A 72,089-nucleotide genomic window follows, 5' to 3' on the forward strand; every position below is an offset into this window, starting at 1 on the left:
GGTGTTTTCAGCTGATCTTGTCTTCACATTCTCTAGCTTCTAGGTCCTTCTTTCATAGTCTTGTTTTCCTTTTTCCATGGGTCTTTTTCCCTACATCTCTGTAAATGTATCCTTGCAGCAATCTATTTGCTACCATCTCAGCACTCTTTTCTCCTTTCTTCCTCTACCTCATTTTCTTTTGCTCTATCACTTCTCATACCTATTATGTCACTATTTATTAGTTCAGTTATTTCTCCAATTTTTTAATCAATACCCAGCAGTAGAAACTGAATAGAAAGAGGATACTCTGCAAGAGATCTGAATAAGAAGGTGACTTAAAAGGTTCTACCAGCATCAATGAAAGCAATCTAGAACATGAAAATAAAACTTGTTGTAGTAATGTGGTGGGACTGACATCACGGTTTTAGTCAGAGGAAAGGAGTAAGCAAGATAACAACATGGTAACTAATCTGTGAATTAGGGAATGAGAAGGTTAATGAAACAATTTGGCCTGGGCACTGATATTTCCATGTTCAAATAGATGCCAATGACCCTCAAATCCCCTTACACTGTGTGTCTAAGTGCTCTGTGTATTATTAGCTCTGCTGTCGTGAGCCTGAGGGTATGAATGGGATTACCTCGCCAAACACAAATGAATAGTATTTATTTAGCATAGTCACTTAATCATTCTTGAACAAACTCCATGAATCTTTTAAACACATCAAATCCTCCAAGGCATTTCATTCTGGCACAGAGATATATTTAAAGGCATTCTGACAAATCTTTGACACTGGGGTGAAATTCTGGCATCACTCAAGGTAATGGCAGACCTCCCACAGGTTTCTAAAAATCCAGTTAATAATATACAATGTAAATATAAATGTATACACACACAGAGAATTCGGAAGCTGATTTTTTAATATAACTTTGAGTAAAAAGAATAAATTTCATTCTGTGATATTACAACTGCTTTCTAATCACCTATAACCACTGGGGCGTTAAAGAATGTCATATATGCATTCTAAATAACAAAAACTGTGTGATCTCTATGGAGATTGCCCACATATATTCTTTTGGCACGTTGTTCCTGAAACAGGACACTTTTAGTTTTAGATGTATGCTTATGACATATTGTCCATTTCACCACGGTGACCCAACTTTATAGTATTTGTTATCAGTTTTCCTTGCCATGATGGGTTTTGCAATTATTTGGTGTGAAATCTAAACTGAAAACTAAGAAATTTCAAAATACTCCACTAAATTTCAAAATAGTGTATACACAATAGAGCTAAGATTGGATGAATAGTGAGAAAAAATTATTTCAATAAGCCAGATGTGATTCTGAAAACTCAGTGAGCAAGCCAGCACTTCAGCTGGTATAAATCAGTGAAAAACTATTGAAGCAATTTGAGCCACACTAGTCTATTAGACAAAGACTTGATCTCCATTCTCTTCTTCTGCTTTCTCCATCTCAGAATGAATTTCAAAGCCCAGTATTAAACATAATTTTTATGTATATTTTGTGTATAATGTATATCTTATTTTCATTACACTTGAATGAATTACTGGACTTAGCTACATCATACAGACTTTTAATGGTCAGAAAAGACTGCCTGATCGAGCAGCATAAGCTGGGGCATGGGAATTCTAAAACCAACTGCAGTTTGCAGTCAGGTTATTTTCCCAAAGCAGAAAAATTTAAGCTTAGCTTGTAGTATAATTATTTTGATAAAATTTTAAAATAGATTTCCTATTTCTCTAATATAGCCTCAGTTGAAAATGAGAAAAACAGTATCAACTATTAACACAGAGACAAACTTTTAGATTACACACTTTCTTGCAGACCAAAATCACGATAAAACACCCCAGACATGTCCATTTTGAATAGTAGTTTGGAGGATAATCCTATTTAGAAAAAAGTTGGCCCATGTTTACAACAGAGTATGACAATAAAAGGACATTTTCTCCAATGTAAACAAATTATTTATATAGTTTGCACAAAAGGTTAATTTTACATTCCTATGATCTTACTCATACAAACATTATTGAAAATATCGCTTTATCCATTTTAGTAGATATTCTGAGAAACTGCTTGCGATAAGAAATTACCCAGGGCATCTAGAATGTTATGTAATAATAAAAAATACATTATAAAACATAAAAATGACAGGAGTGTTTATGAAACATATATATGGAAAAAAATAAAGATATTAAATATAAAATTTCATAGGTCACACACCTATTTAAAATATTTTAATAAAATCTGGATCCTTCACACTATCATTAGGGCAAAGTAATATAAATTTTTCCATGCAGTTTTCCATCCTGTAGCAGCTTACTACGTGTGCACATGACATAAATAGTCAGGATGGTAATTTCTTATGCACAGTGCATTCAAGTTTTCCTCTACTAAAAAGTTAATTTCTGAAAATTAGAAGAATATGTATTCTAATGAGAAACACCTTAGAAATACAAAATTAAAAGTTCTAATTATATTGCTCATAGCTCCTGCAGTTTATTTCAAAACATCTGTCATGGTTTAAACTCTACTTGAATCCAACTTGTGAAAAACCCAAGAACAATAAAAAGCTAAGCTTATTATTGCTGTCACTGAAATACATAGGAAATTTTCTTATTTAGCTTTAGTGGGTAACTCATAATTAATTAAACTTATTTGTTGAGACATGCATTTAGATTTATATTAAAATTATAAAACAAAAAGTAAGATCCTCAGTTAAAAGCTTGAGGATTCCAAATTATTAAATTATTTGAACTTGCAGTTTCTAAGAGTTGAGGTTTCAAAAGCTGAAAGTTAAGGAGACAAGAACCTACCAGAGGCATCTGGACAATGCCCTTAACACGATGTTTTAAATTCTGGTCAGCCCTGAAATTGTCAGGCTGTTGAACAAGATGATCATTGTAGGTCCCTTCCAAAAGAAATATTCTATTGTATTTCTATTTCTATATTTCTATTTCTATTCTGTTCTATTTAATTAAATAACCCCAAAGTAGTCTCACAAAGTAGCAATGATCACATCAGAGAGGAATAACTCCATTTATGTTTTAGGCACTCTCCCTCTAAAACACAATGTTGTCTGAAAACCCCCAAATACTGGTAGGTAGGTGGTTGCAGTGTGCCCATTGAAGACAACAGATGAAGTGGTTTGAGGTCACAGAGGTAAACACAATACAAAATGCGACAATTTGTTATGACAAACAGACTGTCAGCAGGTTTTTTCCTTTCTTTGTCCCATGTCAAGTGACACTATGGCTGTGTCAGAAAGAAAATAAGTGTTAAAGCTCATGTCACTACACCTTAAATCACTTTAGTCCACTTTTGCAACTCCTTAAGGAACTACTGTTTTACTGTGCCTATTCAAGCTAATAGACTGAAAGGGTTCCTAATAAGACTTAAACTCCCCAAATTATCACATACATAAGGTTTATCACTGTTACGACCCACCCCAGAAAGCAAGCGTAACCCACGTTCTTGTTAATAGATGCCTTGGGGCAGATTAGAATGAAACAACACTGAATGATGGGTGTTTGTAAATATGCACACATAGGGGTTTTTAGAACAATTTTTTTGTGACTCCAGGAATAAATACAAATTGCAAAAAAATCCATTTTAGCTAGCATGAAATTGACTCTTAGGTCACTTCCTGTTTTGGGTGTTATTTTTTAGATTTGTATCAAACCCCAGTAACCTCTTTTTGAGAATGTTTAGAATATGAATATTTATTAAAAGGGACAAACTGCTAACAAATATGAAACAGATATTGGATAAATACTCTACTGAAATTAAATGTCTTTTTCATTATTGACCATCTTTCTTGGTTTAATTCTCATATTTGTTTGCTCTATGTTTGTTGTCACATTTGCTTTTTTACCCAAAGATACAGAAAGAACATTTCCTGATTTTTGTTTTATAATGACACCATAGAATGAACTACAGTACATTACTGCTTTTATGAAATTGTGTCGCAGTTTTCAGAACAAAAAAATACAGTTGCAAACTGCTTATGCTAGGGCATGAATCACTTACCTTCAGTTAAAAAGTATGTGTGGAAGTAATAAAAATTAAATTTCTTCATTTACTATGAAACAATAATAATAAAAATTAATTATTAATATATTCTATTTATTATGAAAAGCTGTATTTATTATGAAAAGTTGCATTTTTCTATGCAACAGCATAAAATTTTACTAGTTTATGAAAACACTTGGATTTATGGCAGCTGTTCAGGTGGCCCTTATATTCAAATGCTGAAATTTTCTCAGTGGAATTCTTAAAGTTACCAATATGGTTAAAGTTTATTACAGTACAAATACTTTGCTGGGTCATTGCTTATATGACAACTTTCTTGTGAGCCACTCCTTTGCCTTACATGGAGATCCAAAATTACCTAATCCAGAAGTACAACTTCATTCAACAAATGATGAATCAGATAGCTTGGCCACTGGAGGGAATGAATTTCTATTACTGCAAGGTTGCATTGTATGGTGGTCATAAAGAAAATAGATATATCTGGTTTTGACAGTTCAAATAGAATGGCCAAAGGACAAAATAACACAGCTTGTGCCAATGAGTAAGGTAAATACAGTGCTGCTTCAGATAACTTAGAATGGCAATTTAAGATTGTTATGATCTTTCTCAGTTGCCCAGAAACTATCATACTGTATTAAATCTAAGTTTATTGTCTCTAAATAAAAATTAGAATGTCTGTCCTAGACGCAGACTCAAATCTCAGTATTTTCATAAAGTATTCTCCAGAGAAAGTAAACTAGTTGCAATTTATCCTTCTAAAAGTTGACAAGATGTCAAAGGAAAGAAAGTATTTATCAATAAAAAATTAAGTTATTTTGACAAATTAGTCCACTGACAAAAAAAAAAAAAAAAGAGGTTTTATAGTTTATATCAGATTTAAGAAAACTTGGGAAATCATCAAAGATACAGTTAAAAGAGCTGTGACTTCAGCGAATTATCAGGAGAAGCCTCTCTTTCACCATAAATAAAATATTTATTGCTTCATAGTTTTAAATTCCTATTAACAGAAAAAAATCTGGTTTTCAAACAAGCTAAGGTTTGATGTTTCTAGGCATCCACCTGATTCCTGTATCGTTAACCATCAAAATATATAAATTATCAATATAAATAAATACATGTACACAGCTTTTCATGTACCTTTCCTACCCTGACACCCACTGGCTCTACCAGCTTTCTATTACATATACATCACATAGCTTTTTCTATTACATATCCTGCTCTGGAGAGAAGGTTTCTTACTCTAAATTAATTAAGTTGCTTTCATCAGAGTGAGTCCCGCATAAGGAATGGATAATTCTCACTTCTACTGAGTTCAGAAAGCATTGCTATAGCTTGTTTAAACTGGGAGGGGTATGCCATATTCATGATAATATATTTCTGTGTTTCTGTATGCCCTTTACATCTACACCAGCTTCTATTCCTACCTGTTCTGTTTTCCACATCTGTAGTCTCACAAACTAAAGAAAAGATGGGAGAATATTATTATGATTTATTAGTTCTAAATGAGCAGAACTGTGAAGTGACTGAGCTACCAATCAAAATTAGATCTATTCCAGTATAACATTTGTTAGTCTATTTTGCTTCCTTCTGACTTACATGTTCCTATGCAATTGAGTAATTCTGCTACCATATCAAAACCTTAGAAATGTGTTTATTTTAATGTCTCAAACTATTGACTAGGTAGTCAAGCTGTGCAGCCAGAAAAAAAAAAAAATCCTATGTACAGGAAATGCAAAGTTTGTAAGAAATTACATGAAAATCAGTTTTTACTTTGGATGTCTAATTTCTTTGAAACTTAGGAACTATTTTCCTCTTTTAACATAGCTAAAACTATTTGCTACGTTTTCAATCTGCCTCAAAATGTCAGTTATACTATATTTTACAGTACATTTTGTAGGACAGAACATGCAATGGCAATTATCTACATTTGGAAGGCTCTCATTTTTTTGCTGTAATCTTTTTTGCAGCACAGGATGACTGGATAAAAATTTTGAAAAATTACGGAATATTGTTTTCTTCCAGTGTTATGGTTCTTTGTTCCTGGCTGATGCTAAGATTCTTTTTCTGTTTCTGCAATCTGCAGTTGTAGCAAGAATTGTATTCCCCATTTTTTTCATTTGGAGTAACATTTGGCAGGCTTTCTCTAGCACTGAACCATATGCATGTGGGTCATCTTGGATTGGAGGAAATAATTTCTTATGGGAAGGTTGTAAAATTGGGATATTGTCTTCCAGAAATATGTGAAAATTTAATTTTTTTGGCTTTTATTTGGCTTTCTCTTGTTCCTATGAGCCTGTCCAATACTGCACTATATTTTACAAATTCTGATTTAAATTCTTTCCCTTCAACAGAAAGCCATAGCTTGCCCTTCATCCAGCTGTTGCTTCACTTGGTTACATGTTATCCAGAGAATGTTACTGTGCTCTCATTTTCCAAGACAGAAGAAAACTTGTTGTTTTGATATACTCAAAAATTTGAGATGTTTTCCATAGATTTATAGAAGAGATGTGGAACAAGATGTGATTACTTTAGTAGTAACATATGTCTAAATCGGGGAGGTTATTTCTGAAGATAAAAAGTACGGAGGAAAGGTTTCCAGTTCTTGAAAGGCACTCAGCAGGAAATACAGTGCTGGGATTATGCTGTGTTTTCATTATATGAAATTAAAGGAGTCTGTGAAATACTGACCTTTTTTTTTAATCAGTGGATACTAGTTGTTTCTGATAAAACTTTGCTTGTGTTAGGGTTTCCTAGAAGATATTTGACGGGTTTAGTACAACTTACTCATTTTGTCTCTATCTTATATCTGTATCCGTGGCTTGCAAACCTCCACGTTGCCAGCAGTTCACACTGTATATTTAGAATAGCCAAAGAAACAATTTTCATGGCATCAGTGATGTTAAGACTTCCTCAAATCTTAGCTCATCAACAAATCTGTCTGGAAAATTCCAGTTCATCAAAATTGAATAGGGTTCATAAAAATTAACATGATTCAGTGAACCACAAACAGCTCCTCTTATAGTCTACTGGAAATGCCATATATCTGGCTTAGTGAATCACAGAACAGCTGAGGTTGGAAGGGGCCTCTGGAAGTCACTTGGTCCAAACCTCCTGCTCAAGGAGGACCACCTAGACCAGGTTTCCCAGAGCAGCTTTTGAATGTCTCCAAGAATGGAGATTCCACAACCTCTATGGTCAATCTGTGCCAATACGCAGGCACCCTCTGCTTTCCAATATGCAGACCAGATCTGTGTTCCAGTCTGTGCCTGTTGCCCCTTGTCCTGTGACTGGACACTCTTGAAAAGATACTAGCTCCCTTCAGGTATGTTTATGCATTGCTGAGATTCCCCCTGAGCCTTCTCTTCTCCAGGCTGAAGAATCTCAGCTCTCTCTTAGAGATCTTCCACTGGACTGTCTCCAGTATGTCCATGTCTCTCTTGTATGAGGAAGCCCAGAACTGGGCATGATACTCCAGTTGTGGCCTCCCCAGGGTGGAGTAGAGGGAACCTTCCTTAATCTGTTGCCAGCTGTTCTCCTTATGCAGCCAGATGATCAGCTCTCAGCATGTTCTGGTGCACTGGATTGTTTCTCCCCAGGTTCAGGACTTTGCACTTCTCTATGTTAACCTGCATAAGGTTCCTATCAGCCCATTTCTCCAGCCTTTTGAGATCACCCTGGTGCTAGCATTGATGGTGTTTTAGCCATCATCTGCAAACTTGCTGAGGGTACACTGCCAGATCATTCAGACCATAAATGAAGAAGGTGAGTAGTATAGGACTGTATTGACCCCAGTGAGACACTGCTAGTTACTGGCTCCAACTGCACTTCCTACCACTGATCACCACCCTCTGAGCTAAGCCCTTAAGCCGGTTTTCAGTCCTCACTGTCTGCTCATCCAGTCCATACTTCATCAACTTCCCTCTGGGCATCTGATCAACCTGATCTAGTGGAAGATGTCCCTGACCACAACATGGGGGTTGGAAGGGACCTTAAAGATTACCTAGTTTCAAACCATTTCAAACAATTCTATGTTTCTATGATTTTATAGGACACAGTGTCAAAAGCCTTAACAGAAGTCAAGGTAGACAATATCCACTGCTCTCCCCTCACTTACCAAACCAGTTGTTACATCATAGATGGATATCAAACTCTAGAACCCTAATTCCTAATTCCTACCCTTTTTGAAGAGGTGTTTAAAAGACATGTGGACATGGTGCTTAGGAACATGGTTTCGTGGTGGACTTGGCAATGCTGGGTTAATAATCGGACTGTATGATCCTAAGGGTCTTTTCCAACCTAAATGATTCTATCATTCTTTCACTTAAAACATGTAAGAATATATGCAACAAACTTAATAGAAAAACATTCATTGTTGAATCACTAAGTTGAAAAGAAACCACGCATGCATTATTTGAATTTGGCGTACTAAGACATCATATAAAAAAATATTTCCTGAGAAACAGCCCTTTGATGGTTTATAAATAACAGATTTTTAAAACAAAGTTACTTAAACTGGATTATATACGTTAGGATAGAGTTTTAAATATATCAGTAACCCAAAATAATCTATCTAACACCTTAGAAGTCAGAATTCTAACTTTTGTTGTTGAGAAATTACAGAGGATATAATAAAACCATGAGATGAAAAATTGAACCAATGTCATAGCAACTCCAGTAGGTAAGTTTATATTTTCTCTTTAGTACTGAGGCAGGCTGAAAAGTCTTAAAGAGAGTAGACAACCTGTTAAGAGTTCTGCAAGATTCACACGCTTGAACAGCAAAGTGGGAATATTTTATTAAAAATGACACTAAATCAGATGTATTCAATCTGAACAGAGAAACAGTATTTATGGTGGGAAGAAATCCAGCAGAAGAGCTTAAAGCCAGCCTCAATCAGAATACTTGAGCTATCAGGGAACAGGGAGCTGTGTCTATGTGTGTGTGTGTGTTCACCTCCCCCAACCCCTGGGTCATGCTACCTAAATTCATTGTGGGAATGTTAAGCACATTGCTCTGAAGTAACGGATTGAACTAAACTTATATTTCAACCAAAGTTGAACAGAAGGACAACAGAATTATTTTGAACTCTTTTACAACTCTGAAAATGGAAACTTAGCTGAACTTGATCTTGTTGTATGGTTATAGCAGTTATTACTCCACTGATGCAAGCCAACTCATTTGACAGTCAGCTTGCATGGCTGACTTCTGTGTGAGATACCTGTGCTATCTCTCGGCTGATTAGCTGGAGTGTGACTAGAAGTGGAGCTATTGCAGCTCAACATAGATCTGTGCCTGAGCCAGCTTACTTTTGACCCAGTTTTGAGGCTTACATGGGATTCAGACTATCACATATTGACTAATTAATCTAGACATTGGAGGAAACTTAGAGAAACTCTAAGCAAGGATCTACTGGAAGACTAAAATTTATTTTGAAAAGCAGTGTAGGTCATGGTTGTTGATGCCAGTTCAGCTCTATTAAACTTGGTGTCAGAGCCAATGATTCATAACTGTTTATTCAAAAAATCTTAATCTATGAACACAGATTTCCCCAACAAGTTTAATCTGAAATACAAAACACAAAATACAATCTAATTTATAACTCTGCATTTTTGCCAACTACCACCTGTAGTTAGATTATGATATCCACTCTTTTAATATACACACAAACTCAGTAATGAAAAATTACCTAAGCTTTGCTACCAAAAGTTTAGAATCTCTTTCAGTCAAAACTTCTTAAATAGCTAGCAAAGAAATGAGATTAATTCATGACTAACAAATATGTGGCAAGTCAGTTTCTTAGGTATTATAGGGACAATAAACAACAAAACCCACAATTTCAGTATTAGGAGTGACTAAAAGAGGAAATTCTCACTTTTGCTCACTGAAAACCATTTTTGGTAAGTTCTAGGAAGGTATACATAAGTAGGAATCCCAAATAGAATAAAAGAAAAATTACTTATAATACTATTAAAAGAAAGGTGGTTAGTAAACCCAGCTCTCACTGAGAGTAATAAATCCAGCATCTCTCACTAGACTGTAGTGAGAGACATGATAAAAGAGCACAAAAACGTGCAAAGATGAGAAGTCATCAGTAGCTTCAGGTAATTCAGGGAACCTTTCATTGCAGAGTAGGTGAGAGATGCTGAGCATTACCAGTAAATTTGGGTGCATGTGACCATCTCTGTCTTTCGCTACTTGCTACCAGGGCCCTGAGGGTATCACTGAGACCTTCTTCCCCTTCTGCCCCCCTCCAGGTCCATCAGTGGCATTACTGGAACTGCAGCAGGGCGAGTCCCCTGCTCCCCACAGCCCTGCCCTGCCTGACCACTGCTCTCCCAAGCTGGGTCCACTTCCCAGGGAGCTGTCCGATGCCCAGGGCTGGAACTTCTTGCAGCTCGCCCTAGCTGCCCTGCTCCTATGTTTTCCAAAAGGATAAAACTAGGGTAAGAAGTGTTTTGATATTATTGGCAGCTCCAGTGAATGTCCAAAGGTATTGCAGGAGTACAGCTTCTCTTATTTTCACTTTCAAGACATTACATTAAGAATCCATTATAATTGCTGTTGTATTTTGTGTCAAGTAAAAAAAAGGGGAAAAAAAGCAGCAAAACTACTTGCTAGCTACCATGTTTAAAAGTCTACAAAAAGACATCTGTTTTAGTTGTACCATGACTGCTATTGCTTTTCTTTTAGCCACTTGTATTGTACCTGGACATTTAAAAATAATTACTATTTTGACCTTTAAAATGATTATATTTAGGGTGGTATTTCCTACATAGACATACTCTAATCACATAGACAATCACAGAAGTGATACCTTAGCCAAACTTGTACAATGTATCAAGAATGTGTGGTTTATTAAAGATTCTTTCTAAACATCAATAATGAGAGTCGGAAAGACAAAAAGTAAATTCTTTCTAAGCATTTTCATTTTGGAAGTGACATAGAATCATAGAATGGTTTGGGTTGGAAGGGGACCTTTAGGATCACCTAGTTCCAAACCCCCCGCTGTGGTCAGAGCACTTACAATTAGACCAGGTTGCTCAGAGCCCCACCCAATCTGGCCTTGAACACCAAGTATTTCGTTATTCACCTTTCAGTCTCATGGTTTCTGGTCAAATGTTCATGTCTATCACAGCTGCGATAACCCTGCATGAGTTGGAAATTTCTGAATAACCCAGGATTTTTCCAGAATTTGAATCTGGCTGTGATTGTTTTGGTTTCTAGACATAAATTGAATCATCTCCAATGACTGGATTCATGCCCAGTGAAAATCTCTTCAGCTGGTACCAAAGAAATGCATGCATCTAAAATCAGAAAATTTTTTTTGAAAATAATTGCTTATGCCTAAATGCAGAATAAACAAAGCAGAAAAAAGTAATCAAAAACTTACTGAACAGCTTTAATACATACCATCTAAATTTCTAGGACAATAAGACATACATTAATCCATAGCATTGTGAAGGGCATTAACACATTTAAAGAGTGGGGAGTGGAAAGAAATGCTTCACAACTATGGAAGACTGTGAAAACCTAATACTGACTTATTTTCTCTCAAAAAGATGCTTTTCAATATTTCATGAATATTGTGTATATTAGTGCAGTGTTTCTTAGACAAATGTATATAAAAGCAGTATTAGTCACTGTTTGAAAGAAACTAGGCAGATTGTTTATCAATTTTAACTTGTCATGTGACGAATACAGTGAAATGCAATGACTACAATGCAAAATAATTTGAACTTTAAAGACCTACTGAAGAGATAAAGAAACATTTACTACCAGCTTTCATTTGGTAATGAATGATTAAAAGCATTTGGGACAAACAACAGAACCCTTCAGAAGGCTCTATCCACAGAAATCTGCAGGAAAGCTTCCTAGTTGTTCAGTCTGGTCATTTTAGATTAGGACCACAATTTATTTAGCTGTTGGATTGTCAGCTGTGGTTGATTTCAATCACTTATAACAATACGTCAAAGGCTGTATCTGTAAAAGGATTTTGACATCTAAAATCTATGTCCAAAAATGTAGTCCACAATACCAGAGTGACTGAACATCTAGACATTTTTATCCCACTTAATCCCATCTGGGACCCAGTAAGAAGGTGGAATTTCTGGGGATGCCTGATCTGTCTCCAGTGAAACTGAAGACATGAGATTCCTTATAGCGTAAATTGGCCACAGAAGAAAATTTTAGCTAACAAGGAAATGGTCAGAACAGTTTCCTTGGCAACAAAAAACTAGCACCAAAACATCTTACCACCTCAGTGCCCACAATAACTGGATTTCAAAATAACTTTTCTTTCATTACTTTCATTACTTTTCTTTACAGGTAGAATGGATCTTTTATTATTGGTTTTGTACACTTCAGTGTGAGAAGAAGAGAAATTACAGAACTGCTTTGATGCACATTTTGAGTTACTTTTTACTCAATCTCAGAATACACAGAGAGACAAGCCATTCACTTTCCTGTGTTTGTATAATCCTTGTAGGAAGAGATTGTTTCTCACAAATTCTGGGAATCTTATGATTGCCTGACAATCACATATACTTACTAAATTCATTGTTAATGGAGCATGACTGTTGCATGTACAAGACCTCTGGGGAAGAAGTTGTGGGCAGGATAATAATTTACACATTTGATTTCTATTAAAGTGTTTTATTGGAAGAGTGTTATGGAGCCCCATGCACACTTTAATAAATGGCCTGACTGTAATCAGCACAGTATTGTTCCTCTCTAGGCTGTCCAGCAGCCCACGATTATGTTAAATGATTAAGGTTAGCAGGCTGATGAATCTTATGCTGCATATCCAAGTATTTTACTTGGATAGCAATGTATTAAAAAGTATTCCTGACAACTGGTCTTATAAAAGTTGTAAGATTGTCTGATTTTAAGTTTTATATGACACCAAGTACATTTTTCCAGCCCATAAAATCCACTTTATTATGCTGCATCAATTTTGCGTCTGAGACTTTGCACTATGTTACTTTATAAATAATTTCTGTGTGAAATTTAGTTCCTTTCTATAAAATGGAATTGAGTTGGGGAGCACTGAAACCATCAGATGCATAAGTTCAATGTTAATGGCATTCTTTGACCTCTATAAGATCTTTCACTGCTGACAATAAGTCAGTTTTACTGTAATACATTCGCCTTATTGTAAATATCTCCAGTGGCATGGGACCACGGCTATTTAGCAGGAAGGGAGGCACACTGTTATGTTAGAAAGAGAGCAGACTATGGGAATTAAGTTGATGGGGGAGGATGTCTAGGTTTTCTGTTTGCCTCAGTGTGTGAGCTCTCAGTGCGACATATGCTACATTTCTTTGCTGAAAAACTTAGGAGGTTGCATTAACTCATAAAGTTTTTCAGATTACTTTGACAATTTCTACAAGCAGTAACAAAAGTCCCATACGCTTTTCAAGGTAAAAAAAAAAATCCTATCCCATTAAAAGGTCTTCTTTAAGTTGTTTGCAGACTGGGAGAAAAGATCTGAATTGTAAGGAATGTGGTTGCTTAAAGATGTGAAGGAAAGAGTAAAGAGAGATATATTTCAGTGAGCAGAGCAGGGATTTGAGACTAGCTAGGAAAACTAACTATAACGAGGAAGTAAGAAAGTGGGAACATGAATAATGAGCTGAAGCCCATACAAGAGACTAAGAGGCATTGAGGATAGACTGTATTGATTGTTAAAAGAAATTAGAGGAAGATCAGGATGGAAAGATTGATAAGAAGGACTGAAAAAAAAGCAACCTAGATTATTAAACTGAAATAGAAAGAGGAAAAAAGATTGTAATGGGAAAGAAACTGAGGGAATAGAAAAGCTATTGGAAAGCAACAATATGGAAGAAGATGGAAGGAAATTACATGGAAAGATGATCAAGAGCCAAATAGACCATTTGTTGACTAAAAAGCGGACATATGTAGTCAGCATTTCTGAATCTCATCTGTTCCTCAAACGACTACCAGAATTTATCAGACTCACAGGCCACAGAATGAAACTTCTTAAATATAAGCATTCATCTTGGAATCTGTCAGTACCTTAGCATGATTTTCTGTTCTATCTCCAATGATGGGACTGTTATGCTATGAAGTTACAGGTTCCTAACCAATAGTACTAGATGATGGCATTCCTATTCTTGCCTTGTTTCCAAAGAAAACTGAGGTTATACAGTTGCATTTTCTCTCTAACATCTTTTACACCAACTGGTCAATGTCCACTGCTTTTTTTCAGAGATGAAGTGGTCTCCTTTTGCTACACATTTTGTAAACTGCAATGACTGGTCAAGAATACAAACCTCATCATATCTGCTGTGTTAAAAAAGAAAATGGAGAGAGTCTAGTTGATGGTATTTTGCTTGGTACCTAGCTTCTGCTAGTCCACATACATGGAGCTTTGTGCACTTGAGTGTGTTTGTTGCTTTTCTAACCGTGCAGGATGTAAGGAGAAGGTAGAGATACTGGAATTTCATTGGACTAACTGAGCAGAATTGGAGGCACTGAAAGGAAGAACCAGAGAAGGTAGATAAACTGAAGGCATTGAAGACAGGAACGGGAGTCATTTAGACAGGATACTAAAGGCAGTGACAAGTAATAGGAAGAAGAATCCTTAAAGAACATCAAAATTCAGTATCGTTTTCTCTCCAATCCATGAATTCTGAAGCCAAACTTCATTGAATTCCTGGAAGTTAAACTTCATTGATTCCTGCATCACTGGAAGTTAAACCACTGGGTTTTTTTTCTAATTCCCAAGATTCTTTAGCTCCCAATGTCCATATTTACATGTAAAATTGTATAGTGAAGGAATATAGTTAGAAATCCTTAGAAGTAGCCTCCAAACCTCAGTTTGTCCCTGTGTACATTTGACACTAGATGCCTAGTGGCATTTCTAAATATTTTATTTCTAAAATATGTTTGTGCATACTGACTACCAAAAGACTTTTGAAATGTAGCTTCCAGTTTTGAAAACATTGTTCAGATTAATTTAAAAATTCTGTATTCTGCAGCTATGTGAAGAAATAATAAGCTCATTAAAAGGTTCTCTACACGATAACAACTTGAACTTCTGGTGTCATGCATAAATGTATTCCTCCTCTGCACAATGACTGAAACATTTTAATACTGTAATTGAAATACTCTGTAGGCTTCCATTATAGAGCCTGTTAGTTAGGCTTTCAGTAAGATGTCGGGAACAAAGTTCTTTCTTGGCAGCAGACTAATATTTTTTTACCTAGTCTCTTTAGAAGACAGCTAGTGAAATAATTTGCCTCCTTTCACTTGGATTACAAAGGCCTAAAATACAATGTAGCAGCAGAGGAGAGTGACTAACAAAAGACAGATGTACCTAAGTTGGAGAAGTGAATGTAGTCAAATTGTTGACTGGTTTTTTCTTAATTTTTCCCAAAATATTGATCTCATACTTAAAATACTGATTTTTTACTTCTTAAAATTTGTTTATTCCTTGTCTCCTTCTGAGACTAGGATTACAGGGAATGGGCTCCTTGGTAGCTCTCCTGTTATAGTTTATCTCACAATTCTAGTAACATTTGGTTCTTGGCTAACTGAAAATATGTTTCCCTACAGTTAAGAAAAGCATTATGAAAAAATATTATAGAAAAATCAGCTCTGTGCTCTCCTGTTGTCTTGGAGGTCTGTATGGTATGAACCCCAGGAGCACAGGGTGTTATGTATAAAATTTATTTATTTCAGACCACCAGAGTGGAATAAATATTTTTCAACAAAGTATATCTCTTAGTGTTATCACTTCATAGACTCCTATGTAAACTACAATTGATTAGTTCAAGTATTACTTTACACTCTCTGTGCAGTGGTCACATTAAACATCTTTCCTCACAAATTATAGAACTCACATCTGGTGCCTCAACCTTGGGGCATGTAATTGTGTGTACTTCTCTGTGAGATTCCATGTACTTCTATGTCTATCATTAGTTTTTAGGCAGAAACCTTTTCTTCTACCAGCTTTCAAACTTCAATGCATATTTTTTACGTATTATGATATATACACATTTTAATTCCTGCCTTGTGCCGAGATCAGAGACAGACAGTTAATTATTTGTCTGTTGTTGACAACAATTTAAAGACTTTGTAATAAAATTCAGCACCAATAACACTTCAGTCCTTTGCAGGGCATCCATGAAAAATTTTGGATAATAAACTTACATGAAATACGTTATTTCTTTCAATTTAGTAATGTTACCAAATATAGCAGTTTGTATACATTCTATTTGTAACCAACAGTTGTGTTTCAATTTTTGAATAGGCCTATAGCAGATATATTCTATGATCTTTGAAGCAAACCATTCCCTTTTCACACATGGGTGCTAATCATAACAGAACAGCATCAAGGGTATTGTGGCAATCTACTCTCAGATGTAAAGTGATGTTTATACAATAAGTTTTTTTAAGATTTTTTATAAGAACAACAGTTATTCTTTGGCTTTTCAATATAAGTAAGTCATAGTAATCCTTTTATTTGGTGCTACAAAGCTCTGAAAAAATGCTGTGTCTATATGCTGTCACCTGAAAAGGTAATTCATGGGGAAAGGGCTTGCTGAGGGAACTACCAGGCCTTATTGACCCTGCCTGATTTCCCCTATAGTATCCTCCCACACTGCCCACAAGCCCACACAAAATATGATTTTTTTTTTTTTTTGAGAGTAGATGGATACATGTATTTAGAAAACCTCATAAAAATCAGTCCTGTAACTGAATCTATTGTTGTGAGTATAGCTGATAATTTCACAAGAAAGTTGCAAACACAGTGCTGACAGGATCTAGCCAAATTTAGTTCAGATCCTCACCTGCTGTGATGCAGCAGTCATAGCTGACTGCAGATAACATGCAAGAAAATCATCAACATGTATAAGAACTTTCAAACTATAAGCATATAATTGTCTTTAAACATATTGTTTTCCTGATAACACATTTGATGAGCAAAGATAATTTTGCTTCTGTATTTTTAGTACTGAAAAAACCTCAGTAAGTTCCTGTAGCTACATATGGGAGCTAAAGCACATGTATCCTTTTTAAATACACAAACCAAAGAGGTGGTACGGGTGACTTTTTAAAATATTCTGAAAGCATTCATTGTCACATTCTAGTATACAATCCACTTTTTTCCCACACAAATGATCTAAAAATAAATTAATAAAATGTATTTTAATTATTTGTAGATGATACAGTCCAAGAACCTGCATTGTCATGGAGGTCTTTGAATAATCCAAAGTGAAATCATCACTCATTTACCCAGAAGAAAAAACGGGACTCCACCAGATATGAGTAGAAATACAATCTTACCAAACATACAATAGAGTTGTATAAAACATTAGTAGAAATGAGAAAAATAACCACTATTTTTGAATTTTGAATAATTCTTAAGGTACTTACACCACCTGCAGTCTCCAAAAAATTACTAAAAGACATTCAGTCTTTTTCTCTATGTTTAACAGTTTTTCCTTCATATTTTCATTTATATTTATTGCTCTCTTCCTTTAAATAAGCTTATCATTGCTATATATTTAATCTTGAAGTATTTCCTTCCATTTAACTTCTCTATACTATAAAAAAACCATTGTATTCAAGATAAAAGAAGACAATAGATACTGTATAATATTCTTGTACATATGGCCAGCAGTTTCCTACTTTTTCGTCTAAAATTTTTACATTAGCTGTTTAAATTCAATTACTTCAATGCTCATCCTGGAAAATAAAAGTTTATTTGACTGAGATTTATTTCTTATGTTTACCTTGATTTCTATTAAAATATTGATGGATTTTGTTGGAAACTTCTGTATGAGTCTTGGCTTCAGTTTCTAATATGATCAAAAATATATCCCAAAGTTAAGTGCTTTTTATAGAAAAGCTATTGAATCTTACTACTTTTTTTGTCATTGAAAACACAGTTTATTTATAGTCCTTTTCTATGAGATCTGAGATCTCAGTTTTCTGGGATCATTATTTGATGAAGGCAAATGTCTTTTTCCAAACAGATCATTCTTTGTGGAAAGGGAATATCCACATATCATATGTAGATTGAATATAAATTACATGCATTGAGAATGTTCTGTTCCTACTTTCAAAAAGCCTGATTTTTCAGTAGATATAATATCCTTATTAATTTCAGTTGCTAGAGAAACAGAGATAGTGTCTAAAGCAGTCAGACTCCAAGCCGGATTTATGTAAAAGTTAATTCCAGACTGATGACACAGTGGGGGGTATATGTGTATGTCTATGTAGGCATACAAAAAAGAAACCTGTGGTAAGAAAATTATGAGCCTCATCTAAGGTAATAGGCCTTAGTACTGTACTGCAAACAGAATAAGACAAAACTTCCAATTTATTGCAAGAAAAGCACATTGTTGAAGCATGGAAACAATGCAGTAGACTGTTCTACTCTGAAAGTCACATAAAAATTAGTAGTAGATGGTAAGAATGTAATGGAAGCACCCTTTTGTTTAAAATGATCAGTGCTAGAGGTACCAAGGGTAATGCAGGAGTTTGTTCTGACATTAAAATACAAATCTGGAGATCTTCTATTTCTTTTGCATAAACCCTAGGATCATTCAGACATTCTAGTAAACAGATATGAAACAACATTTTAAACAAGTGAAAGTGGTAATAGCTGCAAAGCTGCCTATCACAACTATCACCATGGATTTTGCGAGTTATTAAAAAAAACAGGGTAATTTCTTAGGGTATTTTTAAACTATAAGCATTAAATTTTGAAATACTATTTCCAGTGCAGCTCACTGGGAAATAACCATTTAAAGCATTCATATGAAATAGTGGCCAAGAGTTTGGCAAATAAAGATTTCCTGTCACACTATTTCAGGATATCTAAAGTTTCATGCATCAAACAAAGTGATATTTCATAAACTGTCTATCTGAGCATGTCTGGAGAATGCAAGAAGTTGGATTTCCCACATCTATTTGCAGAGCTAATATTCTTTGAGTTTGGACTTCTTCCAGAGCCTACTTTTTATTTTGCCAAAAGTAACTATGGTAATGTCCTATTCAAAATCATTTCGGTCATCCTGGTTTGAGCAAAACATGTGGCTGGGAAAGTGTGACTGTTTAATTCCAGAAGTTGAAGGTCCATAAGAGAAGATAATAAATGTTGTATTTTCTAAGTTAAATATTCTTTTCATTAATTTAACTAATCTACTGTATAATTTTGGATTATTTGACTCAGTCTGTAAGTAGGCTTACCACAGGCTAGAGATGAGAGTTTGTCCTTGCAGTCAGCAAATAGCTGCTCAAAACACATCAATTACTTCTGCTGCAAATTTACAGAAATTCAGTTTGCTTAGAAGCAAATGAAAGCAGTCTGAAAATTTTTTGCATGCCTGATAAACAGGAATATAAACCCAACTATTAGGTCATTTGGGCCAACTTGGGCCCAAACTGTCTCCATCTGTTTTGTGCATTGATTACACTGCTTATATTACTTGAATTCATCTTACAGCAACACAGTAATTATAATATTTACATTAATATGAAAATTAGTCCTAATCCATAATCTATCTTTCCATATGATTTGGTGTTGAATTCGAATCACTTAACTCACAAGCCAGTTTAATTCCACATATAGTTCCATCTATGTTTCTCAGGACCATATTAAATTATTTTCTGCACTACTAGATTTGCGAGGTTTAGATGACGGTCACAACCTAATGTTTATTACCTTCTCTGTGACAAGTACTCTATGACTTTTGAATAATAAAATTTCTGGCTAGAAATGCAACTAACTAAATTAAATAATGAGCTGAAAATAACCTAAAATACCCCAACCCTGGTTTTTTGATTTTGATTTTCTTTTAAGTCTAGTGTGATATTCATTAATAGCACTGCACAGATACAAGAAAGGGCAGTCTTAGGTCACAGAGCCAGGATGGACAGTAAGCTTTTTCACCGGCTGGGGGGGCATGTCCTTCCTACTTGTACATACATGAACCATCTTTCCCTGTCGAAACACTAACTAAACCTTTATTATTTTTTTACAGCAGATTGATAGACATTGCTACTAGTTTTTGGCAAAAAGCCAATCCATGTATTGCACCATAGCCTTTTTTTTTTTTTTTTTTGTGAGGTAACTCTATCACAATGCAGAGAACTAAAATGATGACAGAATCTTTTCTTTGGGTTCTGGAAAGCTCTTTTACAGTAAAACTATCCCCACATTAAGAGTTCCCAGTTCATAGTAGCTGCCCCGTTAGTCCAGTTAGGAGGTCAGCTGGTAGTGTCAAAACTACATTGTGTAACCTGAGCAGCCTGTAGGGCACGAGGTGCGTCTGCCATTCACACAGCTCAGAAAACACTGGCTACTTATCCACAGCCGGGTCTGCCTCAAAGACGAATTCTAATCAGAAGTCAAGAAAACGGTAAATATTTCTGATAGTCATAAAGTCTTCTCTTCAGAGTGAATTGCTATTAGTGCAAGAGTCTTTCATACCAAAGGCTAAAGCTAACACACCTTTCTAAAACACACTATTTGCTTACACACCAAAAATAACTAGGAAGAGATTGTGCAACATTGCCACCTGGTGTCATTTTTTCTAACACTTCTATTTCAAAACTTAATTTTGACCTCTATTTTTTGCATGGTATTCTTCTTCACAACTAAACATCATTCTAATAATAACAAACATGTACACATTTAAAGGCAAAATACTCAGATTTCATTACATAGGAAAATAAAGCTAGAACAATCTGAAGTTATTTTTTATTAATCTCATCAGTGAGGTTTCCAGGGCAGATTGCCAATAGCCTAGTGTTCCAAACACAGAATCACTTTCATACTTAGAGTCATATCAGCAAAAAAAAAACCAAAAAAAACAAAACCTGACCCATATTTTTACAAAATATTATTAGACATGGCATAAAACTTTGCACCTCATTTACCAGACTTCAATAAAATAGAAGAATAAATAGTTATATTGAAGAAATCAAAATTAAATAGACTACTCTGTGTGAAAAATAAGCCGAACTTTGGCAGGACATGAAACACTGCAGCTATAATACTACACACAACAGTTAAGGTCATTCTAACTGCTTGGAGGAGGATTATGTGTGGCAGTAGGAATTACTTGGAATTCCATTTACTGACTAGAAAAGATTACTGCGAGGTGTTTGGTGACATTGGATCCATCAGAAACAGTAGGTAAGGAATGGACATTTCATAAGCATTTGAAATCCAGTATATCTTATGTAGTTATTTGAAGAATTTCCAGGAGTAGAAAGAATCAATCTCCTCAGGTATCTAAATGTGATCACTTTTCTGGAAATAAACTCTTTCCAAGTAAAACTGCTAAATATTCTGAACTCCCCTTCCCCTAAAATTCTGTGAAATCTATAGATCACTTGCCTGATAAATGACAAATTCTCGTTCTTCATGAAAACAAGTAACTCTAGTCACCAGTCACAACAGGCAACAACAATGTGATTTTACATATAATGTCTGTGTGTATATATATTTATGCACTGCACACACATATATAAAGTCATTTATTATACAATATTTGTTTGAAAGTAAAGTAAGTTTTCCATTTGATTATATTTCATTTTTTCCTCCTTTTAAAAATAGTACTTTTCTTTTTACTTAAAAATGGAAGCTATTGTGAAAAGTCTTTTGGCACCCAGGTGGCAGTACTGTCATAGAGGAGGCAGAGCCTATATCACTAATACCTTGTTTAGACTCAGCTTCTGAGTGGGCACCATGCCAGTCTGACAGATGGGCATCAATAATGGCAGCAGTGTGCCCTTGCATGTGCCTGTGCATCTACTGTGTTTGCCTAGGGAAAGGCTTTCATCCAAGATTGTCCAAACAGCTGCTCATCCTGAGTTTCTATCCTTATTGTTAAGAAGAGATGTCAACAGTAATCCATTTTTAAGCTAGATTAATTATTTTTAAAAAAAGAAAAGTAAAGCAGCTTTTTTGCTGGTAGAGTGTGAGCAGAGAAAACTCGGTATCTTTACACAAGCACATCAACTTCATAAAGCCCTCATCTCCAGCTTTTGAGTGAAAGAAAAATTGAGATGCCATGGTTATTCAGGACAAAAAAAGGAAATAAAGCTTTGTCATCAAAAACCACCCCAAATATGGATGAGACCAAGATTAGCATGATACTCCAGATGGATACAAGTACATATCTGCCTCTGTAATCAAGTGGTAGCTACTTGGACAACCACTGCTCCATAAACCAGTTCTTAGAGGGTTCATGCTCCCCTCCTAGTCTCATGTTCTGATGGTATCTGTTATATCTTTCTCCTTAATATGTCAAAAGGTGACAGGGGAGGAGTGAAAAGAGGAGGCAACAATAAGTGAAAAGCCATCATATGCCTCACAGTGCCAAACTTAATCCCACTTCCACTGCAGTGAGGGGAGGAAAACGAATAAATTGACACAAAAGTTTCTGGTAGTGCAAAATCTGCTTTCTGTGTCCTTTCTTTTCAGCACTGAATCAATATATGCTGTCCTACAGTGGGAGACTAAAAAGCCAACGCTTTTCCCACTGACTTTATTTAACTGAAATCGCATATGACCAAAATCCTACAGACTAGATGCAAGTCTATGAACTTTCCTAATCTCATGGCTCTCAGACTATCGGTTCATAGAGTTAGACAGTTGACAAATTACATCTCTGAAGTTACTGACATTGTATGACCACTTTATTGGCAAAAAAACTGCAAGGCCTGCTGGTTCAGCAGCTCTAAAAGACTTGGCTAAATGTATGGATATATGTAGCATCCAGCAATTGTTACATCATCTTTCTTAAGTCTTTTGGATGACAAGAAGATGTAGGCTCCTGTGGCTGATTCAGCACACCCAGACTGCAGGGTTGACATGCAAATATTCAGTCCAGAAAACTGCCAGGGTCCCCCTTGGATAAGAGAGTATAAAAACTTGTATGAAAACTCTGCCCAGTTATGTGGATCTCAATTATGATTATGTGTATTGAGTCAGATTTATTAGATGCGAGAACGGGTGACAACAACACTGAATTAAGAACTAGAGATTCTAGAAAAAAAATAGAATGTAGGTGTTTCTTCATCCCTCAATAGTATTTTTATCCTAATTTGTGTATATTGCCCTCCCAGTTGATTTTATTCCTTGTGCTGTGTGTTATATTTGCAACCTACATATGGTATCTAACAAAAAGACACTACTTGGTTATTTTGAAAGGTGGATTGAAAAAAGAGTAGTATGTTTCAGTCAGATGACATCTTCCTAGGCCAGGATCCATTTAAAGTGTTTCCTTCCAATGGTAATCTCTCAGGGGGCTAGTATATAATCTATATTAAAAAGCAAAATGAAACAAAGCAGAAAAGTCATAGTATTTTCATTTTGAAAACATCAACTCTGTTGGGAAATGAAGATTTTATTTTTATCTTTTACAGCAACTGAATTTCTTTGCACGCTCCTGACAGTATGTTAGCCACCAGTTGGAAGACATGGGTTCCATTCTGACTCAGTGCAACAGAAAGGTTGTTTTAGTTTAATTGCCCACCAACAGTTCTTACAATGAGTACTTCAACAAACAAAAAATCCTCTTCTAGAACTGCTTTGCCAAGTCAGATCATGCTTCTAAGCAGGAAATTTTTGGGCAAAGAAAAGAGGGCAATATCTCCAAGTTTCCTTTATATCAATGTTAAATTTTTTGTTTTGTTAAACACTTCAAACTTGATGTATAATTTAATAACATCATAAAGTCTGATGTAAATAAACAGTGCCTCCTCAGCAAGTTCACTGACACAACAAAGCTGGGAGGAGTGGCCGATAGCCCAGAGGGCTCTGCAGCCCTTCAGAGGGACCTTGGCAGATTGGAGAGATGGGCAGAGAGGAACCAGCTGGAATTCAACAAAGGCAAATGCAGGGTCCTGCACCTGGGGAGGAATAACCATGCACCAGTACAGGCTGGGGGCTGAGCTGCCAGAAAGCAGCTCTGTGGAGAAGGACCTGGGGGTCCTGGTGGACACCAAGCTGTCCATGAGCCAGCAGTGTGACCTTGTGGCCAAGAGGCCAATGGTGACCTGGGGTATGTTAGGAAGAACATTCCAGCAGGTCAAGGGAGGTGATCCTGCACCTCTACTCAGCCCTGGTGAGGCTACATCTGGAGTGTTGTGTCCAGTTCTGGGTTCCTCAGGACAAGAGAGACATGGAGAACCTGGAGCCAGTCCAGCAGAAGGCAACAAAGACGATTAAGGAATTGCAGCACTTCTTTTATGAGAAAAGGCTGAGGGAGCTGGGCGTGTTCAGCCTTGAGAAGAGACTACTGGGAGGGGACCTCAGTGTCTATCATATCTGGAGAGAGGGTGTCAAGAGGATGGATCCAGGCTCTGCTCAGTGGTGCTGAGCAATAGGCAACAGGCAGAAACTGTTGCATAGGAAATTCCACCTGAACATGAGGGAGGTGTGCAGGTGACCAAGCACCAGAACAGACTGCCCAGAGAGGTTATGTAGTATGGAGATATTCAAGAATCATCTGGAAACAATCCTGTGCTCTGGGATCACCCTGCTTGAGCACGGAGGTTGGACCAGATGACCCAACAGGTGGACCCTTCTTTAAACATTCTGCGATTCTGCAACCTCTGGGAAATGAACGGACTTCTGGAAAATATCCATCAACAAGTACATTAAAGATATGATCCCTTCCTATTGAATTAATTCACATGGCCTTCACTGAATTTCTATAAAATCACATCACATTCCAGTTTGGACTGGAAAAAAGAAGTGTTCTTGACATAGCACTATTGCTTTAAAAAATCTTTAATATGTGTAGCAATGACCCAAGCAGTTAGCTGGAACACATTTCAGAAAATGATTGTACTCCTTCCTGCATGATGTAAAAACTGTCTTTTGACACCCATCATCTTAATGTTCCTTGAAAATTCATTAAAGCGCTTACAAATAAACTTTCTACATCAAAACCTGGGGTATCCATGCAGTGTTTTGTTCTATTGTGAAAGCCACAACAATTACAGATTAGCCTGGTAGTTACTTGGCTCCTATTTCCCTAATTTTCTAAAGGCAACATTTTCTTTTGGAACTCATTACTATGTGTTTCCTTGACAATCTTTCTCATCTAGCCTTCAAGGCACAAATGACTATGAACTTGGCAGCATTAAAACATTTTTCATCAAAAACGCCCATAAAACATTTTGTTAATTCTCTCTGTATTGGTAGCAACACAGCAAGTGAGGAAGAAAAGTCAGCACGAAGAATTTATAACTCTTCTCCTGCTGCCTGAGGAAACGAAGTGCATAGGTATCTGTATATACTGATGCCATGAAGATTTTTGCCTTTTCTTTTATACCCCTGTTATACCTTTTACAACTTCTGTATTCCTAGTGCTTTTTGCCTACATTCTTGGACTTGTTTGTCAAGCTCAGAGACTAAACATTTTAGAAGCTTCGTAGCTAGGGATCAGTGTGCCCCAGACCCCAAGGTCCTCTCCAGAACATAGTCTGTAAACCAAGATAGAACCATCCAGGGGAAGGTTCCTTGGGGAGGGGGGCTCACTCGAGCCTCTCATTGGGGAATCTTTGATAGATATACTAATTAGTAAAACCTATAATGATATACCCAATGTTGGGGGGAGGGGGGGACAACGGGGACACACAGACACAGAGACAGAGACACAGAGATAGACTCGGCGGGGTGCATCTCGATGCATATGACCTGGACGTGTACACCTAAGGATCCTTAAAAATAAATACCAAGGTAAAATCCCTTTTCCCCTTCTAACCGTGTCTGACTCTTTGATTTTAAGACCAGGAAAAGGCATCAATACAACTGTAAATATTCCTATAAATGTACATTCTACAAAATATGTTGTGCTGTTATTAGGGTAGCATAGTACTGGGACATTGCTCCCCAAACCTCTGCTTCTTCTTTTCCCCTAGAATGGCAGAGACTTTTCACTCTACTGAAATTGCTTCTGCATTTAAACGGTGTTACTTCTAGCAAAATCATGTTTGGTCCTCTAAACTATATTTAGCTTGACTAAAACCCAACTGAATAAAGTCATTCTGACTACTTCAATCAGCCTTTGAAGTCTCTTTAATGCCAAGTGAAACTTGTGACTCTGTGTACAGCACTGTATCTTGTATTTGTGTTCATGCACAAGCACACTAACATACACTTATCCAGTCTTCTGTATGGACTATTCTACACTCCTACAACAGTTGCATTTTAGTTCTCATATAAAAGCACAAGAGAAAGATATTTTCTGTGTTTTCCAAGGGAAGAAATGAAGTGCAATTTGATTTACTTGCTCAGGGGAAAGCAATCAGAGCCTAGATTTCTTCAATCACTTTTGCCACAAGACCATCCTCTCTGAATTCTGATTGCTACTATAAGTTAAAACAACTTACAGACATACAAAGGGGATTTTGTAATTGAGCATCACTCTGACACACCAGTGTGGGAATTTTGGTGAGGGTGAACTTTCCTTCTGTTCTGGGTCTGTTCTAAGACTGAGAACTAAAGAGAGTGGGGGAAGAGAAAGGGGAAGGGAGAGGTGGTAGAGAGATTACAAGCTTCTCTTAACTACAGACAGGTTTGTAATATGTACTAGCCTAGGCTTCCTGTGTTGAGAAGGCAGATAATACCAGGCTTTTGGTTTGCACCTGAAAAGCATACATAAACATGCTACCCCTTCACCTAGTGATGTGAAGTTGAAATCACTGCAATGCTGGGCATTCAGGATACAGAAATCAGGAGCAGAGATGCAAGAGGTGAATTTTTTAAACTACAGAATCCTGAACTTTTTTTTAACTTCATTTTTCATTCCCAATTTCCCTAAGAAGATATTAGGGAAACATAACACGAAATATTTTCTCAATTTAATAATTGCAATAATATGCATTTATCAACAAATACTTGTAATGGGACCTTTATTTAGAAATTAGTCATGTTATATTAAGTGTCTTGACAAAACCATTATCTAGACTCCACCTAGATAATGGTGTGATAGTAGAAGATATTACTCTTAATGTCAAATTTAAAACTGATGCTTATTAATATGAATTTAAAGAAATATAAACAACACACCAGTAAATTTATTCCAGTATTCCTTTGATTTTCATAGTAAGAAAGAATGTTAACAGTTTATTTGAACCACTCTGTAAGGTCTACTAAGACACATATTAAGTGCTGTACACATTCAAATAACAGCATTTATTTTTCTTGGGTCTCTTTCCAGTTGTGTGGAAATGCTACTAAATATTATATTCTGAATGACAGAGGAAACAAGTGCAATATAGCATTCTCTTTTATTTCCTTGCTTTTAATTAATGTTTTGTTAGCTCCTTTAGAGAAATACTACTAAGTGGTTTTGTATAGTGTTCAAAAAACATTTATTTGTGTTTCTCAGACCTTAAAGCACTTTTCTTTATGCTTATGCTACTTAGAGAATAGAGTTAGTCATCTATTAAAATATCTACCTAAATTTGTAAAGCAATGTAGGCTCTACAAAATGTTTAAACCACATTACTTCCCCAGTGAAATAATGCAAAATTCTTCTAAAACACCAACAGGAAATTATAAATTAACAAGACAATGGTGTATTGTGGTACAGCAGGCCTCACAACTAAAAATACTTCCATCAGTATTAGGGGTGGGATTTGATTTTTTTGGATCAGTTTTAGAGTTCCTACTTGTGACTAATCTCTGTTACACCACAGCTGTATAAAACAAAATAAAATTCTAACTGTTCCTGAAATCATGACCAAATGAATCCTTCACTATGTATATGACAAATTAAATTATGCCTTTTTGTTTAATCCACATGAACAACTACTTTTACTAGTATTCAAGCCTGGATATGCCCTTCATCCTGCGTCTCTTGCTAAACACAAACATCTTTGTGAGGTTTAAATGTCTCATCTTTTATAACGATGTTCAAATCTAGCTATTTTTGTCTGTACTGATGACCAAGATGACCTTCCTTTGATAACTGAAAATATGTCCCCATGCTCTTATGACAGTAGGTTACATACAGAAATTTATCCTAGAGCAAAGTTTTTAACAATCACGTATGTGCTTCATAAACTAAAAATTCAGAAACCCCCTCAAAATCTGGGGCTTTCTTATGTGCTTGATTTTTTTTAAACATACTGTATTCCTTATTCCTTGATTTTAATTTAATTTTCAGCATATTTTCTGTCAGATTGATGTATGTGTCTGTGCATATATATGGTTGCCTACACATATATGATACGAAATATATAAGGTACAACATTATCTCGTTTAACAGAACTAATAAAGACATGTAGGGATATGTTGCATCAATTATGAGTAGAACATCTGACAGAACCATTACCACACCAGATGACCACCCCCCTCCAAGTTTCTGTATTTTATGTAAAGGAGACTTCTGGACATTATAAAGGTAATTCATTGGTCCACAGCATTCAGTGTTTGGGTTTTTTAACATCATTCTGATAACAATAAAGAAGTGTGCTGAGCAGAGTTAGAGTTAAATATGTACATGAAAGGAACAAATGACTGTGAATGGGGACTAGATCTGCATGATTTGGATACTGGTACACTTAGCAGTGTTCAAAGATCTTCACCTTAACATAGGATGAGTATATAGCAGGACAGAAAAGTATAGAAAATTGACAGATAATTTTGGCGTATGAAATCTACATTTCATCACTATTTATCCTTTGTGTAGCATGTGGCTTCACCTTCATATAAATTCATATGCAACAAACTAAATATTTTACTGAATGCATTCTTTGCCCAAAGCAAATGCAATCAATATTCAGAAGGAAAATTTACACAGTCCTGCCCTTTAAATTATAAAAGGCATCCTTCTGCCTTTTACTACACTGAAAAATATTTTCTGCTACAAGCTATTTAATGCTGATGCCTGGCAGGACTTACCTATATCTCAAGATATATGGTGAATGCTGGCATACAAATTGCTCTTCAGTTGCTATGAATTTATCTTTTGTGTAGTATTGATTTCCCAGGGGGAAAAAAATGACAAATTACTCTTAGACATGCTGGGTATTATACAGCAGGGAGGTAGCATATTCCTTTTATTTTTGTTGTCACTGCCCCAGTTTCATTAAACAAATTGCTCAAATAGATTCATTCACTTTAGATTTCATATATGAGACCCAGATGGTTTTTATCCCTAAGACTTGACTCTGAGGACTATGAAATAATGACAGTAATAGCTAATACCTTTTATCATTATCAGGATTATAATCATATCCTCTCCTTGTTTTGGAGAGCTGGCTTTTCACAAGAGAAAAGAGAACTATGGAACACAAAAATGCTTCTCAGCTTCTGGAAGAAGATCTGTGTATTCTTTTTCCTCTGTACTCCCCCAAGACATACACATATTCCCGCTTCCCTCAAAAATTAGGGCATGTGTATTCAAAAGATGTAGGGTTATCTGGCCAGGTACCTGATACAGCAATCAGGGGGAAAAGGACTCTGAATGCAGCGCAAAGTATTCCTGACCGGCACAGGAGGCACAGCCAGAGATGCTCCCCTCGCAGAACAACATGAAATGCCTGAATACATGTGTTCAGATTGTCAATGATCTGCCCAGTGTGTCCAAACTTAAAAATGACCTGAAGTAAAACCATGTTTTATAGGTTTTCCAGGACTGCAATTCTTTTTAGTCAGATAATTTCTAACTTTTCATTTATTGAAAATTATTCTTTCTTCATTCACCTATTTAAAAAAAACAAAAATTATAATAACATTTCTGTTGAGGTTCAAATGGCCTTTCAACATAAACAGCAATTTCTTGTTAATCTCCATTACATGGCCATGTAAATCCACTGAAGGCAGCTAGAAGAAAAAGGAATATGTATAGTTTTAAAAAGGAATGTGTAGTTTTAGAGTAATTTAGATTATGATACAAATACTTCACATTTTTAACTCACAGAATTAATTGCAAGCATTAATTTAGCATACATTATTTGTAAGTGATTATCATGAAGATGTGAATAGTGAATTGGATAATGTGGATTTTAAAGAGAAATTCTTTGTCTGCTTTACCTGGATGCTATAAGGCTCCATGGATCTGCCTTACTGCAAAGACTGCTTAAAGCTCTAAAAGTAAAGTTTGCAAAAAAAAGAAAACAGGAAATTTCTTTCTTGTACCCTTTTTATTCTTTGTCAGAAAAGTGGGCTCTTTCTGACTCACATAATCTTGTCATGGCTTCTAAGATGATGCACACAATCACTTTATAGTAAGTGCTTTAAATTATATCTGAAGTGCTACTGCACTATCCCTCAGCCTCTGAGTTTAAATGAGGGTTTCACCTCGCTTGCATGTTTGTTTACTTTTTCAAGTAAACAGATTCATTTGTTTGTCCTCTTTTAGCCTTCACAGTGCAGAAAAGTCAGACCTTAAAAGTTTCTCTCTCTGGTTACGAATATTGATGACGGAGTCTATATTTGGCTCTTCTATTTTCAAGAAATTCTTTCTAATGCTGAATTTTACATCAGTAGTCTATAGTTTATTGCACATAATGCCCAAGCAGATGGCCAGTGATTTTCTAATAATAACAACAATTTCATACCTAGTTGAGATACCTTGTGTTTTATTAGGCTCAGCCAACTGTATTATATCTGCCAAGAAATTGCAAAGAAGTCTCAGAGGCTTTTCAGCTCCAGTGGTTCATAAAACCAATTTGAAAAATTAGTTCTGAGGACTTAAGACTACCTTAACTACTTTTTTATAGACCAATCCTTCTCTTCTTGTTATATGCATGCAATTGTATTTATACTGCATTGTGAGAAATCACTGCTAGAAATTTGAGTGAAATTTAAATCTCTGTATTAGGTGTGCTTTTCAGGAAATGTATGAGAGCTAACATAGTTCTAGATTTCTCCAGAATAATTCAAGAACACTCTGGATGCAATTTTGTGCAATGTTCTCTAGGATGACCCTGCTGGGGCAGGAAAGTTGGACCAGATGGCTCACTGATCCCTTCCAATCTTACCCATCCTGTGATTCTGAGATTCTGTAGGTTCTCCTTTTGGTAATTTTGCCTGAGAATATGGCAGCATAGGCATTTACTTGGGATGTCCAATGTTTCAGGTGATATAGCATTTGCAGCATATAAAGAAATGCCAGACAAATTTTCTGTGCATGTGCAGACAAGGCAACTGGCTAATATCATGGGGATTTAGCATCTTGGATTTCTTCAACCTGGTAAGTGCAATGGGAATAACCTGTGTGTATGCTTTAAGTCCTGTGGGCTTGTTCTGAGGTACTGAAAACACCCAGATCACTTGGACAGGACATGTACCAAACATGCGAATCATAAATGTTTTGAAGAATCTCTGCTGAGTGAAAGGTTTGCACATAACTTCTGATCCACTCACAGAACTCAGATTCACTGCACTGAAGCACAGGCATGTACAGCACAGCCATCATCTATTCTAGTGTTCCAGTGAAAGAAACAGGTACTTTTGGAGTGTGATGCACCTAACAAAATATAGTTGCCAACTTAACGTGAAAGGACTTCAGATTCTGTTGACTGTGATGATGAACAGTCATTGGCTATGACAACAGCTTCACATGACAGGCTAAGTAGTGGACATACAAATGTTGGGGGAGATTATCTTCTTCATTTGTGCAACACACAACATGGTCTAATGCAATTAAGATAATACAGAAAAATAAAACTTGCAAATCAGAATTATGTAACATATGTGCTTCAAATGTGAAGTACATTGGTGTCTATTTTGCCAAGATAAAGTAAATTTGAAAATCTAGAATAATTTTAGAATTATCAGTATTTGTTAATTTACACTTATGTATCTAGGGATAATTGCATGCTATTCTACACAATGTAGTTCATTTACCTGATTTTATGTGAGATACAACATGCACATGCTGAACTTAGAAGATTCTATGTGCTATAAGTATTCTTTATACTTGCAGCTTGTCCCAGTTCAATCTCCACCTTTACATTCAGTTCTGATATTTTTACTCCAAAAGCACTCTAAATGGTCTCTTTGTAGGAAACTGTACTCAATACTCACAGATAATCTACATGCATTTAAGTATTCTTTTTAGCAAATTCTACATTTTTTAGACTTACCTATTACTTTTGTATACAAATAAGATTTTTACAACTCAAAAGGCAGCATTTTTAATCCCAGTTTACCAAACAAATAAATCAGAATAAATTAAACTAAAAAAAAAAGTAAAAATGGGCAAAGTTACAGTGACTTAGAATTCTGTCTGGAATGTTAATCAATTATTGCCTTTCACTGTACTTGCTTGAACTGATAAATTTTGGAGTACAATATTTGTAATTATCAGGCTATTATATAAGAGTACATTTCTTTTTATACATGGAATCAAAATTTCATTAATAAAAGATTTAAATACGCAGTTTTTTCTATAAGAAGAGTTTAACAGAAAAATATTGACTGATTAGGGAAGTGGAGGTGTGAGATACATAAAAAAAGTAATTTTTTTCTTAATTAGTCTCCATTGTTGGTTGATTATCCAGAATAAATTTTTAAAAATATTTCTACTATTAAACTCTGAATTTCCCCAATGTTATTTTGTTGAGAATTCACACTTAATTAAATAAAACAATCAAAAAAATTAGTGCCTATAGCAGATCAGCATGAATATGTCAATTTGCAAAGATTGTATAATTTTGAAAGGATCTAAATTTATTTACTAAAAAGTGTATTAAGATTAGGTCCTGCTGTGTTCTACAGCCAGTCCACTTGAGCTTTGACCTTCCACTTATCTCTCATTATCAATAATCTACAATTTTTAACAAATTTCTTTGCACTAACACCATTTTATGTCAATGCACTTTCAGATAATTCTTGTATAATCAGTCAGATGTGGGGAACAGCTCAGAGATTTAAAGACATACAAAATGGCATTTCTAATCTTGGACCAGTATTTGTTTTCATTAAGCAGAAACCACATCACTTTCCAAGTTGCTGAAAGGAAAGAAATTGCTTTGGCATCTGTTACATCTGTTTTGGATTTGAAATGTTTACATAACATTAGAAGAAAATAATACTTTGAAAATAGTTTTAATTTCTTATAAATTATTTTTATTATTTTATAACATTCCACTTCAGCCACTTCTATTGGGCTTTATCTAGCTTTCAACATTCCGACTTTTTTGGTTACTGTAAATCACTTTTTTTCCCCTCTCAACAAGTAGTTATTCTATTAATGATTTTTTAAAAGTCTCCTGGAATAATAGATCCCCAAACTTGGCATTTACTCAAAATGTTGAGAAACATTAGGGCAATAGAAGAAATGTGGGTTTGATAACCTATCATCACATATAATCATATGTATGTTTGTCCTACAGAAAATACAGTATACTGAAATGCAAACTAACCTCAGAAATGCACACTCATTACTTGTTTAAACTCTTTACTTGTTTATTCAGTACTAATTTTGTTGCACAATATCATTTCTTGATGCACAACACAGCTTTTAAAAATATTAAAAAGTACAAAGAAATGATTAACTGTTAGAAAACATGAATAAACAACAAAATAGTTAAACAATATAAATAATCCTGTGCTAATAATCAGCTACTTTTGCACATCTGATAGATTTTAGTCATTCAGCCTTATTACCTCAGTACAAAATACCAGCTGCGATGTTGTAAAGGGGATTTTAGCATCTGATATTTCTTTAATCACATTCTGGAAATATTTTACTTGCCTTATTTTGCCTGCGTACACTTGCATTTTTTCAGATTTTGTACAGATGAATGTAGAGAAGTTTTGACAGATATGGGCTTTTCTTTTACTAATTTAAAGTTTATTTAAAGATTTACTTCATGGCATTTAAAAGTATCTAACACGCTGTTAACTTTTAAGCATTAATGGTTCTGACTTCAAAGGTCTAATCAGTACCTAAAATGCTAAACTACTTTAAGTCAGACTGAGACAGTAATTGAAAAAAAAAATCCTATTCAAAATTAAACTGTAAAATATTTGTATCTGTTTTTTAAAAAACAGACACCAAAAAAATCACAGTCATTGCTCCCAAATGTAATGTATGCACATGCATTCACACCTATTTCTCTAGCACATGTCTCTAGCACATGACAGGGATGTAACTATTATTAAGTTTCTACACATAACAGCAACTTGCTGCCAATCAGTTGAGTACCTCTATCTAATGTAAGGGAACTTACTGCTGTTCAGTGTACACCTCTCCATATTAAAATACATCAGTGCCTTTCTGTTTACATTATTATATTCAGGTCACTAGACTTTTATTATTCATTACAGTTTTGAATGAAAACTACAGCTTCATTTTGAGACAAATTTAAAGATAGAACTACTCAGGAGAAGCTACCATGCAGTGAGGCCAACCTGATGTAAACCATGCTGAGGGTCAAAAGATGCCTCTTTGAGCTTTCGTTTCAGCTGTATCTTCTGAATGTGAGTGACACTAAACCAAACATACCACTGTGTTAGAAAATAGTACAGCACTTTCTTCCTCCTTTTAAAATGATGCATGATTTTGGTAAAGAAAAATAAATGGGACTTGATTCTATTTCCTAGAATATCTGAGGTACTACTGCTGCACCGTTTGATTAGGCTTATGGGTTTGGGGATTCCTGTGCCATCTGGAGGGGCAGCAGAAGGCCTCTAGGGTACCCTAGTACATCTAGGGGCACTAAATGCTTATGTGAAGGCAATTGAAACACACCTTTAAAAGCATTTTTTCAGAATATTAATGGGAGTTAGAAGGTGTTTTACTCCTTCTATTAACAGAGGCTTGGTTTTTCCTCTTAGATGATGCCTAGTGGTCAGGTGAAGCTGGCTGTAACCCAGCCCTCTAGTTCCAGACTCTTCCTATCAGTAGTATCCTGAGACACAGTAGAGCAATGCTTAACTGCATGCTACAGAAACTCTAATATACTAGTGAAAAAAATGAGCTGGAACTACTCACTCTTCATCCAACTTTCCCTCACAGACAAACCTGTAGCAAAGAAAAATGTAATTGACCGTCAGCAGAAAGCAACTTCCATTCTGTATTGTAAAATCTGACTGGGGCTCCATGACCTACACTCTGCCATGGTCTCCTGGGATTTCTGGGAGACTGCTGATCATGGAACATATTTCCTTTGCTTCCAGCACACTCTGCTCTCCAGCCTGTACTCTTGCTTTTGCAGTGAACTTTTATCCCCATCTCGGGCAAAAACAAGCAGAAAGGTTGAGATTTCTACTGTCCTGCCAGTGTCATTGATAGGCAGGGAAGATGCTGCTGTTAGCTTGAATACAGAAAAGTGTGTGGTGGAGTATAGAACAATAAATGGTAGGTTATACATAATCTGAACAATAGATCGCTTTTACACACCACTTTCCATCAGTACACTATGCAACATTTTACAAAAAGGGTTACGTTTATATTCACTTTATAGATGGAGCAAAAATTACAAAAGATTTCCCAAGATCACAACACGGTTTAAGCAAGAGCCAGAAGAGTAGTTAAACCTTGACTGCCAAACCTATGTCCTGGAGACCAAAGAGCTACTCCTGCAATTTCTGGACAAGTCAACTTTGATGAGATGTTAAGAGTTATTTTATTTGTTCTTCAGGTTAATTGAACAGTTTGAGTTTGGTGGGTTTGAGGTTTGTTGGTTTGTTTGTTTGTTTTAAATAATGGAATTTTAATATTTCCCTATACTCACTGTAAAAATGAAAATCAATCATCTTTTCCAAACCAAATATATATTAGCATAATGAAATATTCTGGGCCCCAATTTCTTTGAATTGTCAGTTACCTGGATACTGCAGTAGGTAAAGAACAATTAGAAAAGTCTCTGCAGTTACAAAGTACAGTGTTAATTTTATATGGTCAAGTTGAATAATGTGAAAAAAAAATGGCTGCATTTTCATAAGTTTGATCATGCATCCATTGTCAAAGGCTGGACACAAAGCTGAATCAAATGACAGGTAAAGTTCTTCTGCCTTGCATAAAACAATTACGAGAGAGATAATATTTTAACATTAAGATGAGTATTGCAGTTTTCTATTTAACAAGCTGTGTATATTCAATAAGAGTTGTCACAAAGAGGTTGCCAAAAATCAATAACCTTCAAGAAATACAAGTACTGTGCAAATATTTTGTGTAGTTTGGAGATCAAATAGCATGTCAATGAGTGAAATAGGGAATACTCTGCAGTGAAAACTCACATGATCACTAGCCAGCACTTTTCACAGCAGGAATAGACTAATCAGAATAGCAAAATCGTTTTAAAAAGAAAGCAACATTCAAAAGTCAAAGCAAAAAAGAGGGGAAATATTCAAACATGATACTGAGATGATAGCTCCAGAAGAGGAGAGTATAAGCCATTCATTCTGTCATACATAGTACGTTGATGGTGGTGGTATAGCATGCCTAAGGAGCTGGACAGAAGTGACATAGATTCAAGTCCAAAAAAGAATAGGTTTGGCCCATATTTCAGAACTTGTGACAGCAACTGTATTTGAAACAAATATGAAGCAGAAGTGTCAAGTAAAGCTCAAGATTCAGCCAAGAAATATAGAAATCAATCAGGCTAAATACATACAATTGAATATCATTGAGATCTAACACCTGATTGGATTGTAACTTTTTGACCGGGGAAAAAAATTCAGACCTTGGAAATGCATTTGGAAACACCAACTTGCAGTTGTGAATAAAGGCATTGTGGGAAGTTTTAATTTTTGTTTCTTTTATTTACTATTTGATAAATTATAATATTAAAAAGAAGTATAGAAAATGTGAGATGCATGCTGAAGGGCCTAGTCCTCTTCTTGACTGAGATTTCAAACAAAAGGTAGATGTTCAAAAAGTGGTACTGAAAAAGTGTCAAATAGGATATTGATCCTCCTTACATTATGAGCTGCACCTGATTTAAAAATCCACATATCAGAAAGTGTCATGGGACATATCCCAATACTTCTTTTATGTTTGATATACTATCTTTCAATTTGTGTTCCATAAATCAAGTTCTTCTCTTAGACACACAATGGAACTTGTATTAGATACAACATTTAATTGTATTAAAATACCTTAAAACAGAAAGTAAAAGAAGGTCAAACATAACAAAGTGCTATATAGTTTGAGAAATACTGTGCCAGACTTTCTCACTAGGATGACTGATTTTTTCCAGTTCTTATTCAATTCCAGACACATTCTAAACTAGATGCATGATTGTGCTTTATATTGTTCAAGTAAATATTCATTGCTTACATGATTTTACAAGAGAATTAATTCTGATGGATGCATGAATTGTGAGCAGATTTAATTTTCTATACAGCGTCTGGTGTGCCTTTCAAATACTTGATCCTTAAAATCCTTTTTTCAATATGCTAATCAAAGCAAGATCTGAACTTTGCTGAATGTAGGCATGAGTTTGCCAGCACGTTTGAATGGCACCTTCAGCTGTATTGCTCACACATAAATAATTAAATGCTATTTTACTGATACTGTAGGTCTAAGTGTATTCTTCTCACTGAGCACTTCAAGTCTTCAAATTTCTTAAGGAAAAATTGCTAGACAACATTGTTTTTATAATAAAATATTGAATGGACAACTAAAACAGAAGTGGCACAAACCAGAGCACTACAGCACAGAAATACTGTTTTGGAAAAATTTCAAAGTCTTAGTCTTATTCTGATGAGTCAAAGGAATTCAAGCAATGCTCATGTACAACAGTATTTGCTGGACAGAGCTAGGAATAGATGTTTGATAATAATAGCAACATTGATTTTCCATCTAATTTGCAAAAAATGACAAGAAATTCACTTCAAATTGTTAAGTTTTGTACTCTACTGAATGAAGGAGTGTTTGACTAAATTTTGCGACAATCTTTACACCTGCACTTGTAGTAAGCAGGCCTGCCAAATCTACATTTATTCTGAAGGTTTTCAAGTTATGGTTTCAGTAAGACTGATCCCTATTAACAAGTAATTTATCACAATCACTCAAAATTTGGAAGGTGAGAGTACAGAGGTGAAGGTTATTTGACCTTACTTAACCAAAACAGAAATGTAACCTGAATACCTCATCTGATCTTTTAAATCAATAGAGAAGGAGCATATCACTTTATCAACAGACTCCTCATGAATAGTAAAAAAATTCTGTTTGCTTTTCCTTTTGCTTTATCCCTTCAGACCACAAAATTTTAATCACAAAACTGCATTATTTTGGAAGAAACAACTTTGAGTGATTTTTTAAAGTGTCCAAGAACCAAAAACATAAAAGCAATACACTGCTATGACTGTTAACCTTTACAATTGTATAAATAAAACATAATTAAGTTGTTTGCAAATGGGCTTATTTTAAGGCATTTTTAGAATGGAAATAGCAACATTTTCATTACATGTCTATTAAACCCCAAATTACATGCCTACATGTGCAAAGTATGCAAGAATTGCCCAATTGACACCCTTTGTCCTTCTGAGTACTTTACCAGGCTAAAGTGGTCGGTATCTGGTTAGTGTTTTACAGTATCTTTCATATCAGCATTACCTTTTATCTTTATAGGTTTATGACAAAACAAAGTTAAATACACATTTTGACTGCATTTAGTTGAAGTATCTCATGCAATCCATGAGTTCCTGTGCTTCAGAAAGAGAGACAACTCCTAGGCTCCCCTGATGCTCAAGAAAAATGCACATTTTGAAAGGCTACTACACTATTCACCCTTAAAAGCCAAACAGCAAATCCAGGTGGGGCAACAGTATGACTTGGCTTCCCTCTTACTGCTTTCATGCCTTGAAAGATGGACTAGCTAGTGTCACAGGGGAATTCACAGAACTGGGGCTGTAATTCTGATAAATTACAGATTAGGGGAAATCTGTCTGCAGACCCTATAATCTCCCAGTTCTTCTAATATGCTTGATGGATTAATCCTACTACAGATCTGCTTACACAAAAACAGATTTGTAGATCTCTTACCAATAAATCAGTGAGTTTCTTGTTAGAATTTGCCTTACTTCTGTTTTAAACTCAGCCTCCTTCTAGAAAAAATTATATCAGGGTAGTTTGCATTTCAGGTACAGGTATTTGTATTAGGCTACAGATAGAAACTAAAGCCAGATACCCAGAGGAGAATGTAAGATCGGGGTAAACATCATTCTCTCAATTGCCCTTCTAGCCTCCAACATCTTCTAACCTTTGCTGTATCACACTGTATTTGTCTGTTTTTCAGGTGCAAAAGTCTTATCTTTGTCAGTTTTTTCCATAACCTTGAGTATGTGTTTTATTCATTCCATCTTCTTTATTACTTTTCTCCTACCTTTTTTAATACTACTACCTTGTTAGCAGGAACCATGGTTGGAGAGCAAGGGGGTGAGGGAGCCAGCACTGCACACAAGACTCAGTAACTTAAATTGAGCATTCTTTAACATATTCTTTAGCATAGTCACAGGCTTGAGTTTGTCATTGCTAAGCAAAAATTTAGAGAAAATGATTACCTGCCTTCTTCACCACACTCCTGTATTTTTTTGCAGGCATTAGCACTGTTTTTACTGAAGGAAGTTCCCAACTTTTCTAAGATGAAGCAGAACTCATCTAAAATGCATATGCAATATCTGAAGTTCAACAGAGTACCCCATGGCTCAAAAAGAAAAACTGGTGTGCTTCTGCTCTGCACTAGTCTCTGATTCAGATCTGGACTCACCTATGTCTTTTTCTAAGAGCCTGTACAAGAAGTCTGCTCTCTCTGCAAAAACTGTGTGTGCTGTCTTCTCTCTGGGTTGGTCCTGACTTTCACACGACATCAACAGCAAAACACCTCTGTTAAAAGGATTAACAGAGATGACAGAGAGCAGTTTGTTAAACCTCTGATGTTCATTGACAAATTTACACGCACATTACAGTTTCCCACATGAAAAAATGTCAGTCTTAACTGAATCTAATTTAAAAGGTTTGGAACTAATTGGAATTCTTTTGGTTTGCTAAAGAAAAATTAAAACAGAAGAGGCATTGAGATTAATAGCACTTTCATACTCAGAGGCAATGCCTTTAGGTTAAGGGATCCAAGAAAAGTTTATGCCATGCCCCTCCAACTGAAAAATTAACTTAGTGTTTTATATTCCTCATAGTTACCTTTGCTATATTTAAAAGAAAAATCATACTCCTATGCTAACGTCTTTCAGTATAGCAGTAGGAAAATGTTTACAGTCCTAAAAGAGTAAATTGAGATAAAACACTTGATTTCTTTCAGACTTGATAGCTGTTCAGGTGTTGCCAACATTAAAAGCATAGTCTAGGGCAGTCATGTAATAATCTGTGATTTACAGTCATTGCTTAATAGTGGTTGAAACACTCTGGAGTTCTTTCATAGGATTCCATGAGCTCTAAGCTAATGGCTTTCACAAATTGCTTTGATTAGACATTTGAGGCCTGATTTGCTAAGGAATGCTCCACTACTGACTGTATATTATGAATGTTTTCCTGGCTATTCACTTTCTTATGTCCTTAATAGGGGACCTAGTTGTTTCCCTCATAAATGAAGTTCCCAGCAGCAGAGGTCATAATTTCAAAAGCAAAAACATTTCCAGAAGTTGATAATCTTCAATTAGAAACAGTCAAGTGGACAATTTGTCCCTAATTTTAGATTTCTAATTTGCTATGGATTGCATGTAAACTTACACTTCTTAGCATTATTTTCTTTTAGAGTGAGAAATTATTACATTTCTTTTTATGAACTTTGTAAATAGATTTTATTCTTCCTAGTTTATTTACTATTTCCTAGCTCTCACTGGTGTCCTTTTGGATTGCACTATTCAGCCAAACATGTTACAGGTGTAATGGAGGTGTAAATTGCATAAGGCAGTACTACAAGAACATTTGTAGATTCAGGTGAGGGATGTGGAGACAGAACAACAGAGCACACAACAGATCAACTTTTTTTCTATCCCTGGCATTATGGACTAGTTTGGACTAGTTTGTTTCTAACAGTTTGCTCAGTAAGGCAAACAGAATGCTCATACTCTGCTCTTATAACAACCTTCAAAGACCGTGGGGTTTGTAGTGTAGGTAATCACAGTGACACAATAGCAGAAAAGGAACCAAGAAGGCTGAAGACTTACATAGACTGTTCATACACTTGACTAAAAAGCATCTGTTCAAAACAATGATCAAGTGGATTTGAAATGCAAAAAACAGAGCAGAATATGTGAAGAAAAATAGCTTCTGGAACTTTATGTGGCTACTAGAAACTTATATGAATATAGGGTAAATTGTTACTGGATAATAGCTGCTATTCAGCTCTCTCCCATCTGATCATCTATATTCTGCCCTGATATCACAAACTATACTATTCTAATGCTAAGCCTCCCCACGTCTCCTCCTTATTCCAGCAAGAACAGTGCTCAATTGGATACCATAACCTACATTTTTCCTCTTAGTGCATTATTAAACTGAGGAAAAATATTAGTATATTGAGTAAATTTTGTAGATTATTCTGCATATCTTCTGGTACAGTTTTCAGCAGAGTAGATGTGAAAATAAAAGAACATGCAGCAGCTGTGGTGCAGGCCTAGCAGTGACTTTGTCTTTTATACAGAAAGACATAACCTAACGGGGAAGAACGACTATATTTGCCATATTCTCCTGTGCCACAAACGGGCAGGAATATCTTCACGTCTTGTTTCTAGAACTAGATTGTTATGCAGTTTTCATCTTGGTGTTGAAAATGAGAATTACACCTTTTGACCAGCATAGCTCTGGCCTTGTGTTGAGTGAAGAAGCACAATTTTATAAGAAACTTTACATATCCTGGAGCTCATTACTCATGCTGCATGCATTATGCCCTCTGTTTCTCATAGCATGCCTTCATTAAAATTACACTATTTTAATTAAGTATTTCATGCTCATTATACAGCTTATTCAGTCTCTTATTTCAATTTTCATCTAGTGCAGCCTTGTTCAAACTATATTTGTATAGAAAATAACCAATTTTCAAATGTGATAAAGGAAACATCTTCTTTCACTACAGAGTCTAAACTTTCATTTTATGTATACATGAAATCCTACTATGTAAAGGGGAGGGCTAACAAACATCCACAGAAATAGTAACTCTCAATAGGTGGAAGAAGAATCAGATGTTCACAGAAGATTACTCCACCAGCTAAAAAAAAATTTAATGTGTCATCTAAATGTCTGCTTTTCCGAAAAAAATGCCAGCCTTTCTGAAAAAAAAACCCCAGGTATTAGTTTTAAAAATATAGAGATTTAAACTTCTTGTCTCAAGCATAATTAAATGGCTCTAAAAATGTTTAAAAGACTACAACCTCTGGAAAATATTGGTTTATTAAGATAATAGAAAATCTATTTCTTGAAATATCAGTCTTCCTGAAGTATGACATACCAAAACAGAGACAGTAAAAGTATCATTCACTGTAGGTGCCTCTATAGTGTTTTGTTCAGAAATGGATGAGGACTGTACTGATGAAGGTGCCCAAGACTGGAATGCTTCATTTGTGATCAAGCTAGCAGAGTCTCTAGAAACCTCTGGATTGCCCATGGCACACATCTACACTGATATCCTTGAGATTTGCCTAATCCCACTAGAAAATGTCTGAGACATTATTTACATTTTTCCACAGTTGTCTCTCGCTAGACAAATGCTGTCTGCAGAAACAGTTCAGAAAGGATTAAAGGTAAAGGAAGAGTGTGGACATTAACAGGACTAATAACATCTGAACTTTGTTGGGTCATGTGATAAAAGCCATCTGAACACTCAGAAGGCGCCCAGGGTGACAAAGGCCCATCACAGGAGTCATCAGCCCATTAACAGCCCATCGCCACTAGTCCCGGGGAGCAGAGGGGCACAATGGCACAATGGAACTCAGATTAAGGACTCCCAAGGAGCAGACAATTTCTCTGGGCCCTTCCAAGAGGTTTGTTTTTTTTTGAGGTACAGCCACAGGTCCATTGTCCTGGGACACAGTATGGGATGCAGGGGAAGAGTCTTTTGGGATTGCACAAGAGTTTTGCAGGATGTTCAGTGAAAGAAGATGGAGAAAAGGGAGAAGTTTAGGGAGGGAAAAGAAAGGTAAGAGGATAAAAAAAGGCTGGTCATGTGTGAACAGATCAGTGCAGTCTCTTCTGTCTTACTAAATTCTTTTCTAGATCTTTCCTGGGTGGGAAAATCCATGTTCTGTCTGCATTGGAAACTGGGAAATCTTGGCTAGCTGTGTGTGTGCGAAGTCTGTACCCACAACTATGAAAGTCCATAGAGAAACATAGTCTGCTTTCCCCAAAAGGGGTTTGGCCGAAGTTGGAAATAAAGCTCTGAACCACTTCTAACGATGGAATTCAAACAAATACTGTGTATTTGTGTACTGAATGTTATTTGGATTTTTTTTTTTTTTTTTAAGGAAAACTAACATTTGTCTGTAATTAAAATCTGTATCATAACTTATGTGAAGCTCCACTGAAGTTGCACAATGACCCTAAATATTAATCTTAAAATCCCTGGCTTTGCAACATTGACATTTCCACTGCAATGTTTTTCAAACCCTCAGATTAACTCCTGCCCTTTTCCATCCCCAGTAATTATTTAATTCTATTGTCCCCCAGATGGATTCCACATCAGGACTTTTTACTCTACCTTACATGCTTTTTTACCCTCTAGGAGCCAAGTACACAAAGAATGTAATGATTGAGACAGTTGGAAAAGATGTCATGAAACAGTTCATCTGTCATTGTACAAGCACTGTTCATATACTCAAAGCAAGGCTCTGAGCAGACATTTTCTCTTGAAAGAATACATCAAAACTGATCAAATACAAACTCACATTAAGAATAAAACATTATACCTGAGATGTCATCTAATGGTATTGCCCTACTTTCACTCTTTCTCCCTCAAGAATTCAGGTTTTGACCTAGTGTCAGAGAACAAATCCTTCCATGTCAACTAATTCTTATGCGCCTGTGAAACAGAGCAATAGTGGGTATTTGTTTTTTGCAACCATAGTGATGAAATGTGTTTATTGGCTAAGGTCGTAAGAATTTGAAGCAACTATTTGCCTTCACTTAATTTCCGAAAATGTGAATGGTCCTCTAACACCAAATAACAGGGATTTGGGGAATAGCGGTGCAAAACAAGTTTTGCAACATTTTTGTCAGATACCAGTCTACAAATCTGACATTTTGATTAATTGAAAAAAAATTATGAAATACAGAAAGACAACATAAAACTTACTATTTTACATGGTTCTTTATTTAATGCTGCATTAGTGATGAGTTTTCATTGAACTGCCTCCAATTCTTATTCTTGAAGACATATTTTATTTCTGCTAGGAGCTAAGTTTCTACATCTAAAATTTTCAGATCTGTCTTATAAGAAGTTAACAGAAATTACCAGATAAAGATTTCTTGCTGTTAATGTTGTGAGCCATTAAATTTTAAAACATAAATGCTTCAGGGAGTTTAGGAATTAGAGTATTTGTTCCTGTTTGACAATACAAAACTCATGATCCATCAAAGCCAGTAAGACTCTACTAGATATTTGGTCAGTCTCATAATGAATGGCAGATGCTGTAGATAAAATCACCATAGAAAAAACGGTATCAGTCAAGAAAGACTGTCAAAGATTCTCAGCATCTTTGCATAGAAGTATATAGAAGAATATGTTATAAGGATGGTAAAAAAGTAACATGATAGAAATCTGTACTGAAAAAAAAATTAAATCAAACTAATCCATGCCTGGTGGCAAAGTTACTAAAACACACACTTCATTCACTGGCAAAAAAATTTTCACTTTAGTGTAAATGAAAAACAAACAAACAAACAAACATCATCTTCCTAGTCTAGCATAATTTAAAATGTTTGGGGGTACAGAAACTGCAATCGTTATCAACTACAACCTTAATTTGATTTTAGTGATTCCTTAAATTTAAATTTAATAATTTACATATTGGTGATCTGTATGATTTTCTTTCCTCAAAAATGCTAAGTGTTACTTGCAAGGTTCTGGAAACATTTTCTATAGTACATTGGATAATCTAGCTTTCAAGTCAATATGCCACAAAGCAGAACTCTAAATGGATACATTTATATTCTAGTTTATTCCTTCCATACTTTTTTTATAAAATGTCTGACAGACAAGAAAGCACATGAAATAACTCTGTATGGTTTAGAAGAAATTAAAAATACATTTAATGTAGTCTTCTCATTGGACTAAATCCCCTTGACTGAAACAATGGAACAGCTCTTGACTCAGAAAAATGTGACTGAAAATAGAACATACTTCCTGCATTATTAAAAGAATTATCTCTTCCAAAAAAGCAAATGGAAAAAAATAATCCCTCTGTTCTCTCAGCTGCTACACAGAATCCAGCAAAATTTTTATGATAACACTTTGTAACTGAATTGGTAGATAATAGTGTTTAAATGTGTTGGTTATCCTTGATTTGACATGGTTTTAGTGCCAGTGGTAAAGATCTGGGGAAGGAACTCCAGGTGACAGAAACTTTAAAGGCAAACTTGAAATATAAGGTACTACATGTATCTATGAATTCCAGAAACTGTTTCTTCAGGGGTCAAAACCAAAACATTAATTAATTATACTATCTGGATGATATTTCTCACATTTTAAAGCAATGTCAAATTTTAAACAAGGAAAGAACTGGAAGTATGATCAACTAATTTTTCAATTTAACACATGACAAGTGATAAGCTATGTAGCATGAAAAGTATATGACAGACAAAACATTTCTAGGACAGCTAGAAACAATATATTGAAGTGTAAAAGTAACAATAACTACTGTCAGTGGAGAAAAAAACTCCTTTTTACAGGCACCAGATCCTATTCCCAATTACTTTAAACATTCTGCCTCATGTTCTTGTTTCACACTTTTTTGTGGACAAGAGTTTTCTCTTTGTTGAGAAACAAAAGGAGTACATGGCTGTGTAAATATTCTCCTCTACTTTCTTTTTCAATGACAAGGCCAAGCATATTCATAGCTAGATTATTGCTAATGGCTTGTCCCTGTCAGTATGAATTCCCAGTAGAATTTCTCAATAAAATAATGCTCTTTTATCTGTCTGGAATAATGACACTTCAACTATTTTAAATAGACAAGTCTCTTCTGGCTCAATAAGCTAAATTGGCATCACAGAAGGCCAATGACATCAGACAAGACAGCAAATATTATTTTTGAATGTTATAATAATGTCCTTTTGTCTAACTTCTGGTTTGACTACAGAAACAGTGTCACAAATCCCACATCACCAAAATCAAAGAAAACCAAATTTTCAGAGAAATGAAGCAACTGACCTTGACAGCCAGTGATAGCTTCAAATGAAACTGTCCTTATCAGTTATTCTTTTCAATAGTGTCCCTTTAGGACACCAGTAAAGTACATATATGATCTGATCTAGTACTTTAGCCTTCACATTTCTAAACAATTTTTGTTTGCTATATAACTCTGGTGCAGTCATGGAAGTGCCCCATGACTCAGCAACTGAACTGGGCTTGACTATCAGTTTTCTGTTCAACATTTGATTTTTCTTGTACTCAAACAAATGTGTGACCTGTTAGATTTGGCTGCAAGACACAAACACAAGATCATGACATTTAAACCCAATGTGTTACAAATTTTCAAAAGGACTCCTGAAAAGGCAATAGGGACAAAAGATTTTATCTATTTTTAAGCAATTTCTTTATCATTTTCTAGGATGATTCAGTTTTCTTTTAGTGAAATGAAGCCTTAACAATTTTGTACTCTGTGCATGGTCATTTTTGCTAAGAATAAAATGGGAAGCATGGAATTGTGTAACTTGCTGATTTGTTTAATTTATCCCTGAAAACAACAGCTTTCATTCCTAAGTATTTTTCCTCATGCTGATTTTTGTTCCGTTTACTTTAACTGTAACTATTTTGAGACACGACATTTGTAGTTTTGTTTTTCACTATGGAGATTTAAAGAAGTTTCATCATTTTACTACAAATCTCCCTATAACGAAAAATGATAACATCTCTCTTTTAAAAATTAAATGGTATTTTGAACCCTCACAGTTATTATTATATTGCTAAACTATGATTTTAAAATTTAAAAATCATCAGCTATAAAAAGCATATCAAAAGATGCTTTTAAGAGGAGTTCATAATTTTGAAAGTCTAAACTTTGGTATAACATTCTCAAAGATGGCAATTATGAGTCAAGAGTGTGCTATATTAATTAACCGATTACAAATCCAAAAGCTTGGTTACATGGTTTGTGACTGTTTATTGTCATAAAATTACATTTCAACTTATGGTATTTCTTAGCTAGAAAGTATTTAAATGTTAATTTTAAAGACCTGAGAATTTTGTTGGTGGAAATTCCAAAGCAATAAAGAGAAATGTCACTTACCATAGCCTTCATTTATTTTGTCTTCTAAAAACTTACTGTGGATTTACTACCTTGGCATAAAATTATGAAAGCTCTGTATCAGAAAGCATAAACTTCAGTGAAGGTTTTGATTTGAATGATTTTTAATGATTATACTCCCTTTATGCATGTGAAGCACTTTTTGGTTATACTTAGATTAATTAATGCAATTCCCTGCATGTGATACATAGCTTGTTTTTTTTTAAACAGGTTTCAAAAAAACTAAATTGCCCAAATAACAGCTTAGGCCACTCCAAGCTGATTAGTAGCTGCATTTAAAACAGCTCTTCCAAAATGGCCCTATAAATCTATAAAGTGTTTTAGTAAGTCTAATCTACCAACATGTCGGAGATATACAAGAGCTTGTATTTAGCTTGTCTTCAGCTCATGGCTCTCAAACTTCAAAGTGATTTTCTTCTGGCTAATAAGTGACCAGAATACGCATGTAATCCCTCCAAGAGTTTACCTAATTGGGACAGTCTTTGTGACATTTAGTCGATGCTACATAGAGCTATACTGTAAGGCAAATTAAGCATCAAGTTTTTCTGACATTTCCTGAGTTTATAGGACCACTGTGTTAAATAAATAACATGAATTACACTAAAATCAACAGCCTGTCTTTGCATAAGGCTCCCAACACCAGTTAAATGGTATTTTAAATGATAAATAGCTTACACTTCAGGAAGAAAGCAAGCTTGTAACAGTCAATTCCTATGAAGCATTTTTTAATCAAGTTACAATAAAGCAATACATTAGGTACAAAGAGTTAACCATAGAGTAAACTCAAGTCACCTGAATATCCAGTGAGTGCTCAGAGGCATCTAGGCAAAATATTTGCAATACTATTACAGTTTCCCAGAGCTGACAGGGTAGATTAGTGAGATGCACACTGTGGCAGTGCTTGCTGTAATCATAACTGCAGAAACCAACTGCAGGTATTTATCTTAGGTTCTTTATAAGGTATCTGTGTGAATCCACCTCCCAGTGAAAATACTAGGATCCTAGTATACTGTACTTATGCATAAACTGACACTGGGACAATTGTTGACACTACAGAAGTTGCTATTAATTCAGAAAGCACAGTTAGACCATTTAAATTTTTTTTAAATCAGAATGTATTTGCTAAAGAATATTTCCATGTTTTCATGCCTCTTTAGAAAAGAAAGAATGAAAAACCCTAGCAACGCAACGATGTTCTTGTGGAGCCTTCATTTGTACAGCAATAGATTGACAACAAATGCACACTTTCAAAGATGGAGGATATTTTCTTTCAAAGATATAGAAGTTGTTCCCATTGAGCACAGTGCATTTTTACCATAATGATTATCATGTATCTGTTAAATAGGTGTCTATTATTACCAAGATGCAATCTAGTGTTACCTGAGATGCCTTTTATGGTAGCTGAATATGAAAACATAGGTAATTGAATTTTCAGTATGGAAGACACACATACAAAGTTTAATGGGAATGCATGGAGGTTAAATTCTGAACACTGAACTAGAATTTGAGCTCCTCATGTAACACATAGTATGAATTAAGAACATAGGAAAAAATCATAGAAAGATGATAAATATTTGGGAATGAAAGGTAGCAAAGAGTAAGGCTTAGTTTACCTAGCCTGACTAGTAATAACTACTTCCCTTCAGATGTGGTTTTTGCCAAAAACATCCTGAATCTTGTTTTCTAATGGTGGTCAACTGTTTAGGAAGGTCTTTTTTTTCAAAGTAGGAAGTGAGGGTCTCCCTGAACCATACAACTAGAAAACTTGTCTGGATGGGAACAACAGGTTCAAGACTGAATTCTGTATAATGCCAAGCAGTTCCCTAGCTGAGAAGCCTAGCTACACTTTTACTGAAGGCAAAAGGGTACCTAGGGTCTCCTGCTGCTGATGTCAAAAATTAGAAGTAATTAAATGGTCATCAGGATATTGGATGAATGTATGACTAATCATAAATCCCAGTTCATCCAGGATACTGAAAACAAAATCCATCATCTAGTTAATTTTTTATGTATAATAATTATTTTTACTTATATTTCTATTTCTTCTGACAAAAGTATCTGCATCCCGGGTTCAAAGAGCAGATTTTTTGGAAAACCTCCTTTGCACTAAGTTCATGAAGTTATCATGCTCCTATAAGTTAGTGTTTTGCAGTCAACAGGAATAAATTTAATCATGAAAAAGTTTAACAATTATTTACATTATGCTTTTCCTCAGGCATGTAGACTCTGGCTCTAATAAAATAGAATATGTTTTTAGTCTTTTATTCTACTGGGATGACGTTTTTTTAATGTCTTTTGAATGGTTTCCTGCATTCTGAGACTTTTTTCATACTTCTTATACTTGCTTTCTAATTGAATAATTAGAAATCCCTTTTGTAGTGAGTTATCAACCATCAACATTATGATACTGTATATATAGATAAGAATATCGATATATGTATTGCCTATTTCTATGTTTTACTTATTAAAATATTGCCTTATTGTAGTGACAACTCAACCTAGAAAATAATACATAGAATTTGTCTTTATTTCTTAATTTGCTACTAATTTGCTGCTAATGATCAGGGTATAGACCATTGCAAAATGCTGTAAAGGTATTAATTATTGACTATTCATAGTTAAAAGATGTACATATTGTTAGCCCCACTTTTCCATTAGAGAAATATAGATAAGATGTGCTGTCAGTGCTTCAGTGAGAGTTGTGTACTGTTTGTTTTCTGACCTATGCTAAACACTGTGTATCAAGGTGAAACAGAGTAGGAGCAGGAACCTAGTATTTACTTTTCCAATTTGTTGGAAGATATTTTCTTATGCTATAAGGACAGACAAATAAACTTATGCTCAATGTGTCACCTATAACTAGAATAATAGAACACATCTGGGGAGTCAAAAAGTCATAAACATACAGGCAAAAGCACACATTATAGATGGGAATCTATACACGTCTTCCTATTACATACCCCTGGCTGCTTCGTTTTGCTTGGTTTCTTTTCTTTTTGTTTTGTTTGCTTTCTTTTCTCTTTGGCTCTCTGTTTTTCTGGGGGACAGCTGATATGTGGTACACTAATAAACTATTTAATCTCCAGCAAAAATTTTTGAGCTTGAGATATGTTATCTCAAGAATTGGTAAGTCAGCATTACCCAGAAAGAACACAAAAATTGCTTTATTGAAAATGAAGCTGTAAGTATTGCGACAATTGTCTCTGAGAGACCATTAAAAATTATCCAAAGCCGGACACAGAGCTATTAGTAAAAGTTAAATTTCTCTTTAAAGTGCATAGTTCCCAAACCTTATTGTTTCATTGGGCAGCACTGCCTACCAATACTGATTTACATAAAAATTTAACATGGTTAGTATACTAGAAAAATATATTTTTTTCCCCTGAAGAAACCTCCAAAGGACTACAGTAAAAAGTATTACAGATTTCAAATAAACATATTATGTTTTTAAAAGACTGTGTCTGAATCATGTTCTACATGCACAAATCAATGTTGCTGATGGAATTAGACAAAGCAGACAAAGCAGTAGAAAACAGTATTTTATTCTTAAACAGCTGAATGTGGTTGAGAAGATTATCTGATTTGAGCATATCTTTGGGCAAAAATTCTGATTTTATACAGATGGCTTGCACAAATAAATTGTAAGAATCCTTCAATATCCCATTACAGGTCACAAAATGTCTGGACCTTATCTGATTGCTTTACCAGCTAAAGCTTAGATTCTTAGAAACTGTCCAAGCTCCATGTGTCCTTTAGTAGGTTAAAGGGCTGGATGTAAAGTGATCTTTCAAGTAAATAAATAAAAACAAAACTAATTGTAAATTAAAACAAAAATAATTGTAATTACAGTAATAATACAAAGTATTTATTATAGTTTACTGAATTGGGTTATAAAAACAGGTGTTGACATTTTAGCTTAAATCATAAACTTACAGGAAAATCTGTATCTTTCACTTCTAAAATACTCTGCAAATGAAAATAAAAAGTTTTCTTCCATGACAAAATCTCTATCGGAATGTCACATAGTTGTCTGGCATCAGTCTGTATCTCTTCTCAAATAGTGCCTAGACCTGATACAACTTTGTATACAGAAAAAAGATATATGGGCAGAATTAAACAGGAGAGCTAGTAGAGGACCTTAGAATATGTTCTCTTTACCTTGTACTTTTGTGTTAAAGTTTTCAACTAGCATGTTGTAGTACATTTGAAAGAGTATTTCTAATTGCGGGTATGTTAGTGGAAGCTTCACTTGGTAGTAAGCAACTTGATTTACATTTTGAGATCTGTAATATTCATTACTGCTCTAAAAATTATTAAAAATCATACATTAAACCCCTAGAGTGTTGGTATCTAAAGACTTCCTTCAGAACTAATGTTTCGTTTCTCACAAGACTTAAACATTATTATGTTAATGAACTGACTAAGCCAACGTGCTCATGTCTCCCTCTAGTGCCTTTATCTGTCCTGTGTATTTTTAACTGTATTTTAGAGCTTCCAGTCAGTGCAGAAACTGAACTTTGGTAAAGAAAACCACCAAAGAATTCAAGGAAGGAGAAATAGGTTTGAACTGAGCTATTTTCTATGTGCCTGTAAATCCTATAAATAGGTAGTAGTTTTATGATTTAGGTTGCGGTGGTTTTGTTTGTTCATTTGTTTGGTTTTTTGGGTTTTTTTTAATGGGGGGTTGGATAAAGTAAGAGAGGAACAAAGCAAATATAAACCTAATTCTCAAATGGGCTGTTTTGTCTTGACTATTCTTTTGGTCTATCTGGGCTTTATTTCAGTTTTACTAACTTCTTTCTTCAGTAGGAAAAATCCTATTAAGCTCTTTTATATAAATCTTTTCAGTGTGCAAAAATATGTCAACATAAAAATTAGAGTTGACTTGACAAATTTACATTTGGATTTAACTGAATCACAAAAACTTGATTTCAGTGGACTTTCCAAACAAGCAACCTCCTGCAAAGTGACACATGCAGGATGTGAGAAATTTACAAGGAAACAGCTTTTTCCCTATTTCCTTTTATTACTATTTAAGAGAGGAAAATAAGGAGCCATGCTTGCAGTACATCATATCAGTCATATTTAATGTCTGCTGTTCTCAGATATTACAGGTTCTAGTTATTGTTGTTTAAAGTTAAGAGGATGAGACATGGACAAATAAATTCCTTTGAATTAGACTTTAAAAAAATCCTTCAATATTTACCATCATCCAGTAAAATGCATTTGCAAACATAACTGAATGCAGGTTCACTACTATTTTATGCCCAAAGATTGAAACAGAAAGGGTTCATGATTCACAGAGCCAGCATGGAATCACTACCATCTTCTGCATTGAAAATGCTAGTATGCAACTCAGTTCTAAGCTTTTTTGTGTCTGTCAGAATAAATAAAAATAGATATTACTTCTGACTGTAATAATGTTCATTTTCTTACATTGTTTATCTCAGCTAAGAAAAGACACCTCTTTTGTACCAGTTTTGAATTCTGCAGGACATTCTTAGTTTTCATGCACAGAAAAACACTCTATTTAGCAGAACTATTCAGCGTATTTTATATAATAGAGAAACTAAGTTAAAAACTGGTTTTTATGAGTCAGATGCGAAGCAATACTTTTTAACCATATTTTTCTAGATATCTAAATGTGAAAAAGGCAGGATGTTCCTCTGGCAGTTAATGCTTATCCCATTTTCCCCTTGTTAGTTTGAATAACCGTACACTCTATACTCAGACTCTTTATATCTCATGAAATAAAATTACCAGTATATTAGAACCTTAGGTATTAGTCTGCCATGTAAACAAAGGGACTATCTAGGAATTCAAAATCCCATCAAGCTTCCCACTTAGTGACTTTCATGAAGGTATTTTATTTGGAAAATACATCTGCTGTAGTCTTCTGATTACTTGTTCTTTCATCAGTGGCTTGTCTTTTGAATGAATTTTGGTCAATCACAACAATTTGCTTTTTTATGTTCACTTTCAATGAAGTATACAAGCATAAACAATCTCTTAGGTAGAAAGAAATTAAATGAATATGCACAGAATCAATCATGATAATACACAAGCATTATCAAATAAGGAAACCAAGACAGATCCAATAGTGTGTCAATAATATTAAATGTTTTTAGAGCTTCATGATTTTTAACCAAATGGAATTAAGCAATAGAAAAATACCATAAGTTGCATTTCAACACAGTATGGTAAACAAGAATTGAAATTTCCATACATTTCATTATATTTCCATATATAGAGAGTTAGTATCTTGATTTTGAAAAACAGCTTCCCTATTTTTTAAATAAAGGTATATATCTGTCTTGGGGTGATTCCCCAAGACAATTTCAAATGGAAATGCATATATATATATGTGAATACAAGCAACAAAAATAACCTTATTGGAGACATTATTCAAAGCCTCTGTTTGCTAGGAAATGGGCAAGCAAACCTGAAGATTTATTACTCTATTGTCTAAATGAGGGTGCTTGTGCACAATTAATAATCTCTGTGCCATTCAGTCTCCAAACAGTTTCAGGACCTATGTTTTCATGCCTGGAATGCCAAAAGTATGAGAACATAGTCTAGAATTTGTTACGTTGAATAAGTGAACATAAAAAGCTATTTCCGCCTAAAATTAGTCTATCACGATAAGAAAGAACAATCCTATAAAAATTCTTTTTTATGATGTTTCAGAATAGCATACTTTGCTGAGAAAATGTATGTAATAGCAAAATATTTTTTGTTTTATCATACTTTTTAAAATGGAAATATAAATAGCTTTTATATTACTACCATCTCTTTTTTTTCAGCCATTCTTTTGCCCTTCTCTCCCCTTTTAGGTTAATTTAAGTCTTTCTTTCTGTCACCAATTTGAATCACTCTTAGAAACAATCCATAGGTACCCTCTGATTGAAAATTTTGCCTCAGATCACATAACCATTCAGTATGTGTATACAAATGTGTCTCAGACATGAAAGATGAGGAGAGGGCTGTTACATTATTCATTTCATTTCTCGACCACAAAGATGATGCTTTGAAGAAAACTCTGTGGATGGTGAGAATGTGCAAACTACTCTGCATAGTTACATGGCCTCATGAGTATAACAAAACAGTGTTAGGCAAGTTCAAGTGGACTGTTAGTTTAAGTGCTTTTTATAATGTAAGATCTATTTTTATTCACAATATAAAAAGGCTTTGTAGAAGAAAGCCTCAAGAAGCAAGGGTGCTTTTACATCAAAATATTTCCATCAGTAGTATGCATACTGTCAGAGAGAAATAGTGAGATGCAAGCCTCCATGCTGGGAGCCTTGTGTGTCCCAGGGCTCTCTGAAGGGCTGGAACAGAAACTGTTGTCTCTTCTGAGAGCCTCTCCCCACCAGAAGAATGCAAATAAAAATCAGAACTAGTATCCCTTCTGTGGGAGTAGCTGCTCAGATGTCCAGTTATGCTTTCATGACCTCCAAAAATCAAACTCACAAAAATATTGGCAACCAGATACTTCTCACTATTTAATATGGGCCTCCCTTCATTCAGTTAATTCAGTTCTCTTCCATCTGAGCTTCAAACAAAGGTTTGGGAAACAAGAGAAAAAGCCAAAACCAAACTAAATCCAAAGAGATAATAATCTTTCTTTCTTCATGTTAAATCTGATGGATGGGACAAAGTTCCTTTCTCAGCCCTCACAAGGTCAATAAAAGATTCTACTGACTAGAACTAATCAAGCTTTACTAAAAATTAGCAGCTAATTATATCTTGGTTTTTCTTCTAGTTCAGAGTGGTTTTGCATTTTATTAAAAGAAATCAGAAGGTATGAGTCCAATTGTGTTTAATCACTGAAAGAAGAAAGAGACTGATTATCACCTTGTGTCAATATTTATTTGGGTGATTAAAACCCCCAAAATATGGTATTATGGCACTTGCTGCTCAGTTTACCAGCTCTCACACATGCAATGGGTAATCAGCTCTCAATTAGTAGTACTTCATTGGCATTTTCAAAAATTTATCTGGAAGTATCTGCATATTTGCATCTGTACATACTGCATAGAAAGTGATCTTGTCCTCACTAACTCTGATATTGATTTGGGGTGATACTAGTCATATAAACCAGAGTTTGCTGTAAAAGGAAAAGAATTGCATTTTCCTCCCACGGAAATCAACCAGCTTGCTTTCTGTTGCAAAGTAGTACATGTAGGTCTGGATCTGAAAAAAGATAAACAAACCTGTTTAAATCTATCTTTGGAGTTATAAAGCATGTACTTTACTTCCTATAGGAATAATTATATTTATCTTGAAGAGAAAATCTTACTGTCGACCTTCTATTTTATATTGCAATGTATTTAGAAAGGCCCAACTGTGCCTATAAAACCATATAACTCACACAGACCTCAGCTGTAGTTGCAGCGTATTTATTAGTAGAATTGAAAGTTTTCTACCTCTGCCAATGCACATTTTGCTAAATCTTTATAGGTCACCTTTAGTGTAAGCTTTTAATAAAGTCCAGCAGCTGAAAATGAACTGTTTTCTTTTAATGTGTTTATTTTTCGACATCAATCATAGTCTTCACATCCAGCACAATGTGACAGGCACCAAGGCAGGTATGTTTCTGAAGGCATTCACATTTGCCTAATGATTTTCAGCATGCAACAAAGCAAATAAAAGGACTATCTAATTTCACTTCATTTGGAAATATGGTCTTTGAATACAGAGAGTAATCTGGGGTATTTTTAAACCTGGTGCTCAGCTTGCGTTGGCAGCAAAAAGCTGTCAGATAAATGAAGATTGTGTTTATAGAATGTACTCTTTTGCTACTTTAGTTCTGCTATGTTTTTTTTCTTGTACTATTGGAGTAACAATATATTGCTATGACTTTTTATTGACTGTGCTTATAGAGATAAGGAGAATTTTAAGATAAGGAGATATGGAAATTGGAGAATGCTTAAGGAGATGTAAGAAAGCGTTCTCATATTCAATTTAATTACATAGAAAGTAATGTTTTGTTCAGAACCAGAATTGACATGACATGGTAGATCATAAGATACCATACTCAATATACTCAGCTCATAGGCATGGAAAAGTAATTTCAAGAGAAATGTTTTTCATGTTTGAGCTGTGTTTTTTGTTTTCCAAAGAATACATTGATTGGAATATTGAATCACTGGACTAACAGTTCAAAGATAGGTTCTGCTGCTATTTGTAAGTGACCATACTTTAAAGACAATTTTTTGCCTTCACAAGCAGCATATTACTTTTCATGAATAAGCTTATTAGCAATATGTCCACCAGACTGAATATTGATTATTTTTTCCCCTCTCTCTCTCCATAGATATTCTTGAGGGTGAGGTTTTGATACTTGCTAGACAAAGTAAATGGCCATGTAAACAGCAAGTAATCTGCTCCATACAGACCAGTGGAGTAGTCCCACAGTCCCACACAACAGGAAGGGAAAACACAAGAGAAATTGTAGTTCTGAGTCATAATTCATTTCCTGGTGTACTCATAGACTGTATAGATTCTCATCATCCCCTTGCACAGGGTGGATCAGAGAAATACAATTTAGACAAAAATATTAGATCTTTAAATGTGATTAAATGAGTACAGTGGGAGTCAGCACTTAACTGAAACAAATACAGCCTTATGCTTACAAGTTTGAAGTCCATTCTTTGAACTCAACAGAAGAAAATCCTACAAATATATGCCTTAATTTTTTTAAATAATCAAATTAAAAACACCCGGTGGAAGCATTTGACAGATTTATGACAGATTCATGTGTCTCCAGAACCTCTGGTTTCTAATCAAAACTATACAAATTGCTCTCCATTAGCCTTTGACATAAAAATTCCTGGGGTTTGTAGGTCTGTTTTTTCAGAGAAGCCCATTTGTGGGCCTCATGGAAGAAGAAAAGTGAAGTTCTGAAGAACTTTTAGGAGCACAAAATTTGAAATAAATATGAGAGTATTTGGGTTTCTGGGTCATGTATTTCTTAAGCATGACTCCAGAAACTCTAAAATTTTTGTCACCCAGGAGGTGTCTGGGTTTTTTACTAATGATTTAGATAGTTTCCTTTAGGACTAGATGTTTATCAAATTTTGTAACCTCAGACAAATGGAATTACCTTTCTCTTTACAAGAAAGGTATAGTCTTTATATTAATTGGCAGAGAGTAGTTATGAAATTGCTAACACTGCTGACATGTTTGTAATAAAAGATTATGTTTTCAGTTCAAAGTAGATAATTGCTATATTGAAAGTTTTACATGGATGAGACATATTAGTTGGTATTAAGTTTATTCCAAACTATTATTTTTACTTTTTTGAAAGGAAAATGTTTAGTGAGTAGTTTCAAAGGCTTCAACTTTGGCATTACCTAAGAAAGAAAAACTGTTAAAAGCATCTTTATATCTTGATCAGATTTGGCTGTGGTTGAACAACAAAAGACAAAGACAAAATTATTGCAAAATACCTACTTTAAAAAAATTAATATTATAATAGTTATGGTATCAATATTACTTTCATTTTACCTACTACTCTGTTGGAAGGTATTATGACCTAATAATTGGTGAATGAGACTTTACTACAAAGTTTTGAGAAAATAGGAAGTACAGGTGTTAATTAAAGAGAACCACATGTAGGTTTCTTTACAATTATTAAGTGAAAGTCAAGTTAAAATAGTTTGGTTTGTAAGAGAGTAGTACATAAGATACCATAACCACAGCAGAATTCTATTGAAAATTCAGCATTATTTGGATATAATAAAAATTAACTTATTGGTGATTTTTATGTCATCATTGTATCCTCACGTAGAAAGGATCCCAGAAGAAAGTTGTACACTATCATAGTAAAATAGGACACATGAGAAGGCAAGAATAGGCCAGAGAAGAAAACCTGTCAAGCAAGGAAAGGTGTAAAATCATGTCGGACGTGGTGCATTTTTAACTCTACAACTTCCAGGAAACTGCAGTGGGATTCCAGACTGTAGAGGCCTTTCCAAAGGACATAGGCTATCCTATTTCTGTACTGAGATTCAAAAAAACCTCTTACTGTTAAATGCAAGCTATCATATTCTAATGCAGGATCAGGCAAAAATACGAGAGAAGACTTGTATTATATTTTTACATGGGAATGTTGTCAGGTACATAAAGGAGCATGGACAACTCAACTCCATCTTTGGAGTACCTCCATGTGTGTTGCATCCATTCTGCACATCAGTTGATGCTGTAGTTCCTTACCAAATACTGTCACATGAAGTAGATGATAAACTAAGCTTCGATTAAAAATTTTTGTCATCATAAAAAAGTGACATGCAATCTTGTGGCATATTTTTCTATATTCACCTCACATCTATAGATGTCTAAATTTGAGGATTAACTGGCTTTAAAGGCCAAGTTACTTTTTGACTAGTACCTTGACTTAATAGGAACTGCTGCTGAGTAAAATCCAGTTCTTTGTAAACTAGCACTAGCAGTTCCCTTTCAGTACTGAATGTCTGTACAATGCACATACTATTTATACTCCAAAAAGAGAAGTTTCAAAACAAAAGAATGCTGACAGAGAGAAGATTAATGATTTTTTTCCTGGAAACAGAATTCCACGTTTTTCAAACATAGTTTGAATTATTACTGTACTTTTTTTTCATATTTATATAAATTTCTATAGAGAAAAAAGAAATTCCAATGAAAAGGAATTAGACATACTGAATGAATATGTCAAAAAAAAAGAAGTCAGATATCAAATTTATATATATATGTATGTGATCCAGATCAGTCCACAAAAGGTATTTTCAAAGATATTAGTCTTCAGCTTCATATAATAAGTCAGTTAAAATGGTACTTTTGAAATAAGAATTTAACAAAAAAAAAAAAAAAAAGCCCCTATTTTTCATTTTCATTTTAAAAGAGATTTACGAAATTTGTAGGAACCATTTGAAAGAGAAACAGAAAAAGTAACTCCAAAAAAAAGTTTAAGTGTCTAAAGAAAAAATTATTCTCATATGACAAAATAATAGGTTCTGCTTTCAGTTAGAATCACTAGAGGAATAGTGAATTTCCTGAGATATAAATGATATGGCACTCATTCAAACTTGTTATGTTCAGTAACAAGCCAGGTTTTTCCTTACATATGGTTTTGGAGAAAAGATTTACATGTTCTCATTATCTCTCAACACTCATGAGAAAGCAGAGAGCAAGCAGACTCTCCCCACAGTTTACATGGGGAAAAGGTTTCCCTTTATCATAATGATCTCTTGAATCTTTTTAATCCTCTGTTAAAAAGAGCAAGACAGCTGCATTTGAAGCCCTTCTTCCAACTGTGTGTTACTCAGGGCTTGATTTTTCATGGAATTTGGGAATTGGTGTAATTAGACTGCAGGGAATTGGGTCATGCTTATCAACTAACTCTGCTAATATAGCTGTTGTGTCTAAATGCTCCTTTTGGGCATCTGTGTAAACATTTTCTCTTGGTAATTCACTGCTCTCCACTTCTCCCAATAATGGATTGGAAGCTCCTTCCACTATCTATAGCCCATGTTTATCAACCTTTAAGTTAGATATATGAGAATACAATTTCTTTATTAATAAACTGAGTAAATAATAGTATGACAAGAGATGGATAAGGTGATCTCAGAAAGCAGATTATGAATTTACATTAGTGCAGACTGGACATCAACATTTGAAAGATTAGGAATTCTACACTACTAATTACTTTTATAATTGTAACTTGATTCACTTGTCAGTGAAATATAATTCAACCTTTGTATTACAGTCTTTAATTCTGATCATTTATAGTGCAGTTAGACAAGGTTTGATTGTGGAAGGAGCTAAGGCTTCATTTAGTAAAGTTAATAGAACTCAGTACTTTACACAATCTGGCCAGAGAAAGCGAATTTTGTAGTTGTTGTCAATGAGGGCAGCACAAGAAGGGCCAGAAGTTGTTAGAAGAGTGAAGTATATTTAAAAACAAATAGGCTGCTTTGCAAATAATTATAAATAAACAGTTCTATTAGAAGAAGCAACATGGAGTCATGTGCCATAAGACTAATAAGAAAACATTATTTTTTGATCTACTACAGAAACAAGATAAGTTATTTCACTTCTCTTTTTCTTCTGCCTGATATTATGTTCTTTAGAGCTCTGTCGCTCAGTATATTTTGTATAGTGCTTAATAGGTCAGCTCCTTAATCCTAATTATAACCACCAGTTTTGAATTCTGTTTTTCTCAAGAAAGAGATATAAGCACACAGAAATAACCAAAATTAAGTCACAATAAAAACCTGTTGCTGCCAAAGACCGAAGTGCCTGATTCCCTGAGTACTGCAATGCTTCGGCTGTGCTCACAGCATTTATATGGCAGGATCTTGTTCAAATCCAGAGCTGATGTGCTGATATACTAGAGATTAACTCCTAATTTCCGTATAAATCTGGTATCATTCAGAAAACAAGTGATGTGCAAATCCAGAGCCCAGATCTAGCAGGACTTTTAAGGTCACACCTAGCACACACTGACAGGAGTAACCTACTTCCAAGCTCATTTGTGACTGCTTTATGTCTGTAGAGAGAAACAAGGAACACAATCACAGCCCTTATATGGAGTAAGGAAATCAGACGCTGAACTTCAATTGTCCAACTCTTGATGCTCAGATCTCCGCCTCCCACCTGACCCCTACTTTGGACCTGTCTCTGTAATACCACCAAGCTGTTCTTCATAGGGCATATATGCATTCAGGTTTTAGTTCAGACCTATAGTACACTGTTCATGCGAACCTCCTCATCAGCCCTATTTATTGTGCCTTGGATCAGACAACAGAATTGCCTTCCTTTCAGAGGATGCCCAACTGGAAAATACAGTCCAATTGTCATCAAATGTGCTTTGTGGCAGTTTCTTATAGGAAGCAACTACCACTTGCAAGAGAATCACTCCTTATTCCCTTCCTGTTCCTTTCATTTTGTTCTGTAAATTTTAATTTGGCCTAGAGAAAAATCAAAGCACACAGAAAAAGTCACAGCAAAATTGTTAATAGTTATTTAAATATTCAGAAAACATTACCCCATAAAATACCAACCAATCAGAGTGCATCATTTGTATCTATTAAGCATACTACCAATCATTGCTGATGGCATCAGAAACAAGAACAGCTAGCAGAGAGTTAGAGCAAATCTTCACAAAAATTATGTAGCACTAAAGAAACAGCAAGGTGTAAAATTGTCTTCATCATCATCTTCATCCTTCATCATCACTGCCTGCTGCACACTTTCTCTACTGAATAAGCTTCCCCCATTAGAAGTGATGTGTTCCTTCAGCTACAGATCTCACTAAGGAACCTGCAAGTCCATGTAAGTCTTGTTAACATCTGTGCAACAGTGGGTTCTCTCCTCCTGGGAGCCCTACCTTTCACATTGCTTTCTGCTGCTTTCTTTCCACCTACTAATATACATGAGTGCACTGGTTTTAGAAAAAAAAAATAACAAGACAAATAAAAGATGAGACACCAGTGAATTCTTCTCATCCTGCTAAAGCAAAATCCCAAAATGCAACTCCATCAATGAATGCAGTTTTATATATTGATTAAAGAAAAAAAGTCTTTTACTGCTATTTTCTCATTGTGAAGAACGCCTTTCCCACTCACAAAGTTCTTATAGTGCATGGGATTTTCTTCAACTCTTGAATCCTTCTAGACATGCTTTGAATAGCTCTTTCTCTTCATGAACTAGAGGACAGAATGGTGACATGGAAGAGGAAGATAAGGCTCCTCTGGAATAGCTCAGATTCTGTCTGCCTGGCCCATAAAAGTCTAGGAACTTTTGTATTTCCTTTCCCATGGTCATAAACTCTGGAGAGAATGTGGAACTTGTGTCAAAGGGGAAGACTACTTATTTAATGACTTATGTTGCTTATCCTTATCCTTATTTAAGAACTTGTCTGAATCAGACGATTGCTATCAGAAACATCCTCCTCTGCTAAGAACCGTGGGGGTGTTTTTGTCTGGTGAGCCTTGTTTGAGATGGGGAAAAATCCTAATTTAAGACTTCCTGGACTCTTATTCTTCTTTGTCTCCTCTATACTATCCTGGCTCTTGGACAGTTATGGCAAGGGCTTACATTTTAGTGCTGAAAAGGACCACCTTCAAACTGAGCTGTGTAATGATATTTTAACTATGTTGACAAAGAGTTGTAAGTTACAGCAAAATCGAAAGGACAAGAAGAAACTCACTGCTGGACAGAAAAGACAACATAAAAGCCAACTAGAAAGTAAGGTAGCGCAATGGAGGAGTAGAGAGTTAACACTTGCTCTGACTGATGCTTCTGCCTCTGTCTCTGAAACCACAATTAGCAAGACAGTCCTTTCTCTGGGTTCATTGATTGCCACTAAACCACAATAAAATAAGAAGAAAAAGCAGTTCAACTTACCAAAGTTGGTTGTACAAACATTCTCTTCCCCTCTTTTCCTGGGAAAGAAGCTATTATGGATGGCAATGTACGGGTCACTATTCCCTTAGGGACACTGAATACTTGCAAGAGAGACTGGTTTTATACTGGCAGTATACTGGCAGTATTTAGCATTTGTCTGCATTTGGACACATTCCAGTCATTGTTCAGTTTTGAATAAGTGTTAGGGCATTGGGTATGTAACAGATTATTTTTATAATATGTTTTTTGAATATGAGCGTATTTTGGGGGGGGTTAATATATATATTTTAATTTTTTACTGACCATAAAATTAATGTACATAAATGAAAATTAAATTCAGCATATAAACCAAAATTACTACAATAAAGTTTACTAAATCCCAGCATAGGGTCAATATTTTCATGTGACTTTGTTAGATAGTTATTATTAGTTATACAAAAGTAGCTCAAATAATCACTCATCTGAAACAAGTTTGAATGACATAATTCATTCGCGATTCTGAAGAAAGGTAATAAGAAATGCTTGCTTCTTGCCCAGAATTCTTGTCAAAGTGTGATTTGTGATCTTTTCAAGACCCAGAGTTTCAACACAACTTGACCAATAGTGATTAAAAACTATGCATCAAAACAGGCATTTTTCTTGCATGAACCTTTCTATCCTTTTCTAGACCCAGGATTGTTCTTATTTCAGTTGCCAACCCCAGTGCTAATTTCTGTTTCAAATCTTTTGGGCTTTGCTACTCTGAGGAGTATATATGTACCAAATAAAAGCATTTACCCAAATAATCTGTATAAATTACTGGAATTTTATACAAAAGGAAAGCTATACATTGGGATAATCAGAAATATCTCAGTTCAGCATTTTGTGTTTTATTCTTTACACAAACTAGTAAATTCTAGATAAAATATTCAAAAGCTGGAACAAAATTTAAGTCCAGTCAGGGCTGAATTGATACACACAAATAACTCAATGGCTAATGTAATCATCTCAAAAACAGGTACTGTAAACACAAGCATTTAAATGTTTACACTGATAATGCAGAAACATTGTAACACATATAAATCTGTATGAGTAAATCCAAGACACAATTATCAGTAAGTGAATGTAGAAAAATAAGAGATCTCTTTCCCTTGGGATCAAACACTGTGGATTGCATGATTATAAAAGGTTATTACTATAGGACAGAGTGTCAGCTTTTTGACTGCTTACCCAGGCAAACCAGTGACAATTGGCTAAAGCATATGATCTCTTAGATCTTCAAGTTCAAGAAAACATACTTTTTGTTCCCTCCAGGAATAATGTTCCTGTTATTAGTATTATTCTCTACAAACCATTATTTCTTTATGGCAATACATAAAGTCTTCACTCAGGTAAAGTCGATTTACAGTAAACAGTAGCAAAAAACGAAGAACAGATTATAAGATTACTATATATAACCAAATCTAAAGACAAACTTGGATTTCTTTTCCAAAGTAAAAGAATTTTACTACTGGCACTGTAGAAATGTATACATGTTAACAAGTATCTATACACATCAGAGAAGACCTAGAAAATACACTGGCTAGAGTTCTTTAATTTTAATTGTAGTGGTATTTCGATAAAGGTTGCTTTTTTGTGGTTATTGGGGTGTTTTGACTGATCACTCACCCCATGATAACACAAAAGTTTACTGCAAATTCATCACAGAATGTAAAATACATACCCTCTGCGTTTGGAGAACAGCATGTTTGGACTCAGCTAAACCCAGACATTTTGTATCGTTGGTTGAAATATTGCTAAACTTTTACCAACTGGGAATCTTACAATGACAATAAAAAGAGAAAAATTGCAAGAAACTTTCATTTTGTGTTACTCTCTTTGTCATCACCTTTTTCAATTTGTTAAAAAATAAATTCCATGTTCTTCCAAGGGTACCATTTAACATGCTGCTTTTCTTACAATATTTTTCAGGGATAATATAATGATGTATAGAGAATGTATTACAATTGTATCCCTGGTACTTTTTCCTTTTAGTTGTTGATAAAGACTACATCCATACAATCCCTGTGGGCCTTTCTAGTATAAGTATCCTTATAAGACCTCTCCATAAAGTGTCCTTTCTGCATTCATACAGCAGACCTTCTAGGATTTGTTCCAGTTCCAACCTTCCTGTAACACAGCTATTCCACAACCTTACCGTACAGTACAATATAAGGAACTCTACCTTGTCCCACCAGTGTCTCATAACAAAAGTGGTGAAAATCTTGGGCCAGGGCAGTACCTCTGCATTAGCAGCCATCTATACCATCCTCCCAGGGCCCTTTTACATCTTGGAGATAACAGCCTTCATGAGGTAGAGTGCACTGTGTCTGTCTTCACAGGGCTGGCCTGATGGAATTTTTCCATCACACACCAGTGTTTCCTGTCCCCATCCCAGGCTGACCCCTGTCCCACAGAAGCAGGGATGCCAGATGTCTCACGTGCAGGCTCTCTTCATCACCTGACAGATTGTACCAGTCTGTGCCTTAAAGCCAATCTAAAACCATAACGTGGACTCCACAGAGCTTAAGAACACAGCGTGTAGAGCAGGCTACCTACAAGGACCAAGTAGGAAAAAAATCCTTCTTCACCTTATGTAAGAAGGCAAGAGTAGCAGAACTTGGAAACTGAATCAGGAGACACACATTTTATTCACACTAAAAGCCAGGGATATGCTCTACTGTTTTCCAGGCCAACACACCCTTCCTCAGAACTTAGGAACAGAACCTTATAACCTCCAAAGAAATGTTTTCAAAGGGCCACAATATACTGCAGACCTTAAAAAAAAAAAAACCTGACAAAACCAGCCCCAAACCAAAACAACCAAAAAACCCCCCAAACCAAACTAGATGAAGTGACTTTGTCTCCTTATCCTAGGATAATCTGAAATTAGATGGTTTAGGAGCATCGGTCTCTTGCTCCCTAAACATGAAGACACTTTCTCAGACAAGAACCATTGAAAAGAGTCTTGTCAGCTATTGCCAATCAGTGAACAGTATTTGACCTTCAACAACACTGATTTTTCTACCACTCATTCTGTTTCACTAATGCTGGTGGAACAGTTAAAGTTCCAGATTGTGTCTAGAAAAGTAAACACCAACTTGAAAACCCATAAAATATTTAAAAATATGCAAGTACACATACCTTTATTTTAAACTAAAGGAAACATGTAAAGTAGTGCCTTTACTTCCTAGGGGTTTTAAAATAATTAACTTGACAGAAAAATCTGTTTTCTGAAGTATTTCAAAATATTTTGGAACACTTTCACCTCTACAAACAAGAACTTCATTGGCTTTTCTGAATTATCCCAGTTTATTCTAGATGTGCGTTAAATCCTTCATGATCTACAGATTTATTGGAATAACTCAGACAGGGAGAATGATAATGTGAGAGCAACTGCATCTCAAAACACAGCTAACAGAACTTACTACAGCATCCAGTCTGAGCAGCCAGGTTATTTAGTCCTTCAGGACTGACAGTCTGCTAGTTCATATAAGTATTCTAGCTTATTGAGCAAAAAACCTAGCACACTGAATTGTAAAGGATGTCAAAGCTTGTAGATACTGTACCATATTATGTCACAAGCTATGATGTATTTGGCAGGTGTAATTTTCTTAAGAAACTGCTGTGTAACTAACAGCTTTTAAAAATACTTATTTGTCTCACTTGTAGACTGTAAACAACTATAAAATGAATACAATATCATGTAGAAAATAGGTACATAACTCAGCCACATTTAGAATATCACACCCATAGGAGTATTTGTTTTGTCAGTACATGAAACATGAGACTCTGGTTCAAGTTTCTATTCTCCTTGCACAGAACTCTATTTGCCACTCCAAGGGTCTATGAAGCATGTACTCTGACTCCCTAAGAGAAAAATAGGAAAAAAATGCTTTCCATATAAGTAACAGGGAAGGAAACCTTATTCCTTCTAGTGTTTGTTTAGCAGCTGAACTTCAAACATTCTCTGAAAAGCAAACAACTCCAGGAAAAGGAAAATTGAAACACAACAAGCACACTGATCACATGAAAAGGTTTTGAACTGCAACTGCAGATTAAATAACAGGTTAACAATGATGGGAACCAAATACATAGTTACAAACCAAGATAAAGGGAGGAACCAAACTACACAAGGTTCATGACAAGTGTTTAATTCTTCTACTGACAATTTTGTAGGGTTCCTGTTCATATTTTATACACCCTAGAAGGAGAAATTTCTTCATTGAGCAATGGAGGATCATGAAGCATCAATTTCACACAGAGTTTATTCTTTTAACATCTTTATATGAAACAAATAGCAGGTGAAAACTTCTGCATTTTAAAGAAAATTATTTATTCTAGGTAAGATATATGAGAAAGTCAGCAAAAGACACAATTACTTGGCTTCTACTGCTTTAGGCAATAACAAATAACAAAAATGTCTCATTGCCTGGAAATATTGCATTACCGCATTGGAAAAACAAAGCAAGAGCTCCCTCTGTGTAACTCTGGATACATTGCTGTGTTGTACTGAGTTATATTTCACAATATACTGTGAATGTGAATGATGTATATTACAAATCGAAAAATCATTCAAAACAATCAGAGTTCTGAGCAGTAGACTGAACTATTTTTTTTTCCCCAATAGAAATGGACAAGAATTACAGGCTAAAACATGTAAGATTTTTATACTACATGAGTTGTTAGGAATTTCAGGCAGGAATTTCAGATGAAGCACAAGAACACTTCTGCTTGAAAGTAAGTAAAACCACACTAATACGAAACATCCCAGGAAGCTTATTATTATTGCTACAGTCAGATAACAGTAGAATTTACCATTCTCAGCTGTTTTCCATACCTCTCGGTTGAAAGCTTCCGCTCTCACAGCAGGAGCAACTCCTGAACTATCACAGATGGTTCACTACCTCACCCAGATCACCATAACAAATGATATTGATGCTGCTTAGGGTTACTTTAATATCCTGTGTAGTAAACGGCAGGCGTTCAGAACTTGTTTCATGTGTGGTTGCTCCTGTCACAGAACCAGTAATTTCCAAGAGAATGAATACCAGGCGGACAAGCAATAATTGCTTCAGCCAAATGAACTGTAATCATTTGCGTTTGCAAATTAAAATTCTGAACACAAAGGTGATTCTTTAGTGATGTAATGTAGAAATGGGAATTGTTGCGACATTTCCAGCCTATCTTTGCAAGTGTTCCTCTGCCTTATATAAACAATTCTTAGAGCTATTTGTAATTTTTCACAGAACAGCCTGCAACCAAGGAGGAAAAAATGCCTTTCTTCATGAAAAAGAATCAATAATGCATGATGGTAGTGAGCACTGTTAACATATAGTTGCTGTAGATATTACTTACTGCCTTGAAGCTGTGTAAAATAATTCTGAATGTCACTGCACTTTCTGTAATAAGAAAAAGCCATCCCTTGCTCATATTTTCCTTTCAAAAACAAAATATTTGCCAGCATATTTCAAATTTAAGTTGGAGAATTACTTTCTGTCTTGAAGTTTGTGTCAGTTTTATTTTAAATTTAATGTGCTCTGGGATAGATATGATTAATGTGAAAAGTAACTAAGATGTTAACAGCATTAAAGTCTTACTGTTCATTTTGAGGTTTCCTCCTCTTCTCCTCAGCGGCCAGGTTGACAAGTATTTTGCACAGAGAAAGGAGAACAATGAGTGCTGGTAGCATACTGACTTCACAAATTCTTTTCTCATACCCTGAGGAAAGAACAAATTTTCTTTAACTTCAGAATCAGTTGTTATCTGGCAGAAATACTTATTGCCTGTCTGTCAAAACTTCCATCAGAATGTGTCACTTTGACCAGAACACTCTTTTCTTGTCAAACTATGCTGTTGAGACAATTGCAACCTAATTGCTGAAGACATCAACCAAGACAACTCTAAGAATTTTCAGACACAGGCCAGCCTAAGAAAGCTGCTTTACGAGTCTTACAATTTGTTCATAAGAATGATGGTAACCAGCCAGAATATATGATTAGAGATTTCTGCCATGGTTGCATTTTTTGTACAGTACATTCCTCTCCCAAAGAATACATTGTAAGAGGCTTGGTGCCTCTAGAATTAACAAACTTACTCAGATCTTCACAGCAGAATTTTACTGCTGGGGTAGTAGTGAATCTCTAATTTATACTCTGGCTTTGTGGAACTCTTTATGTTGACACGTCCCCAGCACTGGATGTTGATACTGTCCATCTGAACAACCTACTCTAAAATACCAATGGAGTGGGGTTACTGGACAATTAGAAATGTGTCATAAGAATTCAGATTTTATGGCATTCTCTAGATGTTACTAATGACTCCAGAGTTTTAATACCAATGAATTAGAGTTCAAATATATATGTAATGATCTGGTTATGATTACAGGGCAGGCAGGCATACTTTTGATAACTGTAATCTGCCCAGCATTACCAATTTCCTGGAAATCACAGTATCAGACCTCTGGCAATTCTTTGCATGTTTTCTGGCTTCCTCAGCCTGTATAGTAGTAACTTCACTGCCTTTGTGAGATTAACTACACTAAATTTACTTGTGATGTGATCATACAGTTATTTGGGCTGACAGACCTAGTAAAATAATATCAGTCTTCCCAACCAATGGCAGAAACAGCATGAGGAGGGACAGCCAACATAGCTGAATCTTCCTTGGCTGCCAGAATGGTGGGAGGTAGACCACTGGCACCTGCTGCCTGTTAGAGGAAGTAGCTTTTAATTTTGAGTCAAAGAATAACAATTTACTCCAGGATCTAAAAGTGTATACTGAGACATTCTATTCAATAATGAAACTTTTGGGAGAAGTCTATTGTGTTGATTTATCTCTTCTGATAAAGGACATCTTAATACTGAATTGTATCTTTTGTTAATATTTAAAGTGAATCAGGCAACACCAGTGTGAATTTGCATTCATAATTCCTTTCTGAAAAGATAATTTGACATGCCCTCCTTTTTCACTTTGCTAGGTATTCAGCTTTAGTTGCAAAGATCATTTACTGTGCTAATGCCTTTCCCCTTCAAAACTGTCTGTGCTTGCCATGTCTCATGATGAATACCCATTTGTAAACAAAGTAGTGATTCATTATTATAGCTGAAGGGCATTGTTTTACCTGGATGTAAATTCATCATTTTTTAATGCATCGCAGCTTGATGCTTGATATCTCATCAAGCACTCTGAAAGCTTTGTTGACATAGATTTATGATCCAAACAATTAACTTAATAATGGCATCAGCAACTGGAGGTTAGTATTAACCAGAGAAAGAGCAGACCAAGTTCTTCCCTAGTATATGCCTAATATATCCAAATGAGATATGTTTGGGAGCTATTTATTGCAAACAATTTATTTGATCCCTTTTCTTCATTTTCTGAGCTAATTTTAAGAGTCTAGCTATACTGCACTAAGTACTCTGTGGACAACAAATGGAAGCATTTTTTTTAACAGGCTAGGTACTGTTACACATTATAAATAATTTTCCTTTCACAGAGTAGTTTCAGAAAAGCTAATAATTTGTGAATATTCTGTTAGAGCTCAGCTGGAGATAGCTACTTCCCAGCTGTTAACTACTACACCTCACCTGAGACATGGTGTATGTATGGAGATGCGCTAACTACCATGTACGTACTTCTGGTTTGCTCTAATGTATAGTAACATGACATTCAGTAAAACCTTTGTTCTTTGTTGTTTTTATAACTTGTCTAACTAGAAAAGCTTTCCTGTTTTGTTCTAGCACCATCTATCTCAATGTGTATCTCTATATGACCTGGGAATCCACTGATGAATGTATGGCATAATTTATATTCAGACTGAACAAGTAATAATTGTCTTAATGACGATCTTCTGCTATGGATTTGATGGATTCTAGAAGACTGCAACCTCAGTATTACATCCTTTGTTATCAATCTTTCTGACCACAACCTATCTGAAAACTCAGCATCTAACAGAATTCAAAGTAATAACTCTTAAAACTAGGGAACTTAGTTCTGTGGTGGTTTAACAGGGAGTCTAATGTCTTGTGCCAACTGATGTAATTGTACCTGGCAAACAGTGCATGGGAACTGCCAGTTTCAAGCTGGAGACTGACAGATGAGCAGCTTTTCTTTCTGAAGAGAGCCAGGTGCTTGGAATTAGATGTAAAGGGCTTAGGTACTGCCTTGAAGCTAAGCTTTTTCATCCTCTCTTTGATAGTAATAAATGAGAGAAATTCATGAGTCAGAGGACTATAAAAGTACCCTGGATCCAAAGATGACACCTGCCACCATCTGTCTGCCTCTTTTTTTTTTTACTTTTTTGAAGTTTTTTACACTTTTTATAGCATGGATAATTTCTACATCCTCATCACTCCCTTCCTCTACCAGAGTTTTTTAACTCAGATTTGGAACAAATTCTTCAGATATTTCACAGCAGTTGATATGTCTTTAATGGTACAGCTAGTGGTCCCATGTTAACACAAATCCTTTTCCACTTGTAAATCTGGCACCACACAAAAAGTGTGAGTGCTTAGCTAAGTAATCTTCATACCTGTAAGAATTCAGGCATGACTACACACAGACAACAACTTGTATTTGCCAGGTCTGTTGCATGCATCAATGATCTTGCAGTTTTAATTTACTTGCAGAAGCAAAAAAACCTTATATGTTAGATGTGAAGGTACTTTTCACTGCCTTAAAAACCCTGATTTTAATACAGTTATTAACAAATTAAACAAGCACTGGTAACTGTTTCTTGTATTAAGGTGCCGGGTATGCTCAATATAGGCTTGTTTTTGAGAGAGGCAAAAATCAGATTAAAGTAATTCTAAAGAAACAGACTGTTAGTGATGATACAAAATGAAAATAAAAATGATGATACTCCATATAGTATGTATTTTTTTTGCTTAAGTCTAATGCATTTAAAAAAAAGAAAAGCTGAGAAACGGAGGATGGTGACCAGTAAAGACCAGGGATAAAAGAAGAGGAACTACCAGAGAGCTGCATTCAGCCAGGTAAACTGGAGGTCTAGTAGTGGACCTGAAGTATGATAAGCTGCAGGGAAAACAAGAATGCATACACAAGCTTGTATTTTAAATTAATTTTTCTGAAATCTTTCAGTTCTAGATTAAATTCTTTTCTACTGCTCATAACGTCTGAAAAGCAGTGAATCTAAGTTGAATCTGAAGAGGTAAAGGGGAACAAATCTTTATCCTCTTTTATAATCTAAGAGTAAGAATTCATTCAAGAAAACAGGCTTGAAGTTAAAAGAGCATATTTTTATGAAGCACATAA

The sequence above is a fragment of the Corvus cornix genome, chromosome 4, assembly GCF_000738735.6.
Source record: "Corvus cornix cornix isolate S_Up_H32 chromosome 4, ASM73873v5, whole genome shotgun sequence".
Taxonomy (NCBI): Eukaryota; Metazoa; Chordata; class Aves; order Passeriformes; family Corvidae; genus Corvus; species Corvus cornix.